The following is a 72089-nucleotide window of genomic DNA, read 5'->3' as shown; positions in this document are numbered from 1 at the left end:
TGGGCAGTCCATGCTTGCATGCTCTCCATGAGAAGACTCTAACCCTGTGTGGTATTGGCATTGTCCATAGCTGCTTCCAGAAACCTCGAAGTGCCTGATAGTTTTAGCAGCTCCCTTCTGCCCTATGGTTCTTTATAGACCAGAACAGCTTATAGGCACTTCTCACTATGTATTCTCCTGAGCTTTCATAATGCCATATGAGCTTATCCTCTCTAGGTGAAGGACCTAAGGGGCATCCTCAGGACTTCAAAAGCTTCTCTTGGAGGAAGAGTTCTCCTAACTATTTCAGCATCCCACCAACCTGTCTCCCCATCAATCAACTGTACAACTTGTTGGCAACTGCTCTTGCAGTCTTGACCTTGGTCCAAGGGGATTTGGTTCTGCCCTGGCAGCCAGACATCAGTCCAGATGTTTATGGACTCTCCATCCCCCACTCGCCACCTGCACCCCTTTACCAATAGTCTTGTAGATTCCCATATCCCTCTCCATGCATATGATGGGGCATTTCCCAACTGTGCTTGCTAAATGCTCGAATTGGGGAAGTACTTGGACTTGTAGATTCTATGGAGAAGAGAAGACTTTTCATTCATAATCCTCCAAGCTTGTTTTGCTAGTAGGGCCATATTGAAGCTGTGCAGGTCCTTGAACCCCATTCCCCCATCTTGCTTGGAAGCACACATTTTTTACCAGCTCACCCACCTGATTTTGTTTTCCTCCCTCCTTTGGCCCCACCAAAACTTTGCCATCATATTCTCTAACTCTTTGCACAGGCTTTCAAGTAGTTTGAAGCAACTCATGGAGTATGAAGGGATTGATAAGGCTACTGCTTTAATTAGTACTTCCTTCCCCCCTTGTGATAGCAGCCTCTCCTTCCATCCTTGAAGCTTCTTCCAAACCTTGCTTTTGATGCTTGCGAATGCCCTTTTCTTAGATCTTCCTACCACTGATGGGAGGCCAAGATACTTATCATACTTATGAGCCTGCTGTATCCCCCAAGAGGCCATAATTTCCTGCTGTAATTGAGAGTTAACATTGGTGCTGAAAATCATTGTTGCCTTCTCTTTATTGACTTTCTAACCCGATGCCAGTTCATACTCCTTTAGAAGTTGATGGATATGTGCATTAGTTTGCAAAGTGGCCCTACAAAAGAACAAACTATCATCTGCAAAGAGGAGGTTGTTGATCCTTGGGCTGCCTCTACAAATTTTTACACCTTCCACCAACTTGTTCTCCTCAACTTGTTTTAGCATGGCTATCAACCCTTCAATGCATAGAAGGAAGAGATAAGGGGAGAGAGGGTCCCCTTGTCTCAAAGCTCTCATGGGCTTGATAGGGCCCTTTGGACTTCCATTCACAATGATTGAATATGAAATAGTTTGCACACAGCACATTACAAGCTTTCTCCACCTTTCATTGAACCCCATCTTACTCATTATAGTATCTAGGAAGCCCCACTCCACCCTATCATACACTTTGCTCATATCTAATTTGAGTGACATAAACCCTTTTTTCCCTTTCCTCTTATATCTTAAGTAATGGACCAGCTCATAAGCAACTAGGACATTATCTGTAATTAGCCTTCCGGGTACAAAAGCTGATTGAGACAAGGATATAACCTGAGGCAGGACTTGTTTTAGTCTATTGGAGAGGACTTTGGATATCAACTTGTATACCACATTGCACAGGCTGATTGGTCTGTATTCTGCTACTGATTCTGGTTTATCCCTCTTAGGAATTAAAGCAATGTGTGTGTGGTTGAGTTCAGCTGGGAAGACCCCTTCATTTAGTACTTTCAACATAGCCTCGGTGACATCCTTTCCTACCACAGTCCAGTACTTTTGGTAAAATAAAGGGGGCATACCATCAGGTCTAGGGGCTTTGGATGGTTCCATCTGCTTCAAGGCTTAGACCACTTCTTCTGCTGAATACTGCTGCATCAGAATCTCATTCATGCCTTCAGTCACACAAACCTGCAAGTTATCCAGAAATCCCACTTGTCCTTGATGGCCTGAAGAGGTGAAAATGGTTTGGAAATAATCCATTATGATTCTATCCCTTTTTGCTCCCACCTGCCAGGTATTGTTGCTATCTCTCACTCCTTTGATATAATTTCTTTTATGTCTTTGAGAAGCTTTTCTATGAAAAAACCTTGTGTTCTTGTCTCCTTCCTTTAACTATAGTGCCTTCGATCTCTGCCTCCACATGATTTCATCTCTTTCCAGCCAAGTTTGCATCTCAGCCTTTGCATTCTTATGCTCTTCTGTTCTCAGACAGTTTGGGTCAGTTTGGTACAGCTGGTTCATCTTGTCTCGGGCCTTAGCAATATGTCTCTTCACATGACCAAAACTACTCTTATTCCACTGCTAGAGCCTCTCCCCACAGCCCTTTATCTTCTTCACAAGTAAAGAGATGTCCTTATCCCCTCCCACTAGGTCCCAGGTAGAAGACACCACCTGTTTGCATCCTTCTGTCTCAGTCCACATGGCCTCAAACCTGAATCCAGGCCCTCTACTACCTAGACTGGGATCAGCTTGGGGTTTCAAAATAACAGCAAGGTGGTCTGAGTAGGCAATTGGCATATGAACAACATGCCACATAGAAAATAGGGAACTCCAATCTTGATTAGCACAGAATCTATCTAACCTTTCAGACACACTGTGTTCTTTCTATCTCCCATTCCACCATGTGAATTGGGGTCCACAGAACCCCAAATCCAATAGTCTACACTCAACAAGCATGTCGCTAAAGTCCTCCATCTGCCACTCAGGTCTGCATCTTCCTCCCCTTTTCTCCCCCATGTGCAAAATTTCATTAAAATCCCCCATTAAAAGCCAAGCACAACCTGTTGGTACTATGAGGGACTTTATTAAAGACCAGGTATCATGTCTTCTTGCAACTTCTGGGTGACCATACACTCTAGTCAAATACCAGACAGCTTCCCTTTCCTCTTGCAATTTAATTTCAGCGTGAATATGAGCCTTTGAATATTGGATAATCTTAAGGTCAATGATGTTTTTCCATAAAAGAGCAATGCCCCCCCTCCTCTATCATTACTCACTGCTAAACAGTTTGGAAAGCCTAGAATATACTTAATTTTCTCCATTCTGGTGACACTCAATCTTGTCTCTTGTAGAAACAGGATTGTGGGATCTTCTCTTCGAACCATGTCTCGAAGTACTCAAACTCCCCGTGGGTTCCCAAGCCCAAGTGCGTTCCAACTGATGAAGCTCATTGATCTTGGTGGGGCTGTAAACCAGCCTCCACCATGTTTGTGATTTCATTGTTTTCAAATCCCTCATTCTCAATCTTTATTTTTTTGTTCTTACTATGGTTTGCACAGGATGTTGCAATTCTTTTGCTTCTCTTTAGAATTGGACTTTGGCTCTCTTTCTGCTGTGTGGCACGCCTGATGAGCTTCCTCCCAGTCTTGGTGAAAAGTTTTCAGCTTTCAAATTTCTTTCGCATCTTCTCCATGTAGGGTCCTTCTTTGGTTGATTCAATGCTTTTAGATGGTCAAACAGGAAATTCTCAATGGAATGAATCTATGTAACTAAGTCAGTTGGGGTCTTAGTACTAGTTATCCCATGTTGTACTACCCCTTTAGCTATTAGTGGAGTGTGTACTTCTCCTGTAGGCCTTGTTTGCTCGTCATGCCTCCTTTCTAGTGTATTATGGGGAACATTTGGAGGGTTTAGTGGAGGGACTCTTTTTCCCGCCAGTTTTTTTGTGCTAGCTTGTCTAGGGAAGTTTCCTTGCCTAGTCAACCTCCCTACCCCCTGTATGTCACTTCTGTCGACTGTCTTGCAGTCCAGCCTGTCTGAAGCTAAGTTCCTCTCCTGACACACATCTGTGATAGCTGGATTTCCTCCCTGGGGGTCTTCCCTGACCTCTGTCTCTCTTCTCCATGGCTGAGTATGCACTTGTCCTTCTAAATCCACAACTTCCCCATACTTCTTTAATTGCAAGTCACTGTCTCTGGTGGCCCGCGCCCTCAGCCAGGCCCCATATTGTTGGCTTCCTCCCCCACTGGTTGCGCTCAAGCAAGCTAGATGGTTATGTTTGATGGTTCCACACTTAAAGCATATTGACGGTAGTCTCTCATATTTGAATGGCACCCAACACTTCTTTCCCTCCACATTGAGAAAAGTACCCCTTAATAGAGCTTTTGTGATATCCACCTCAACCCTTATACGTAAAAACTTCTCCCAACTAATGCCTCTGTCATCTGCATGAACTTTTAGCACTCTTCCCACATAGCTACCGAGTTGTAATCCTGTTTCCTGTGTCATACAGCTAAGGGGCATGTCATAAACCTGCAGCCAAAACTCCTCTTTGTTGAAAACTATCTCGTTAATGGACTTAGAGCCATCATATGCTTGTAAACACAAGAGCCACCAATCGAAAGCCCACAGTCTTCCTTCCACCACTCTCTGCATATCCTGATCACTATTAAACTCGACAAGGAACTTGTTTGGACCCACCTCTGAGAACTAGATCCAGCTTGTGCATCTCCAAATTTTGGCCATAGTGCTCTTGAAAGGCTCCTTGTTAATAATCTTCTCGGCCATTATCATTACCATTAGACATGAAGGGACTTGTTTACGGGCTGTTGGCATGTTATGGGGAGCTAGAGACACCCACTCCCTTTCCCTTTCTGTTAGGCTTAGCTTTTCCCACTGCCTTGATAATTCTTCTTCCATTGGACTCTTTGTTGAGCTAGCAAAAAACCAGCCAAAGAGAACGTACTCTATTCTAGAGAAAAACTCTCAACTAGTGAGAGACTACACAAGAGCTAGCAAACACTTTAGAATAACTTATTATCATTATTGTTGATATATTGTGTATATATAAACTCCTAAAGAAAATGAAGCATTTCATTTTTCTTGGAATTTAAGTTTGAATATGTTATTGCGCTTCATTTTTATCGATAATATCTTTTGCTATAAGTTAGAACATATTATATATAATTAACATTCAAACTTATTTCCTTTAATGTTCAAACATTTGATTGATGTTAAATTTGAATGTTAGAATTGTGTTTGAACATGATCATTTGTGTTCGAACTTCTATTTTTACATTTGACCATATATATTATAATCATATGTTCCAAGTATCTGATGTAAGTACTTCAAACATGATATTATTATCATTAACAGTCGAACATTTTCTCATTAGGGTAATCATGTTACTTTACTCCTAGTTTATACTACTCATTTTTCTTCATTGACATGCCACCACGTGGATTATTAAATTTTTTTTAAAAATACATGATACTAAAAGAAAAAAAAAAAAAAACTCTAAAAATACAATAAAAAAAGGAAGACTAAAATCCTAATTTCATTCTACCTTTTTATGTTTGTGTTATACATATTCTTTAATTTTTTTAATAAGCCATGTGGCACCACATTATGATCCCGCATCAAGGGACATATATAATGAGTGGTATAAATTAGGGGCCATAAAAGCATTTTCCTATGTATAATAGCTTTGAACGCATTTTCAAGTTGGTATGTATATCCATTAATGTTTAATGAATGTGTTAAGTTTGAACGTTTGAACCTTTTAATGAATGTATATCCATTAGTTATAATACGTTCCATCATAATTTCATTAAGTTCGAATGTATTGTAATTAACATTCAAATGAAGTACGTTGACTTTGGACATCTATGTTTTGTTTGAGACTTGATAAGTACTATATAAGTTTAAATATGTTTGATGAAGTGTTAGAAATGCATAATTAAGTTGTTTTAGTGAGTGATTTATTATATCAAATAAGGGTTGAACACTTAATTATGCATCAAAATTTTAACACTTAATGAAAAATTTATTGATGATAATATTTTGCACATCAAAGTCTCATATTTGCCCTTGAAATACTTAAACTATAATATCATTTTATTTATATATTGTAGGGCATTTATGGAAGGAAAGAAAGAATGGGACTTACGAAGAAATAAAAGAATTGATTATGGTTTTTATAGAATCTCATCAAGCAGCAGAGATTTAATTCTTTCTTTCTCGTTCGGTGGTCGCCTTTAGCATGTGACCCTCCTCTCCAAGGGATGGACACATCAGAATGCCAACATGATGGAATAATAAAAATACACACATGCATGATTTCATGGGAGCAACGTGGTAGTGGGGAGTAATTAATTTTATTTCTTTCTTTTTTCGTTTAAGCTGGAGCAGCAAGAGATCACATGGGATCATGCATAGACAGACTGGCTGGAGCTTTTCATTTCATACCTAGACTAGAGGATTATTCGGTTTCAACTTTTGGCATGTGAAGTTGAGAGATGGAAGCACTCGGACGTGCAGTAGCAGCAGGTCAGCAGAAGAATAAACCTGCTAGCTCTCAACTTTGACAGAGCTGGACTTCGCTCAAAGAAGAGAACATGCTGGAGTGCTTTTCGGTTCTACACCTGGGGACCACTCAGATGTGCAGCAACTGGAATAGCAGGCCCTCAGTTTTGACAGAAGAGATCACGCTGGCACCAAATAGAGATCGGATGCTGACTGTTGAAGCATTGAGGATTCGGTTTTAGCTTTTGCATGGAAGCACGTTGAAGACAGCAGGTTTTATTCCTTTTGATTGGTTCTACAACAGCACATGGGTATGCGCTGGAACGTTGAAGATGCTGAGCAGAAGCTTTTATTGATGATTTTCTCTCTTTCTTTTGTCATTCATTCGGACAGCAGAGTAGCTTAGCTTGGAGTTGTTATTTTCTTTCTTTTGTTTCAGGCTATTTTTTTTTCTTCTCTTTTGGTTCTCATTCGACTATAGTTTTTATTTTCTCTTCTTTTTCATTTGGATGCAAGGCGGCAGTTTTTGTTTTCAAGCTTTATTTTGTTTTCGTTCCAGACCTGGTAGCAGTAGAGTGGGCTGAGTTTTTATTTTCCTTTCTTTTCGTTTAGACGCAGGGCAGCTGTCCGATTTTGGCTTTTACATTATTTCTTGCTTTCGTTTAGACGGAGAAGCAGTAGAGTAGAGTTTTATTATTCTTTCTTTTTCATTTTTAGACTAAAGAAGCGGCTGGTTTTGTCACTTACTTCATCTGGTTTTCATTCGTTTAGCTAGAAGCAGCAGGGTTTAGTTGGAGTTTATTTATTTATTTATTTTTTCTTCCGTTCAGACAGTAGGGTGGACGACTGTTGTTTTCTCATTCGTTCTTAGCTGAAGTTTTGAGTTTCTTTTAGTTATTTCTTTTGCTGAAGAGCGTGAGTTTTCACTCCCGCTTGGTTTACTTATAGCTTTCCTCTTGCTTCTTGTAACTTGTTCTTAGTTTTGGGCTGAGTCTTTTTCATTTCTTTCTTTTTCTTGTAGCTGGAGGCGGCAGTTTTTGTTTTTACTCATTTTCTTACTTTCGTTTAGGAGGTAGGCGCAGCAGCTGGTTTGAATATTATTTCTTTTCCTTTTCGTGTTAGACGGGCACATGAGCAGAGTTTTTATTTCTTGAAAGAGTAGCTTTCATTTCGTTTAGACCTAGACGGCTTCTTTCATTAATTTCCACTTCTTCTTTTTGATCTCAGTAGTTAGTTCTTAGTTTTATTTTTTTTGCTTTCAGCTGGTCTTTTTCTTTTTTTACTTTACGTTATTAGCCTTTTTTTGTTGCGGAATGAGAGGCAGTTTCTTGTTCAGTTTCAGCTTGGTGTTTATTTCCATTTTGGGTTTCTGTCTCTCTTAGCTTTTGTTATGGCTTTACTTAGATTAATCTTTGTTGTTAGAATTATCATGTGTAGCTAATTTTTGAAGCTTGGGTTGTGGAATGAAGCTTGATTTGTTTTGGATTCTAGATCGATGCAATATTTTGTTGATAATTGTTGATTTCACTATGTTACTAGTCGGATTTAAATTGAAAATAGATTGCGGCTCTTGCTCTTATTTTGTTGTTGGCATAAGCACAACAAAAGCTTGAAAACTATCAAGGCCTCTTTCAGTTGTTTGTTAATGTGTGTTTGACTAGTAAAGTAGAGAATCCCTTTGGAAAATATTGCAAAATTTGAGCTTAACTTTTTATCTTCCAATTATCAATGCCTTGATTGGGTTGTTAATCGAGAAAATTATCAAGAATCCAAAATAAAGAGAGTCTCAAACCCAATCCAAGTGTTTGTTAATTTGTCTTTTTCATTAGAAACTCTAATTTCAACTTCGATTATTTTTTTTGCATTGCATTTTAATTTTATTTTTATCTCTCATAGTCGACACATTCGTTACTCAAAAATCTCATATACGCTTTGATAACCCTTTGTCCCTGTGGAATACGATCCTGGACTAATCCTTGATACAACTTGACACTTCTACACTTGGAAGCACATTCGAAACTGAGTCAAGTTTTTGTTGTCGTTGCCGGGGACAACTGGTGCTTATTAGAGCATTCCTCTACTGCTGAGAGGACGTTTGTGGAGCTGTGAACCTTTTCACAGCCTGGGTGACATCTAATCTTTTTCCCTTCTCTCTGTTTATTTTTCATGGTCTTTGATTATCTGCTCTTGTTTGTATGACTGGTTGGACTAGAGACCATACATCTCGACTGTTTAGGATAGAATCATTGACATCTTTTAGCTCTGCATCATCTTCTGTTGAATCATCATCAGACACTGATAGCATCATGGCTGAAAATGAGCATCATGATAGGGAAGTGGAGAATCCAAACAGGACACTTAGAGAATATCTTCAGCCTGTTAGGACTAGCACACCTTCTTGCATCATTTTACCTATTAATGCAAATGCTTTTAATTTCAAACCCGGGACGATTCTATTATTACCACACTTTCATGGTATGGAATCTGAAAACCCCTATTTGCATATCAAAGAGTTTGAAGAAGTGTGTTCCACATTCATGGATAGAACATGCACTGATGAGGTCATAAGATTGAAACTGTTTCCATTTTCCTTAAAAGACAAGGCTAAGACATGGTTGAATTCCTTAAGACCAAGTCCCAATTGGCAAGAAATGCAAACTGTATTTTTAAAGAAATTTTTTCCCATGCATAGAACCAATGCCTTGAAAAGACAGATCATGAATTTTTGCCAAAAGGATGTGGAAACATTTTATCATTGTTGAGAACGATTCAAAGACCTTTTAAATGCATGTCCTCATCATGGATATGAGAATTGGAGGGTCATTAGTTTTTTTTATGAGGGGTTGCAACAAAAAATGAGACCATTTGTGGAGACCATGTGTAATGGAGCGTTTTTTTAACAAAGAACCTGAGTAAGCTTTTGAATATTTTGATTATCTAGCTGAAAATGCACAATCATGGGATACATCTGATGTTCATGATAGGTCGAAAAGTTCAAGGACAATTTCAAGGGGTAGGAAATATAATCTGAGAGAAGTAGATGATTTGAATGCTAGGTTGACTATGATTTCTAAAATATTAAAAACCATAAAACTGAAGAAAGTGAATGAAGTACAAGCTGTACCTCAGATTACCTTGAGCTGTAATATTTGTGAGGGCCAAGGGCATTCAACTAATGATTGCCCAACCATTCCAGCTTTTAAGGAAGTTCTTTTGGATCAATCTAATGTTGTTAATATGGTTGCTAAATCTTTTTCAGGTCTTTATTCTAACACCTACAATTCGGGATGGAAAAATCACCCTAATTTCAGTTGGAGAGGTGATCAAGCTGCTTTACCTACATCCAACATAGCTGGTCCTTCACAAATTGTACCCTACACTACCCCAGGAGGTTCAGGACCATCTCAATATGCCAACCACATGGTCCCAGCTCAGAAAAAGAACCTTGAAGACAATTTCCAGCAATTATCCACCAACTTCCAACAGCTGTCCACCAATTTTCAGCAATTCATGCAAAGCCAAGCTGCTATCAACAGTTAAAATTCACAAGCCATTGTTGAGATTCGAGGGTCAGTCACAAGGTTGACTACAACCATGAGTGCTCAAGAGAAAGGGAAGTTCCCTGCACAATCTCAGCCTAATCCCCAAGGCCAAAACCACCAATTTCAAAGTGTGGCAGGAGATTCAAATGTCAAGCAAGTCAAGGCTATTATAACTTTGAGAAGTGGTAAGGTGATTGGCATTCCAGCTCAAGAGGTAGAAAAGAATGGTAACACTTCTAAACCTCTTTCTGAAAATAAGGCACATGATCCTTTGGAATCTGAAAGTGTCCCAAGCACTACACTTGCACCTTTTCCTCAAAGGTTAACCCCTTTGCACAAAGATAAGCATCACGCTAAAATTCTTGAAATTTTTAAGCAAGTTAGGATTAATATACCATTGTTAGATGCTATTCAACAGATTCCTACCTATGCTAAATTTTTAAAAGATTTATGCACCGTAAAAAGAAAATTGAATGTGCAAAAGAAAGCTTTTCTTACTGAGCAGGTTAGTGCTATTATCCAAACCAACACTCCTCCCAAATACAAGGACCCAGAATCCCCTACCATAGCTTACATGATAGGGAGCTCAAAAATAGGCCAAGCATTATTAGACTTAGGTTCAAGTGTGAACTTATTGCCTGATAATGTTTATGTTCAGCTTGGATTGGGTGAGTTGAAATCTACTTCTATCACATTGCAGTTGGCTGATAGGTCTATTAAGATTCCTAGGGGTGTTGTGGAAGATGTTTTGGTTCAAGTAGACAAATTCTACTATCCAGTAGACTTTGTCGTACTCGACATGCAATTGACTAATCATTCTACTTTCCAAGCACCTGTTATCTTAGGAAGACCCTTCTTGGCTACTTCTAATGCACTCATAAATTGTAGAAGTGGAGTTTTAAAGTTGAGTTTTGGAAATATGACCTTGGAGCTAAATATTTTTAATCTTTGCAGGCAGCCGTAAGAAGTTGAAGAAGTTCATGAAGTGAATTTGCTGGAAAATTTCATTGATGAAAATTCTGCACATTACTTTCAACTTATTGATTCTTTAGAGGAATTTGAAGAAGATTTGAAAATATTTGATAATGTTAATAACTCATCTCTTGTTTCCTCAATAGGTCAGCAAGTTACACCACCATGGAGGCCAAAATTTGAGTAACTTCCACCATTGACATCAACCCTCAAGCCTTCGGAGGAGTAATCCCCAACTTTGGACTTCAAACCTCTTCCATTGGAGTTGAAGTATGCTTTCTTAGGACCACAAAGCACCTTCTCTATGGTAATTTCTTCTCACTTAACTAGCGAACCAGAAGATAAATTGCTAGATGTGCTTAAGAAGCATAAAACATCTATTGGTTGGACAATGTCTGATATAAAAAGTATAAGTCCCTTGGAGTGTACCCATAGGATTTATTTAGAAGATGATGCAAAGCCTTCTAGGGAAATGCAAAGAAGGTTGAATCCCACAATGAAGGAAGTGGTTAAAGATGAGGTGTTGAAATTGCTTGATGTGGGTATCATTTACCCCATCTCGGATAGCAAGTGGGTAAGTCCCATTCATGTAGTTCCAAAAAAATATGGGCTTACCATTGTTAAAAATGAGCAAAATGAATCAATTCCTACTAGAATTCCTACTGGTTGGCGCATGTGTATAGATTATAGGAAGTTGAATGCCGCCACTAGGAAAGATCATTTTCCTTTGCCTTTTCTTGATCAAGTGTTAGAAAAAGTTGCTGGACATGCTTTTTATTATTTCTTAGATGGATTCTCTAGTTACTATCAATTAGAAATAGCACCAAAGGATCAAGAAAAGACCACATTTACTTGTCCTTTTGGTACTTTTGCTTTTAGGAGAATGCCTTTTGGTTTATGCAATGCACCAGCAACTTTTCAAAGATGCATGCTTAGCATTTTTAGTGACATGATTGAGAACACCCTAGAAGTGTTTATGGATGATTTTTCTGTATTTGGTGATTCATTTGAGAGTTGTTTAACCAATTTACAAGCTGTTTTGGCCAGGTGTGAAGAGAAGCAATTGCTACTTAATTGGGAGAAGTGTCATTTCATGGTACAACAGGGCATTGTTCTGGGACATATTGTTTCATCTAGAGGACTTGAAGTAGATAGAGCAAAAATTGAGTTGATTTCTAAACTTCCTACACCTAAGTCAATAAAAGACATTAGATATTTTCTTGGGCATGCGGGTTTTTATAGGAGATTTATCAAAAACTTTAGCTCTACTTCTAAGCCTCTATGTAAGCTATTGATGAATGATGTAAAATTTGATTGGACACCCGAGTGTCAAGAAGCTTTTTGTCGGCTTAAAACTTTGCTAACCACTGCTCCTATTCTTCAACCTCCTGATTGGTCACTTTCTTTTGAAATCATGTGTGATGCAAGTGATTTTGCTATAGGAGTTGTTCTTGGACAGCGTAGGAACAAACTTCCTTATGTCATTTACTATGCAAGTAAAACTTTGAATTTTGCTCAAAAAAATTATTCTACTGCTAAAAAAGGATTACTTGCTGTGGTATTTGCTTTAGAGAAGTTTCGTGCATATATTCTTGGTTCTCCTATAGTCATCTTTACTGACCATGCAGCTCTCAAGTATTTATTGACAAAGAAATATGCAAAATCAAGGTTGATTAGATGGATACTTTTATTCCAGGAGTTCAATATTATCATCAAGGAAAAGAAAGGAGTAGAGAATGTGGTAGCCGACCATTTGTCTAGGCTCACAGTTGCTAAAACTGAACAACCGACACCTGTTCTTAATTCTTTTCCTGATGAACATCTTATGTTAGTTGAAAATTTGCCTTGGTTTGCTGATATAGTAAATTTCTTAGTGACAGGACAAACACCACCTCATTGAAGCACTCAAGATATACGGAAATTCATGCATGAGGTGAGATCGTTCTTTTATGATGATCCTTACCTTTTCAAGTATTGTTCAGATCAAATCATTAGGAAGTGTGTGCCCAATGATGAAATTTCTGGTGTCTTAAATTTTTGCCATACGGAAGTTTGTGGTGGGCATTTTTCAGCCTACAAAACAGTGGCCAAAATTCTTCAAAGCGGATTTTATTGGCCAACCATGTTCAAAGATGCCTTTAGTTTTTGTAAAACTTGTGAACCTTGTCAGAAATTAGGAGGAATCACTAGGAGAAATATGATGCCTATGCAACCCATACTAGTGATTGAAATTTTTGATTGTTGGGGGATAGATTTTATGGGACCATTTCCTTCTTCTTGTGGCTATTTATACATTTTGCTTGCTGTTGACTATGTTTCTAAGTGGGTTGAGGCAGTCCCTTGCAAATCTAATGATCATCAAGTTGTTTTAAAATTTTTGAAAGAAAACATTTTTGCAAGGTTTAGCATGCCTAAAGCCATAATCAGTGATAATGGCACCCATTTTTGTAACAAGCATTTCTCAGCCTTAATGAAGAAGTATGGTATCCATCACAAAATCTCTACTCCCTATCATCCTCAAACCAATGGACAAGCTGAACTAGCAAATAGGGAGATTAAAAACATTCTTGAAAAAACAGTTAGCCCAAACAGGAAGGATTGGTCTTTGAGATTGTCTGATGCCTTGTGGGCTTATAGAACAGCCTTTAAAACCATTTTGGGCATGTCTCCATATAGACTAGTGTATGGTAAGGCTTGCCATTTGCCTGTAGAGTTGGAACATAGAGCGTATTGGGCCATTAAGCAATGCAATTTTAACATTGATAAAGCTAGTTGTGTGAGAAAATTGTAGTTGTCTGAATTGGATGAGTTAAGGATGGATGCCTACAACAACTCTAAGTTGTCCAAAGAAATAATGAAGAACTTCCATGACAAACACATCCAACGTAAGACTTTTGACTCTAATCAAAAAGTGTTATTGTACAACTCTCGGTTACACTTGTTTCCTGGTAAGTTAAGGTCTCGATGGAGTGGGCCTTATGTGGTACAAACTGTTTTTCCTCATGGTGCTATAGAGATAATGAATCCTCTCAATGGTAACATTTTTAAGGTTAATGGTCAAAGGCTCAAGCCTTTTATTTCTAACTTTGTACCTGAGGAATCTACTCTACATTTGCTTGATCCTAATTTATGGTTCTTGATTTATCAATTTCTTTTCATTGTCTTCTTTTGTTCTTCAGTTTTTATCTTTTATTTTGGCTGCATTCCTTTCAAAGCTATCCAGGTACTTCCTTTTCCTCTTTCCTTCAGTTTTTCTTTGAATTTTCGATTCTTCTTTTAGTTGTTTTGCCCCTTAACTGCTCTCTTTGTGTAAATTCTTTCGTTTCTCTTGCATCATTGAGGACAATGCTATAATCTAGTTGCGGGGTGGAAGAGAATTTATTTTTCTGTTTGCATGCCTTAGACATATTGTGGTCCACCTTGGAGGAGGGTTGGTATTGAGTTCAAAGCAGATTAAATGTCATATTCTTGAATTTTACATGCTAGAAAGTGAACTGAAAGAAATGATTTGTTGAGGTCATGGAACACGTGGAACGTAGTGCAAATATGTGTATATGTCAAAAGAGGGACTTATCCATTTTATTTAGTTGTTAAACCAAGGGAAAGATGTTAAAAGTTTTGCTAAAACACACACAACACATGCCCGGAATGCCTAGAGAGACTACATTGGGTCATTGTTTGTTGATTTACACTTCGGTTGTTTGGGACTCTAATGAACCATATCCTAATGGCTTAGGAAGAAATTTGGAATGAATGAAATTAGAAAAGGGACAAGCCAGGGATAAAAAAAAAAAAAAAAAAATCATTTATGTAGACTAGTGGTGAGGACGGACTTGTGAAAGTGTGGGTAGGCGCACATTCATAGGCTTGATTCTCCCACTAGGAAAGCTTAAAAAAAAAAAATTGCTTTACATTTGTGTATTGGAAAAGGCTGCCTATTACCGGGGTCCTTACTAAATAAGAAAGTAGGCGCCTTTTAAAGTGTAATAGCGTGAAAGCCACCACTATAATGGTTTTGACTTAGAGAAAGACCTATGGTTATCTCAGATTAACTGCTATGATTGAAACTGTTAATGCCTCTTGGTAGTCAATCTTGGAATTCTAACCTCATTCCCATGCACTTGAAGAAGAAAGCTTTGATACATGTAATTCCCTTGGTTGATTAACTAAATGGTGTATAAATCTCCCAGTTGATACAAAATTCAGATTAATCTATCTCCAGTGTTCTTAAACTCAACAAGTTTATTTCAAGGCATGTGATTCTCAGATTTTCTCAAGTTGGTAATTTCACCTTTGCATGAATTCTTTCACTCTTTTCGCTAGAGACTAGCAAAGAGCTAGTTGGGGGGTGTGATGAAGTGTTAGAAATGCATAATTAAGTTATTTTAGTGAGTGATTTATTATATCAAATAAGGGTTGAACACTTAATTATGCATCAAAATTTTAACATTTAATGAAAAATTTATTGATGATAATATTTTGCACATCAAAGTCTCATATTTGCCCTTGAAATACTTAAACTATAATATCATTTTATTTATATATTGTAGGACATTTATGGAAGGAAAGAAAGAATGAGACTTATGAAGAAATAAAAGAATTGATTATGGTTTTTATAGAATCTCATCAAGCAGCAGAGACTTAATTCTTTCTTTCTCGTTCGGTGGTCGCCTTTAGCATGTGACCCTCCTCTCCAAGGGATGGACACATCAGAATGCCAACATGATGGAATAATAAAAATACACACATGCATGATTTCATGGGAGCAACGTGGTAGTGAGGAGTAACTAATTTTATTTCTTTCTTTTTTCGTTTAAGCTAGAGCAGCAGGAGATCACATGGGATCATGCATAGACAGACGGGCTGGAGCTTTTCATTTCATACCTAGACTAGAGGATTATTCGATTTCAACTTTTGGCATGTGAAGCTGAGAGATGGAAGCACTCGGACGTGCAGCGGCAGCAGGTCAGCAAAAGAATAAACCTGCTAGCTCTCAACTTTGACAGAGCTGGACTTCACTCAAAGAAGAAAACATGCTGGAGTGCTTTTCGGTTCTACACCTAGGGACCACTCAGATGTGCAGCAGCTGGAACAACAGGCCCTCAGTTTTGACAGAAGAGATCACGCTGGCACCAAATAGAGATCGGATGCTGACTGCTGAAGCATTGAGGATTCGGTTTTAGCTTTTGCATGGAAGCACATTGAAGACAACAGGTTTAATTCCTTTTGATTGGTTCTACAACAGCACATGGGTATGCATTGGAACGTTGAAGATGCTTAGCGGAAGCTTTTATTGATGATTTTCTCTGTTTCTTTTGTCATTCATTTGGACAGCAGAGTAGCTTAGCTTGGAGTTGTTATTTTCTTTCTTTTGTTTCAGGCTGTTTTTTTTTTTTTTCCCCTTCTCTTTTGGTTCTCGTTCGGCTACAGTTTTTATTTTCTCTTCTTTTTCATTTGGACGCAAGGCGGCAGTTTTTGTTTTCAAGCTTTATTTTGTTTTCGTTCCAGACCTGGTAGCAGTAGAGGGGGCTGAGTTTTTATTTTCCTTTCTTTTCATTTAGACGCAGGGCAGCTGGCCGGTTTTGGCTTTTACATTATTTCTTGCTTTCGTTTAGATGGAGAAGCAGCATAGTAGAGTTTTATTATTCTTTCTTTGTCGTTTTCAGACTAAAGAAGCGGCTGGTTTGGTCACTTACTTCATCTGGTTTTCATTCGTTTAGCTAGAAGCAGCAGAGTTTAGTTGGAGTTTATTTATTTATTTTTTCTTCCGTTTAGACAGTAGGGTGGACGGCTGTTGTTTTCTCATTCATTCTTAGCTGAAGTTTTGAGTTTCTTTTAGTTATTTCTTTTGCTGAAGAGCGTGAGTTTTCACTCCCGCTTGGTTTACTTATAGTTTTCCTCTTGCTTCTTGTAACTTGTTCTTAGTTTTGGGCTGAGTCTTTTTCATTTCTTTCTTTTTCTTGTAGCTGGAGGCGGCAGTTTTTGTTTTTACTCATTTTCTTACTTTCGTTTAGGAGGTAGGCGCAGCAGCTGGTTTGAATATTATTTCTTTTCCTTTTCGTGTTAGACGGGCACATGAGCAGAGTTTTTATTTCTTGAAGGAGTAGCTTTCATTTCGTTTAGACCTGGACGGCTTCTTTCATTAATTTCCACTTCTTCTTTTTTTGTTCTCAGTAGTTAGTTCTTAGTTTTATTTTTTTTGCTTTCAGCTGGTCTTTTTCTTTTTTTACTTTACGTTATTAGCCTTTTCTTGTTCGGTTCCCAGTTTTATTTCTTAGTTCTTAGTAATTTCTTTTTTTTTTTCTTCTGGATTGTTGCGGAACGAGAGGCAGTTTCTTGTTCAGTTTCAGCTTGGTGTTTATTTCCATTTTGGGTTTCTGTCTCTCTCAGCTTTTGTTATGGCTTTACTTAGATTAATCTTTGTTGTTAGAATTATCATGTGTAGCTAATTTTTTAAGCTTGGATTGTGGAATGAAGCTTGATTTGTTTTGGATTCTAGATCGATACAATATTTTGTTGATAATTGTTGATTTCACTATGTTACTAGTCGGATTTAAATTGAAAATAGATTGCGGCTCTTGCTCTTATTTTGTTGTTGACGTAAGGCACAACAAAAGCTTGAAAACTATCAAGGCCTCTCTCAGTTGTTTGTTAATGTGTGTTTGACTAGTAAAGTAGAGAATCCCTTTAGAAAACATCCTAACATTTCAATGGATAAAAAAGTCATTGTGTTAAGATGAAATAAACTTTGTATATATTCTTCACTTTATAGTAGGGTTTAGCCTCTATTTATATACATTGTCCAGACAAGGAATATTCTCTAACAATAGAAAGAATACTACGACTTGTAGAGATTGTACAATGCCATGTGCAGTGTGAGTGCTATAATGAGTGGTTGGTTGCATGTAGCTTAGTGGGTGTAAGCGTTGCGTGGACTGCAAATGTGCTTTGGTCTGTTGCATGTGCTCCATCGTTAGTGGTAGACGTTACATGGGTTGCATGTACTATGTGAGCAGGTGTTGCTTTAACAGACCCCCTCAAGTCAAGCAGCAGTTGTTTCAAGCGCAAACTTGAACACATTTGAGTGAACCATGCAGCAGGGAGTGGCTTTGTAGGCACGTTGGTGATCTAGTCTTTGCCTGAAATGAAGGAAATCGTGAGACTTGTTCAGAACCCTATCCTTGACAAAGTGGAAATCAATTTCCACGTGCTTTTTCCTGACTTGAAATACTGGGTTGGAGGAAAAGTAAGTTGCCCCTAAGTTATCATAGTAAAGGAGAGGAGCAGTTGTGAGTGCTATTTCCACGACCACGATTTCCACTGTTATGTTCGCGAGTTCCATTGTTGTGACCACGACCATGAGCTGAAAAATTTATAAAGAGCTCTAGAGGAGAAAAGAGAGATAGATTAGCTGCATGATGCTGCAGTCGTGCCTCATGTGCAAGAAGATGACTCAGTAGCTCCTCAGTGGAAATGAGATCGATGCAAGTAGTGACAGAAGACACTAGGGCATCAAAATATGGACCAAGCCTAGCTAAAAGGTATGGAACGAATTCTTTGGATGGTAAGGGATGACCAGTTGCACTCATGGTGTTAGCAAGGGAATTGTCTTTTCTAAAATAGATAGAAATAGGGTCAGATCCCTTCTTGAGGGATGCTAGTTGAAACTGGATTTGAACAAGTCAAGCTTGAGATGTAGAGGCAAAGGTTTTCTCAATAGAGGTCCAGACATTACGTGTAGAAAGGCATCCTACGACCTGAGCCATGACGAGCTCAAAGAGAGACAAGATTAACACAGACATGATGAGCTGGTCATGCTGCATCCATACATCGTACTCTGGGTTGGGAGTGTTAAATAGTAATTTGAAGGGAGGAGGGGGATGGGTACCATCAACATATTTGAAGAAGCATTGGCCTTTCAGATAGGGAACAATTTGCACATTCCATAAAAGGTAGTTCTTGTGACTGAGTTTTACAGAAATGACATGGGAAAGATTTGGGAGGGAGGTTGAGGAAGAAGAAGGAGGAGGGGTATCGTTCATGGTGGACAGTTAGTCTTGGTATTGCTTTGATACCATGTTAAGATAAAATAAACTTTGTATATATTCTTCACTTTACAGTAGGGTTTAGCCTCTATTTATATACATTATCTAGACAAGGAATATTCTCTACCAATAGAAAGAATACAACAATTAGCAGAGATTGTACAATGACATGCGCAATGTGAGTGCTATAATGGGTGGTTGGTTGCATGCAGCTTAGTGGGTGCAAGAGTTGCATGGAATGTGAACGTGCTCTGGTCTGCTGCATGTGCTCCATCATTAGTGGTAGACATTGCATGGGTTGCATGTACTGTGTGTGCAAGTGCAGCTTGAACACATTGAAAAGCTAAAATTTTCACAACTTTGCACCCAAAACTCTACCTCCCATGTATTTCTTTCTTTTTTTTAAACAACTATCTATAAAATTAAAACCAGAGATACAAGTGGGGGAAAGTGGGGTATCCTATGTTAAACTTCATTACAAGAGGAGAGGATGGGGTACCTCATACAAAAATAAGAGATATAAGGAGAAAAATTGGCACGAACCTTTGATTCGTTGCCCTTTTCTCAAAGGTAAGGGGGGTGAATTAAGAGAAACATGTAGTGAATCATAGGTTCAAGTTAGTTCGTGAGGAGATTTCCAAAGGCAATTTGTATTGATGCAACAAGTGGATCAATAAGTTGTAGCTTGAAATTACAATCAATAGAAAGAAGTTTCGATCGTCTATTTTGGTGCATTTAGTAAGAGATATCAACTTGAATTACCTCTATGTCTCATTGTGGAAAGAAGGAAACATAGTGGGAAGCTAAAGACAGAAAAACACAATCTGAGACTCCACCCAATGAAAATCATCGACCATATTGTTGTGTGGGTCTTGCGCACCAGTGGGATTAATGGAGTGATGTGGGATACATCTTGAAGCTCTAAGGTCAAGGAATCCATTAGTGTCGCATGTGTGGTTATTGGAGTCATGGAGTTGTGACAATGTGTGGACCACAAACGCAACGTGAGCGGTGCATGAGGCTCATGCCTTGCTTGGATGATGATGATTATGACTTATCTTCTACATCAATGTCTAGAGAGTGTTGTGGTGTGGTGCATATCTTTATTTGGTTGTGGGAAAGAGATTTATTAGATATTTTCCGATTTAGTAGAGGAAAAAAGATAAAAAGAGAAAAAATAGTGTAAACAACAAGTTAGGTGGGACGAAGAAAGGAAGAGGATATAAGAGGCCTAAGCAGAAGGAAAAAAAGGCAAGAGAAGGAGAAAACTTTTTAAAGAGAATATATTGTTCTCTCCCATATATTTTTCTTTTTCAAATTCTCACTCAAAACAAATAGAATACATACTCTTTTATTTCCTCAAGTTTCTTCTGCACTCTCAGTACTCTCTCTCTCTCTCTGCTTGTCTTCTTTCTCAATTGTATTTGGTCAGTGTTATAAGGACAATGCAACAAATGGTGATAAGTCAAGATCGAGCTCAACATGTTTACAACTCTTAATATTATCTTCTTATATAACTTATAGACTTCTATTAGAACTCTAAAAATGTTTTTCTATTAAATTACAGGCTACATCTGATTGGGTGGGAAAACAATTCTCTCCATTTTAATGAAATAGATATTATCCCTTCATACAAAACCAAGGAAAAGGTTAGTCATATCAAATAATGTAAATGTCAAAAATAGCACACAACTTACAATAAATAAATACTATGCATTTTAAGTGAAATGGCGATGATCTTATTTCAATTTAGTGTGATTGAAATTTATCTCAACATGGTATAAAAGCTTATTGACTTTTTTTTTTTTTTTTACATCGACAACTACCATACATAAACCTCTCAATCCCATATCTCATATCCCATTTTCTACCAATCAATCCATTCCCCAAACACTTTCTCTGCCCCCCATCAACCCTCATTAACTTCATGACAATTAAGTAGGCCAAGACATAGGGATAGGCGGTAGGCCACCACGTCCAACCTCCCCCCCCCCCCCCCCCCCCCCCCAACCCGCGCCCCCCCGCGGGGGTACCAAGCCCTAGGGGCACTAGTTTGCACCTTCATGCATTTGGGTACTGAGAAATGGGGTCAGCGCTAGGCCCAAGCTCAGTTAAGCTTTTCCTGGTCTACCAGGCCAAATTATATAAATATATATATAAATATAAAGATTAAAAAGTAAATTTTTTTTAATAAAACGACGTCATTTTAGGGAAAACCCCAAAACAACGTTTTTTAAGTGTAAGGTTTTGTTTTAAAAACCGTCTCCCCCTTGTGTCTCTCTCTCTTTCCTCTATCACGTTCGGTCGCAGTCAACTCCAGTCCCGTCTCCTCACCATCCAAAAAAGGCACAACTCCCCCCCCCCCACCCCTCCGCCCCAAGCCATGTTGGGGGCAGTTGGTGGGGCCAACGACTACTTATCCGGGGGGGTAAGGGTAGCACCCCTACTAAAGAAAATTATCTGCTTTTAAAAGCTCCAGTTGTTTCCTATCTTAAGGAATAACATCTCTTCAACTTCATGGTGGATTCACTCCATGCCTTCGACGTTGATTAACATTCACAAGAGCAATTAATCCTTAATGCCTTAAACTCTTCTTTATTAGAAAAAATTTGAAGTCAAGTACTAGATGTCAAATCTTTCATCGTGTCTAGACTACACTTGAATAGATGTTCACATCTAGCTCACAAGCCCATACAAAAAATCTCCATTACCTGCTCGTTACATTGAAGAAGGGTAGCTCCTCCATCACAAATTACTTTCATAGGTTCACCTATTTATCTGGCACAGTTCCTACTGTTGATTAATCCTTAAATGATGTTGTACTTATCTACTTTCTTTTGGAAAATCCTAGCCTAGAGTACAGCATTTTTGTTACTACAATCACTACCCGAGTCGATCCCTTCACCATGAAGGACCTTTATAAGCATATACTTGCCCATGAGATTTGTTTGGAGCTTAATCTTTAAGGGATTTCTATTGTGGGGGAAATGTTGCGTCAATCACCACTGTTGTTTTGGTATTCATGGTTTAGGGTCAATTCCACTAGCTCTGCTCTTGGTATTGCCTATCTGGCTCTAATAGCCAATACCTTATTGGCCACATTTCTTTTCATTGCATGCATCACTTTGATATTGACATGTATTTGAGCGATTCCTCTTCATCCATGCAAGCATCTTGCATTAATCCTTCTCAACTATTTGATTCAATTAGTACCCAAACTTTAGTGTAGCACATTACTTTACTTTTGATTTATCGAACAACAATGTCAAACCTATAGATATGGAGGTTATGATGAAGCACTTGGGACCACTCACCTCTCCACCCTTGATTTTTCATTCCTTTTAAATATTATTCACGTTTCTAAAATTAAAAGATATATAATTTTGTTCAATAATTTACTACAACTAGTAATATCTTTTTTAGATTTCATCCTACATTATTTTCCTATTTTTTTCTTTTTTGCAAATGATTGAGCAACAAAGACCATTCTACTACACGAGTTGTGTAAAAATAGGGTTTACATGACTTTTTCTACTTCCAATAGGAGATACTCATCCCTCAACTCTTGTTGGAGAACGCACCTCTGTCTTACAATGACACTCACATATGGTTCGATCCTTTGAAGTTGTTCATCGAGTCTTGTCTCAGTTTTCCCTAGTTCCTGATCTTGTTATCAGACAAATGTGATCTTTTGTGTCATGCTTGTTTTAGCTCTAAGAGCCATCAACTTCTATTTTCTTAGTCATGTAGTTGTGTTTCAACACCATTTGAATTAATTTATAGTAATGTTTGGGGTGTTTCTCCCTTCATTGCCAACAACTTTTGTCGTCGTCGTTGTCGTTGTCATTGTGGTTATCATTGTTGTTGTTGTTGTTGTTTTGAATTCCTATAGTTGATATATATACTGCGTTTTATCATTTCTCTTGTAAAAGTGATGTTATTCATGTCTTTTGCAAATTTAACATAGTTTCAACCCCGTGTAGAACAATTTTTTAATTGCAAGATCAAACTTTTGTAGTCTAATTGAGGTCCCTTATACACTTTATTGCCTCCCTTGGCATCTCCCATAGGATATTTTTCCCTTGCATGCATGCACTAAATGTTGATGTTGAACGTAAATACATCTTATCGTTGCGTCTACAAAATGGTGCTATTGTATGTAAACATCATCATATCATAGCAAGGTGCCTAACTTGCCAATGAATCAAAGTAGAAAATTAAAGTAGAACATCAGAAACTCGTAGGACTCTTGCAACTGTTGAAAACTATAGAATGGAAATGGGAATGAATTACCATGAATTTCATAACAAGGTTATCTAGGGTACCAATAGGACAAGACACCATTTAGATAGTAGTGGACCGATTAACCAAATCAGCCCACTTCTTACCAATTAAGGTTGGAAGTTCAACAGAAAAGCTAGTGGAGCTATATATAGAGGAAATTGTTCATCTACATGAAGTTTTGGTATCCATTGTATTTGACATGGATCCTTGTTTCACCTCAAAACTTTGAAGAATTTTGCAAGAGGCCATGGAGACTGGACTAGATTTTAGTTCAACATTTCATCCACAGACAGATGGTCAATCGGAATGAACCATCTCAATATTGGAAGATATGCCATGAGCTTTTGTCCTAGATCTAGAAGGTAACTTGATCACTCACCTACCATTGGTGGAGTTTGCCCACAATAATAGCTTTTATTCTAGCATAGGCATGGCCCCATATGAAGCTACGTACGGGAAAAGGTGTCACACACCTCTATATTGGGATGAAGTAGATGAGCAAAGCATTCTTGGATAAGAAATCATCCATCAAACTAGTGAGAAGATCCAATTAATAAAAGAATGGTTAAGGGCAACCCAAACCTGCCATAAAAGCTATGTGGATAATAGGCGTCGGGATCTAGAATTTGACATCGGTGTAAGAGTCTTTGTCAAAATTGCACCAATGAAAGTCGTCATGCGGTTTGGAATAAAGAAAAATCTATACTCAAGGTTTATATGGCCATTTGAGATATTGGAAAAGGTAGGGAAACTAGCTAGAATGAACTCGAAAATTTCTAAGCATAATGACTCAGTATGCTAGCTTGGTATGATTGCTTATTATGTTTGCTCAATATCCTTGGTCAGTATGCTTGCTCGCAATGGTTGCTCATTCAATTTGCTCGCAATGGTTGCTTGGTATGCTTGCTTGGCATTTTTGCTCAGAATAGCCGAGCACACTCCTGTCACACTTACTCGGAAGTTGCCGAGCATACTTACCAGAAATCTCAAGCAACTTGCTCATATATACTTAGTAGCTTGGTTAGAAACTGAAGATTGTTATAACATAGGGATTGCAACTGGAGGAAAAAGGGGGCATGTGAAGCCTAGAGAGAATAATCGAAATTGTAGCTATGGATTCCACCTAGACCTAAGGTGCAGAGTAGGCACTATGGTATCATGGGACCAACCTTAATTTACTTTAGTTATAAGGATCCAGTCACTATAAATAGGGGGACGAGTAGTAACTTATAGTGCAAAGAGAAAACGTGCAAGTGAAAGAGTGAAGGCGCAAAGTGAAAGTAGCAGCCAAGAAAGAAAGTGAGAGTGAAAGACAAGGAACAGGTAATCTAGTGAAAAGTGAAAGTAATGGTAAGGAAAGAAAATGAGTAAGAGTGACAAGAAAGGAATGGGCTAGCAAGTGAAAAGTGAGAGTGCCAGGTGTGGAAATCCATGAGAGTAAACAAGAGCAAGGTAAGAGTTGAACATGGACCATGAGTGAGGAAAAGAAAAAGAAACCCACCCAAAGGACTATTAAAATTTTACTCATCAAAGTAAATGGGAACTGTGCTAGTCCTATGAATAACCCTATTGAACTTATTTATTATCTATTATATTATTATGGATCTGTCTAACAATTTGTTGTTGATTTCATTTGTAATTCAAGACTGATTGTTGAAATATTAACCATTTATGTGATGTTAATTAATTATGATTACAACTTTCGTTTGTAAACTTTAAATAATTAAAAATTGTTAAAATTGGCATGCCTGTATTCCTTTTTCCATCATTCATTAAATTATGTTTGCAAAAGGCACTGCTCTCAGCTTGTCTCTATAACAAGCTATATGCTCACTCAAAAGATATTGCTTTAAGCATTCTCTATGTCAAGCTGATGGAATTATGGAGACAAAATTGACAAATTTAATATAATTAAAAAAACTAAACCAGAGATGTTTTAGTTTTGAGATTAGTACCAGGTTTGATTATGGACAGTGCAATACATCTAATAGTGTTGAAGCAGTCCTGGGAGAGCATAACTCATGGCAAGAGGCCACTAGATTATGTGAGAGGAAAACCCTACATAATGTTATGGTTCATCCTCGTATTCTATTATGATGTTGATTGACGTGTTTACCTCTAGTAGTGACTTTTGTAAAATGCCTGCTATCAGGTGAGCATTATGGATTTTAGTATTCTCCACTTGGCAAACAACGTAAGAAGAATATTGCTCGTCAAATTGGAAAGTAATATAAGGAAATATGTTGCTCATGTGTTAGGCAAGCATAACGAGACCCAGTTACCCACCACATGGCAAGCAACATAGCAGACAATGGTGCTCGCCATCTTTGCGAGTGTTAGGGAGAGTATACAGTAGGCGAGCATTTTCACATGTAATATGCCCATCCCAATACAAGCATTACGAGATTCCATTGCTCTCCTTGGCAAGCAACACTAAGATCAATAGTGCTTGCCATCTCCACGAGCTACATAAGGTGCATTAATCCTCATCATCTTGATTAGCAATAGAATTAGTAATTATGCTCGCCTCTTAGCAAGCTCGTATAGACACAACTGAAGTGAAAACTGCTCGTCCATCAGTGAGTACCTTAGGGACAAAATGGGAAAGGAATTTAGATAAGAAAAAAATGATAAGTGATATTATAAATTTTAAGAAAAAATTATTGAGATATTATTAATTGAAATTGTTTATTGCATTTTCTCGTGTTCTTCTTTTCAAGAAAAAAAAAATCTGGGCTGTGACAATTTATACACAAAACTTGGACAATGATTCATGTGCATCATCATTTGTACATAAATATTGTTTAGTTGTATACGCACAATATGAACGAGAGATCGATTGGAGTGCATTAATTTACTGTTTCATTAATCCCATCTTTATTAATGGAATGATAATTGTAACAACCTGTTAGAAATTCAATTGTGGAATTTCTATTGGCTTTAGAAACCTCGTGAAGACCCCATAAATTTTCACGAATCCATTAATCATATAGGTTTTAGTCTAACTATTTAGTTAGTGTTATTACTCACTATGGTATCAAAAGTGTGTTTTTGATTATTGGAGATAGTTAGAAGTGTCAAAATGTATTATGGTTTGTGCTATTAGACTCGGTGGGTTATTTAAAGTCTTATGGCGCAATAACTCTTTTTCATATTTTCAGACGAAACTTTGTTCAAAACTGTGGATATTATTGGATAAAAATATCTTAAGCTGATTTTGTGGATATTATTGAATAAAAATATCTTAAGCTGATTTTGTGAATATTATTGGATAAAAATATATTGAGCTGATTTTTGTGAATATTATTGGGTAAAAATATCTTAAACTAATTTCGTGGATATTATTGAGTAAAAATATTTTGAGCTGATTTTTGTGGATATTATTGGATAAAAACATCTAAAACTGATTTTTGTGGATATTATTGGGTAAAAATATCTTGAGTTGATTTTTTAGATATTATTGGGTAAGAAAGACCTACACTCAACACTCACTTTAGCTTCACCCTCTTCCATATTTTGTGCATAAATACATCCAGCCACTTCCCACGAAATCATCTTTCTTTACATCTTTCATTGAATGAACACCAAACACTCTCTCGGACAGCTTTTAGGTATTCTTTTGCACGCTCATTTCGAAACTTTTTTAAGTGTTTTATCATAAAGTCTCCTTCATATAAGTTGTTCCTTTTTTAGTACAGTTTACGTGGATATCTTATTTATTTTATTTGAAGATTATTTGGTCAGTAAAATATTATTTAACTCTAGAAAGGTCATTCTAGGAGATAAACTGGAGAATATGTTGATTTTGGAGTTTTTGAACAAGCTAATGAATAGATCTTGGTTCGAAATTTTTATGAAATATTGTTAATATATGTAGATGATTATTGGTTTAGGATTTGTTGCATGATTAAAGATTTTGATGAAAGATTTTCTTAGATCTAGAAACTTAGAAACTAGAAGAGGAAAAACAGTTTCTGTTTTGAGAAAATTTAAATTTTTGGTGGTTTAAACCTATTCCAATGGTTTTGATAATTTTATTGGAGGATTTTAAACCTCTTATATACATATTAGAATATTATTTTGAAGATATTTGATATTAGTTTCAAAGATATGAAATATTATGCAAAGAGATGTTCGGATAGGCCAAAGTGTGGATGTTCTTGGCTCAATTTATGTTTTGGTTAATATTTAACCATGTGATCTTGAATTAGAAGTTTATATATGTTTTAGGACATCTTTTTAAATCATGTGACGGTTTGGTTTGAAGATCACATTTTTATAAGTCATAGATCAAAATGTTGATTAAAATAAGTTAGAAACAAAAATCAATGGAAATAGCATATGGGAATTTTGGCCATATGGAGTTTTAATAGTTGTGATTAGTTTTAAATTTTTCTAAATTGATATTTGAGTTTAGGATAAAATTTAGATGGGGCATGTAAATTTTGGTGACTTTTAGAGTTAGCATGCAAAACCCTTAAGTTAGGGGTAAAATTGTCATTTTCTCACATGTAGAAGGTAAAATAGAAATTTTACTCTTAAATTAGTATATTTTCATATTTTAAATTATTAATGATTTAGTTCTAACTTTTAGAATCACTAATTACAGTTCCTCGTGATCGCGTTTGAGCTTTTATAAGAAATGCGGAGATCGAGATAAGTTAGCTTTTAACTTACTAGTAGTCTACTATGTATGTGTACTAAGTAAATGAACTATAGTGTATATATGTGTGTTGTCATATATGTCATGTCATATTCATTGTTACAAGTATGTCATGTTAAGTATGTTTCTGTTATATGTAATATCATGTTATGAAATATTGTGTGATACATGTTTAAGTCATGTTACGAAATAACCATATAACAAGTACGTCAAGTTATAGTTTGATTACTTATGTATGGGGTCACAATAATTGTAACGCATACACTACGAGAGACACAGCAATTATGACACGTAGAATACATGGGGCCACAACAACTATGGAGTATATATTTAAGCAGTTAAAGAATAAGTTCAGTTCACGTTTCAATTTAAGTTATGTCAGTTATGCAATGTTGTACGTCAAGTTATGCTTTGATTACTTATGTATGGGATCATAGCAATTGTGATGCATACACTACATGAGACACAGCAATTATGACACGTAGAATATATGGGGCCACAATAACTGTGGAGTATGTATTTAAGCAGTTAAAGAATGAGTTCAAGCACACGAAGTATGGCGTCACAACAATTGTAACGCATACACTACGTGAGGCACAACAATTGTGACACGTAGAATACATGGGGCCACAACAACTGTGGAATATGTATTTAAGTAGTTAAAGAATAAGTTTCAGATCATGTTCATGTTAAGTCAAGTGTCAGATCAAGTTTATGTTATGTCACGTTATGTTCACGTACATATTATATTCGTGTTCAAGTTCTTATCAAGTCAAGTTCAGTTCACGTTGCAATTTAAGTTATGTCAATTATGCTATGTCGTACGTCAAGTTATACTTTGATTACTTATGTATGGGTCACAGCAATTATGACGTATACACTACATGAGACACAGTAATTGTGATACGTAGAATACATTGGGCCACAACAACTCTGGAGTATGTATTTAATCACTTAAAGAATAAGTTTCAGATCAAATTCATGTTAAGTCAAGTTTCAGATTAAGTTCATGTCAAGTCAAGTTCAGTTCACGTTTCAATTTAAGTTATGTCAGTTATGCTATGTTGTACGTCAAGTTATACTTTGATTACTTATGAATTTGATTATGCATTCATACTTTTACTGTCATCTATGCATCATTAGCCTATGTGGAAGTTTTTGTTAACTTACTGAGATTTATAATCAAATCTTATTTTGGTAGTCTCAACTACCATTCCCCCTGAATGATAGATCTTGTTACAGGACCTGAAGGAGAATCATGAGCTGACCAATTAGACACAGTTGACTGAGCGACGGTGCGACGTCAATGTTAATATAATAGTTAACGTAAATTACTACTTATATGATGGAGTTGCATCTCTAGTACTTTTTGGATCATAACCATTTTGAACTAGTATTATGATCTTAGTTATTCAATGTGTTTTTATGTATGAAGTATGTTTTAAGCAGTTGAGATATTTTCAATTTGGTGCATAGTATTGCTATAGAAAAAAAAATTTATTTGCTGCGAATATTGCATAATGTTATATACATGTTAGGAATATTGCATCTTATATATCATGAACGAGAGCAGGTAATCTTGTGTTGCATGTCTCGATACTTCAAATATCCGTCCGATCACAAACAAAATTTGAGGACGTCACAATAATAGCCGGCCTACTATGCATGTCTCATGCATGCACAAGTACGGAAGTAGCTTTCTTATTATTTACATTTTGGAATGATCATTCCAAAGGTTTCGATGATCCCTAATGAAAAGGCTCTTTGAGATCAGTAAATTAATTTGGTGAATATATTATATAGTATTTGAAGGTCCATGATTACAAGAAATAATATTAGATAACTTAAACAATTTATGTACGACTTTAGCAGCAGCCGTCTCGATCGATCATGGACAATAATATATCCATAATCTGTATCGTGTGAGGCACATAACCTTTTATTTATTTTCTTTTTTATTTATCCTCTACAGTACTAAACTTGGCATTTGGCAATTGGCTCTTAGTTTCTAAGAACCTTGAAGTTGCAGGATTCTGGAGAAAATACTGCACGCATGATCACCTGAAAAAAAATATAAATTAAGTGCCCGTCCTTTAAAAATAAAAAATGTATATAAAGAATATCTATCTCTTTCCATCCTAAACATATATGACTCTGATCGTTGACATCGCAAGCAAATACGGCCATGCCATCTGTACACTTTTTTCTTGTAGATGATTCTCAGGGACGACCCTATCAATTAAGAATATCAACGGTTTATAAGGGCTGATAATATTATTTATCAATTCCTTTGAGTTAAGATCGCTCGGGTGCATGCATGCAAGAGTTTACTTTGTGATCGAGCATGGGAAGTGGCATTTGTGCTTGAAAGCAACCATTTAGCTAGATTAGTAAAAATATGATCAATATGAATTGCATCGCAATACAAGAATATTATATTTCAGTAGTTTTCAAATAATTACTCCGATAATGGTGTCATCTTGTCAGTCGGTTTATTTATATATGCATCAATATACAATAACCTTGGCCTACTAGCTTTCTACGAGGTAGGATCAATGTTTAATTGAATACCAGACTGTACTGGCCAATACAGCCAGAATTTATCACGCTGGAACACTAACTGGCATAGAAGAGGTACAGTATTGTACCGTCAAATATAGATCGTTTCAATACATTTCAATCAATATCAGCCAGTTTTTAGTATACCGACCATTTCGGTACATTTTAGTCAATATCAGCTACTTCTTATATATATTTTTATAATTAGTGTAAAAATTATGATTTTTTCTTTTATGTAATTTTAACTCAAATTCTTACGTATGAAGATTCTTATTAGTATTTTAACTTTTTAAGACTTGCACTGATGTTATTTTGAAATATAATTTATATATATAATTAATTTATTGATATATAAATAATCTCAAAATGGTACTAGTATCAAAATATTTCTTTCCAATATACCTTAACGAAATATTCAAAACTTTGGATAAGATAGTGTGATTATTGCTAATAGCCATTACAACCGATAATTGAGCCGGTTGACATATCGTGTGACAGTGGATCAGAGTTTCTTACAATTTTTTTTTCACCCAAACATCATGGGCAATATTAGATACAGTGAAATTTACATACTGTATCTATCTTTTTCTATTCAAGTTTTACTATTTATTATCTCACACACCATACATTACACTTATTTTTATTTATTTTTAATTTTTTTTCTTTTATTCGTCCTAGATGAATTAATAAGTTCTACTAGTCATCATCTATATATCAAACATTTGGTAAAGAAAAAAGTCATGTGTGGTGTGAATATGGTGGGTAGAATTTTTCTATTCCGACATGTGTGGTGCAGTGGTGTGAAGATGATAAGTAAAATTTTTCTATTCTAAACTATATAAAGTATCTAAGTGATCATAAAATTATAAAAATAGTCCAGTATTTTATTCATTTTATTTAAAATGTTTACGCAGTAATTATATAATTCATAGTTAAAAATATATTTTCTCGTTAAGAGTACATCTCACATCATTTTGCAATCCCAAAATAGATAATAGGCATTATGAATTATGATCATGAGATTGGATTTTCCAAACTTTCACCGGAAATTTTCTAACAATTAATGATTATTCAAACGTACGAGAGTAGTCCACCAAGTGAAAACTGATTGAAAGTAATCTTCTAGCTGACTATGATTTTTAATTTATTAATTGCTGGCCAGATATAATTTTTCAAGTTCATATATACGGCACTCCAATATTCCTAATCGTTTGAAATTGGGTGAATGCGATCGATCCTTAACTGTATATAGTTTTAATAAGACAAAAATAAAAATAAAAATAGCATCATCTATGCACATGATCTTTTAAACGACTGTATCGTGGACCAAGCTTCTTGTTTTTTTTTTTTTTTTTTCGTGAAGAAATACTTTTGCTGCGAAAGGAATTTTATAAAAATAAACTTATAATTAATATAGTTTGATATAGTACGTCAGATTAATATAAAATTACTTTTAATATAAAGTAAATTGAATGTATATTACATAAAATTACGTCAGTTTATAAATTTATTTATTTTAAATCATTTTGTGAATGTTGTATTTTTCTTTTCTATTTTTTATTTTTTTTTTCAAAGAAGACAAAACAAGAACTAAGTTCAATTTAACCACGAGAAGCTAGAGAGCAGCTAGCTTTCGGATTGAAACAGCAATGTTTGGTCATTTATATTAACATTAATGGGATCTGATGCGTTAATCCGAGGAGGTCCATTTCTTTCTAAATTTATTTGAGCCTTTTTACGGTTTTGATATTCAAGCATCATGATTCATACTGTTTATTAATTAGTAGCATTGTGGAATGACTTTTACGACTAAATGGTTACAAAAATCTAGTTACAATTAACACAAGGCAAGAAAATAAAAAGAGAAATTGTGTACGTAATGGTTCATGCTTGTGGTCGGATCTAAAAGATCTAAGGCTGATGGGTTCAATGGATCTTTGCGGGTGGGTAGTGTGTTTAGACGTGCAGACCAGGTACGACGGCACGTGAGCAACATTTATAACTCACGCGCCTATCTATTTGACGTATCACCCGGATGGCTTAAGATTTAAGATAGGTTTAAAAAGTGAAATGAGATAAAAATTTTATGAATAATAATAAGATAGATTATAAATACTAATGATTAGATAGTCTAAGTTGAGTATTTTTTAGATTTTAAAAAAAGAGAGAGAAAAAGTTGAATAAAAAATATTATAAAATTAAAATATTTTAAGAATATAATTTTATAATATTATTTTTATTTGAGGATTTAAAAAGATTTGATTTTTTTTAATTTGAAAGTTGTATTTTAATTATGTTTAAAAATAAAATAAGAAGAGATAAAATGAGATTAGATAATAATTTTATATCTCATCCCATGTTCCAAACCTACCCTTAATTAATATATAGGCAATTGTGGCAGCTAAGACTTTTCATGATAGTTTCCCCACTAAGTCCATTTTGTAATTTGGCGTATTTATTTAAAATCAAAACGCCTCACATGTATTTGAGGCGATCGTGGCTTAGACTTCACAAATATTTAGGGATCGCATTTCCTTTAATTTGATAAGAGTTTGGTCAATTGAAAAAACAAATATATTGCTCAAACTCTTCATATAAATTCTTTCATTATATCAAACATGTTGGCGCTACTCATGAAAACGTCCCAAAAACTATTGAGATAATTTTTTTGATACATTTGGAGAAGGGGGATTTCGAATTCCATACTTCTATTTTAGAGGCTTGAGTGTTATGCCAATTAGGCCATAGGCCTTTGGCAGTACTGAGATAATTGGTTTTTAGAGTTTGCACAATTAATTCAGGCGTGCACATATAAATAGGTACGTACCCAATTATAATATTAATGATAAGTATGTATTGTTCCTAAAGATCGAATGATACCATCGATCCAGTACGTTTAAATTAAATATAAATGTCAAAAGATATTCTTGTTTATATGTTTCTGTTTGCCTAATCATTTATCAAAGTCTTACATTGGTTAAGATGGATACCAAACCTCTCGTCTCTCATGATACGAACCCCATACATATCTCCATTCCCATAGAGTTATCAAAGTCATTGACTTCTCTGTTCTCCTGCCATTATTATCATGATGTTCGTGTTTAGAAATTTGCCTATCCTCTTTGAAATTGGATTTTGTACTTTCTACTTTTCTTCTTAGAAATACGTGTATATCATGGCTTACGTGCACGTACACTACTAGAATATATATATATATATATAACCCTTTCATTCACACTGAAACCCTAGCAACAAATAGATAAATAAATAAATAAATGATTTCGTTTTGTGAAATCATTACTTATCTAAAAAATGTAGTCGAGATTCAAATTCAAGATCGATTTATTTTAATACCATATAAAATTACCACTTCTTTTAAAAGTTTAACATGATAAGAAGATGTTATAGATTTAACTAGTTAATTTATATTTGTTTAAACAATTTTTGCCTTAATTACTTTGATAAAATCTATAATCATATCTAGTTTTCTTTCAAGCTGCATGATCTTTGATCTTGGTTAGTGGTTAAGCCATAGTATCTCATTCTCTTAACAAGTTCTGAAGTAAATTATTATTTAGCATGGATTATATTAGTCTATTAAATTTTATTTTCGTAGTATTTTATCAAGATGATTGATTTTATTATTCTCAAATTACGATATCGATCTCTATTCGTTATACTTCCGCCTGTTAATTTTATCACTTCATTAGTCGCTTGCACTTTTTCTAAGTTGCCTCTTTGCTCGTAGTACCTCACAAAAAACGTGAGCCCCAACAACTCCAGCAAACGGTTTGTTGCTCATGGTAGTGCGTGAGTTTCTACAAATGAGAAATGATATTTGTAATTGTGGAACGTGCAAGCATTATATAATTTCTTTAAAAAAAAAAAGTAATTATGGAACCTACGTTAAAAAATTAAAATTAAATTTTTATTAGTGAACCTCACTATTTTTCAAAAAAATTATGCAGCTTTTACACACTTCACGACTGTATGTAACATTACTCATAATTTTAACTGGATGCAAGTTTTTTTTTTTTTGGGTAAAAAGTATATCTCTCTCGTCTTAATTATATGTTTTATTCAAATAATAAGCACTAAGCGAAGTCCTACACAAAACATGCTGCTTCATTTCATGAGATGTTGTCATGCCTAGCTTGCTCCCACTACTTGCATGCATCTTTTTTCTTCCCACGCATCAAGAAACGTGCCCTTATGCAATTCTTCTTCCTCATAGATTAATCAATAATATACGTACCCTTAGCATCTGGCCTTAAGCATAAACTTGGGAAATATCATCATCATCGATCGTGTCCTTTTTTTCCAACTTTGGAGCTAACTGTATCACTCTTTTCCTTTGCATCTCTTTCTATTTTTTCCTCCCAAAATTATTAAAGAGCATCATTTTACCATTTATTTTCTAACTTCACCTCTACAAGGAGGAGTAATCCCATTTCATTAGTAGTAATATTGACCCCACAAACATCGTCATGATCTTCCTTTTGAATAAGCAATTTAGTGACTTAGTCATAGCCTAAATGCGTGCATGCACCTACTAGTTGATCACCCACCAATATCTTCCAAAATAAAATTTCTTGTTTATCTTCAAAAGAAACAGCATAATTTTCATGTCCATGACCAGCTTCTTTTGTCCATTTACAAATTTAGTATGGAAGTAAATAAGTATCAACTTGATTGGCATTTGGCATTGATCTCCTAATGTTTCTTCAATATTGTTGACTCCAAAGCAACACAAATTGGAGCCAGCTGTTTTATTTACTTCATTTACACGAGGGTCCTGATCGGTTTTTGACATTTCAAGACCAAAATTCACGCTTCACATCATTTAATTAGTCTCAGTTTTTTACAATATGTTGAAATTTAGTATTCATTATACCAACTAGACCAAGAATTAGGGAGTGGAAAATGCATGTTGTCTTTCATTCTAGATCTTGTCAGATTAGACGTTGCACTTATTATATGATAAATGTTAAGTACTCATGCGTCTTGGCACTTCAGGAGTTTGCAAGGTTTGGAAAATAACATTACTCTTCAAGAACATTTTTTAGTCCCATTTAATATTGTGGCTGCAACAACAGTTTCACCAATATTTCAATCTGCTTCCCATTTGTTTGGTTGGATTGGATTCCTTCTGGAACAAACAAGGATTCAATATGTAAGAATTATATATAGCTAGGAACACCTTCTCCTAGTTCACATTCCGAAAAGATCGAGTTGGATTCAATATTAAAAATCATATCTGGAACATCTTTTCTAGTTTCTTCATATTCGAGCTGATCAGGGGTCTGATCATATTGGCTTTAAGACATGAAATTTGTTACTCGTACATGGCTGCAGCTAGGTTTAAACGGTTGGCTCTGAGAACAGTTAATTATTATGAGCACATGTATTATATGATAAACATGTTTATGGATTGATGATTGCCTAGCTATTGTACTAACTCATGAAAACGATTAATTACTAGGCCATCAAAGCTGTTAATCTATGTGATCGATCTCCTTAGTTTGGATTAACAAAACTATAGCACCATACTTGTTGATGCCATTTTCGGACTCAATGGTCGACGATAAGTAAATGGTGATGATCATGGTGGAGATGTGTAGCTATAGTTGATAAAATAAAGAAACTAATTTATAATTAGAAAGCAACATCAAAAATTTAAATTTACGTGATTCAACACTATATATATATATATATATAGCTTACTTACACAGGATTTAGGAAAAATTTTCAACTAATTATGTTTAATACAAACTGATCAACTCTATTTTTACTTTCTAGGATCGAGGATGAGAGAAGAAACGATCATGGTCAACTATACAATATGTTTTTGTCTCACGATCAGAACTTTTATTCAGGTGGAGTCCATTCCATTCCTAATTAATAGTCCCCAACAATACTCGTGTTTGTGTGTGTGTGTGTATATATATATATATTATTTCACAAGCAAAATGATAAGCTTATAATAGGTTTATAATTAGTTTACTACTTTAATTAAAATGAAGGGTACGTAGTTAAGTAAAATTGAAAGAAAAATAATATTTATAGTCATATAGTTGCAAAAGTACCGGATACTCTGTTTGAGAAAAGTGAGTAAATATAATATTTATATAAAAATAAATGACATTCACATACTCTTTTTAAAGTACCGAGAACTGGGTTTGATAAAAAGAAATCCTCCTAAGTTTTGGTTGACTTGCTGATCATGATGATCTGCCGTCAATGATTTAATATTTAGCACCAAATGGTGGTGATCTCTTACTAAAATGAGAACTCCGCGACAGATAGTTTATAGAGTGCCCGTGTTGTTTTTTATTTAAATTTCACGTTACAAGACCGTAAATATCGTTATATATATAAATTGAGACACGTATAAGTAATTTCAGAAAAGTCAACTTTCTGAGTAGTTTCCATGTGAGAAGTGTATACCCAGTAATGAAGTGACACTAAATTAAATCAAGTAAATTATATTTAGCATGAATAATTAACTGCGCGAGGTACGTAGTCATGAGTTATCACCTGCACCAGGTGTGATCCAAACGAGTCCGGTGATCATACCCTGAACTGCTCCAATTACTGAGGGTTTCTTAAAGAAGATGACATCGAGCCACGTCCAGACTAAAAGGCTAGTTGCGCATATGTTTGTGTTAATGACTGCCATGGAGGAGTCAACGTTGGCTGCGTAAGGATCTCCAGTACCATTGAACCCTGCCCATCCCATCCACAAAAGTCCTGCTCCTGCCAACATCAACAAAACATTGTTTGGAGGAAATCTCTCTGTCTTTTCGTGATCTTGGTCCTACCTGCATACATGCGCCCTCATTAAACGGTCACCACTCGATCATCACCCTACTTAATAGTGTATTACATATATATATATATATATATTAATTATATATACAAGCCAAAAAGAATCCGACATGGCGAGATCATGTTCACAATCTAAACGGAAGAACTCATGTAATAATTCATCGTATCAAAACAAAGATGCACTGAAATATTGTTCGAACTCAAAATAAGTGGCCGGGATTATTGAACGAGTTGTGAACTGCACAGAGTATGCTCTTGATCATGCAACATTTTTTTTCCCCAAAACCACGAAAATAGAGAACTGCATATTATAGAAAAGTTTTTAACTTCAATTTGATTTGGAAATATGCTACCCAGAAGAACCAGTCTAGCTTATGGAGTAGTAACTCAACCCAAAATATCAATGCATATCAACCTTCGTTATATTAATGAGGTCTAGTAGATTCAACTTTCCATCAATATATAATTAGGTAGAAAGTAGGAAGGAAATTAAAGGGGTATTGCGAAAGGTGGGCCACGAGTAAATCACTTATTGTTTGCATATGACAGTGTTAAATTTTGCAAAGCAGTTAAATCTGAATGGCAGAAAGTTCAATCCCTATTGCAGCATACGAAAGATCATCAGGTCAAGCTCTAAATAGATAGAAAACTTTCATTTTCTTTAGTACCAATACAACAGAAAGCTTTAAAAAGTATATAGATAAGGAATTTGGAGGGGTGGTTTGTGGAAGCTATGAAAAATACTTGGCTCTCCCTGCTATGGTCAGAAAATAAAAATACAAAACATTTAGGGAGATTAAAGAGAAAGGAGCAAAATTTCAAAGTTGGAAGAATAATTTTTTATCAAAAGCTGGAAAGGAAGTTCTCATTAAAGCAGTGTTGCAGGCGATTCCAACCTATATTAGGTCTGTTTTTAAGTTGCCAAAAAATCTGTGTAAAGAGGTGACAGCTTCAATAGCAAGATTTTGATGAGGCTTAAATCTAAAGGAAAAAGGCATACATTGGAGAAGATGGAGTTATTTAGAGGTCTCAAAATATAGATTAGGACTTGGGTTCAGATATGTAGAAGACTTCAACATGGCCTTGTTTGCAAAACAGATACAAAATGCGGAGACTAATATGGCTTGCTATGCATAGATAGTGGAAGATGTCAAAGAGGTCTTCAAGTTAAAAAATGAGTGGTCTGCTAAATTTGTTCACAGAGAATGTAATGAAGTGACTCATCAACTAGTTAAGTTAGCTACAGATAAACAAGGTTTTCAATATTGGATAGAAAAGGTTCCTCGATCTATTCGGGCTCTTATGTTGAAAGAGAAATTCTGTAATTTTTCTAATTAACAAGAAGCATGCGGTATTCATTTTCCCAAAAAGAAATCAGGCCTTAGTTTCGTAGAATAGAAATCCTAACCTCCAACTAACGGATCGAATTATGATAATTAACCCATGATCAGATAGTTAATATCTTTCATGATCAAAATAATAACTAAGTAGCTAGCTAGAGTCCTGAATGATGCAATTAGCTTGCTAGCTGCCCCCAATTTCTGGCACCATGCGCACGTACGATTTCTTTCTGATCTTCCTATTGTGACAATTTCAACTCAAGTTCTCAGAAAAGAGAGCATTGGAGAAGACGAGAAGAATTTATTTCATTAATCTGAAACTGTACATGCGTTGGGTTAAGTATTTATACATTGAGTAAAAACTTAACCCAAGGTTAAAGACTATTAAACCAACTAACCGACTTAATTGGTTTAAGACACAAATGTAATTACATGTACCTGCTTTATTAAACAGACTAACAGAAAACAAAATAAAATGAAATGAAAATTTTACAATTTACATTATTTACAATAGTCCCCCTCAAGATGAATGATATATATTGTGAACATTCAGCTTGGACAGCAATGAATAAAATGGAGCAGATCCGAGAGGCTTGGCGAACAAATCGGCAAGCTGATGGGATGAGGTAACATGTAGAGTCTTGAGTAGTCCAGCTTGTATCTTTTCTATGATTAAATGACAATCCAACTCTATATGCTTTATTCTCTCATGGAAAACAGGATTAGCAGCAATATGTAGGGCAGCTTAATTGTCACAAAATAATAGAGAAGGTGGAGAATGATTTTGACCAAAATCATTAAGTAAAGATCTTAGCCAAGTCAACTCACAAACTGTATAGGCCATGGACCTATATTCAGCCTCTGCAGAGGATCGAGAAATAGTGGTTTGTTTCTTGGATTTCCAAGAAATTAATGATTCTCCAAGAAATATACAAAAACCAGAAATAGATCTCCTTATATCAGGGCAACTTGCCCAATCGGAATCAGCAAAAGCCTTCAAATGGATTTGAGAACTAGCTGATAAAAACAATCCCTGACCAGGTGCCAATTTGATGTATTTAACAATCCTAAGTACAGCTTGCATGTGAGGCACCCTCGGAGCATCTAAAAACTGACTCAAGTAGTGCACAGAATAGGTGATATCTGGCCTAGTATGAGTAAGATATAGCAACCTGCCTATAAGTCTTCTATAGGCAGTTACATCTTCAAATAAATCACCATTTGATTTGGATAACTTGCAATGAGAATCCATGGGAAAATATGATGGTTTGGCAGCCAATAATCCTATATCAGAAATCAGTTCTAAGGCATACTTCCTCTGACAAGCAAAGATCCCTTTCTTGGATCTTGCAATCTCCATTCCCAAGAAATATTTCACAAGACCTAAATCCTTCAGTTTAAAATAAGAACTTAAAGCATCTTTTGTCTGCTGAACAGCAGAAAAATCACTACTTGCCAAGAGAATGTCATCGACATACACCAAAAGTGCAACAAAAAATTCATTTGTTTTCTTAGTAAACAAAGAATAATCTGATTTAGATTGTACAAAACCTAAATCAAGTAGAGCTGTAGTGAACTTAGAATTCCACTGCCTAAAAACTTGTTTCAATCCGTACAAGGATTTCTACAATTTACAAACCCTTGTGTCCCCCTTCTTAAGATAATCCGGTGGAGGTTTCATATAAACTGTCTCATCCAATTCACCATATAAAAAGGCATTGTTCACATCTAAATGCACCAAAGACCAATCATAAATTGCTGCCAGGGATAAGAAAACTTTCAATGTCACCATCTTCGCAACAGGAGAAAAGGTTTCTAAGTAGTCTAGGCCTTCCCTTTGAGTATACCCTTTAGCAACTAATCTAGCCTTATGCCTCTCAATAGAACCATCAGCATTGAATTTAGTTTTATAAACCCACTTGCAACCTATGGAATATTTATTTGGTGGGAGATTAATTAGTGTCCAGGTATGATTGGACTCTAAGGCATTTAGTTCAAGGGTCATTGCATCTCTCAAATGAGAATGCTTTACGGCTTGATGGTAAAATCCAGGCTCTTGATGAGATGAAATGGCAATGCTAAAGGCTTTATGAATTGGAGACAAATGCTTGTAAGATAAAAATTCAGAAATGTTGTATTTATTACCTGAAATTGTATCAGTTGAAGTAGGAGACGATGTGGGAGAAGTAGAAACTGCTGAAGATGCTAGATTGCAATGATATTGTTGCAAATAGTTGGGAGTTTTATGCATTCTGGTTGACTTTCGAAGAGGAGGAAACTGATTTATATCATGCAAAGGAATGGAAGGCACAGAAGGAATAGAATCTGAACTGGATGAAATATCTATCTCGGGTGTACATTCTGTGATAGGATTGGGTAAAACCAACTGAGATGGCAAAGAAGATGATGGAGAAGAAAATGAAACCTGAAAAAGGAATATAGTTTCATGAAACACAACATCCCTTGAAACAAAAAATGTATGAGACTGCAAATCATACAACTTATACCCTTTTGTTCCGAAAGGATAACCAACAAATATACATTGTCTAGCTCTAGTAGAGAACTTAGATCGATTATTACTCAACGTGGAAGCATAACACAAACATCCAAAAACTTTGAAATGATTGTAGGAAGGATAAGCAGCAAAAAGAATTTGACGTGGTGAATTGTTGTTTAGAATCTAAGAAGGAATATGATTGATAATATGTGTTGCTGTTAAGATACATTCTCCCCAAAAATTTAAGGGAACATTGGATTGGAATTTTAGAGATCTTGCTACATTTAAGAGGTGTTGATGTTTCCTCTCAACAATAGAATTTTGTTGAGGGGTTTCAACACAAGAAGTTTGATGAAAAATTCCTTTGGAATTATAGAAATCTCTCATCTGAAATTCCAATCCATTATCGGTTCTTACACATTTTATTTTTTGCTGAAATTGTGTAAGTACCAGATTGTAAAAGGCTGTGAGGATATGTTTAACCTCAGATTTGGATTTCATCAAATAAACCTAAGTGAACCTAGAATGATCATCAACAATTATAAGGAAATATTTGAAACCATCATGAGTGGGTACTGAAAAAGGACCCCATATATCACAATGAATCAAATGAAAAATGGAAGAAGGTTTGTAAGAATGAACAGGAAATTTCAACCTATTTTGCTTTGCTAAAGGACAAATTGTACAATGGTAATCATGTGTACATTTATTTAAAGACATATCAGGAATTACTTTAGAAAGCACAAGTAGCCTAGAAAGAGATGGATGCCCTAATCGACTATGCCACAAATGATAAGTGGAATTATGAAAAGAATTTACTCGAGAAGAATGAGGTGAACCAATAGCTGCACTGACTGAAGACTGTTGTAGAATGTAGAGTCCAGCAAGCTTGCTACCCTTCCCAATCATCTTCCATGGGATAAGCCCCTGTATGTAACAAATCTCAGGCATAAAAATGAAACAACAATTCTGATCAGAAGTAAGCTTTGTCACTGAAAGAAGATTATATGTAAAACTAGGCACACATAAAACATCTTTCAATGTCAAGCTTTCTGATAATTGAACAGTACGATACTGCAACATTTGTTCCATTTGGGAATTTAACAAAAGTATTCAAAGCTTTTGTTATAGTAGTAAAAAATTGTGTAGAATGAATTATATGATCAGTAGCACCTGTATCAATGATCCAGGTGCTAGAAAAGGATGGTAATTTCTCACTGTTAATTGAAAAAATGGATGGTAAAAGTGGTTTACCTTAAACAGATGAGAAAGGAATTTCAGAAATGATATTGGCGGCTTGATGATGAGAAGAATCAGTTGCTTGTGGTCTAATTAATGCCAATAGTTGCTGATATTCATCTTGAGAGAAAGACATGCAATTAGAGTCAAAAGGTGTACTCTCAGGTTGGACCAGTACTTGATTGGCTGAAGAAACCTTCCCTCTTGACCTAAAATTCGGAGGATATCTATGCAATTTGTAACACTTATCCACTGTATGGTTCGTCATTCCACAATGAGTACACAACAGTTTTTCCTTTCTAAACTGTTTTCCAGAATTAGGTTTAGAACTTTCAATCCTCTTATTCATGAAGGCCACGTTAGGTTCAAATCCTATTCTCCCCATGGAACTAACCTCCTTTTGTTTCTCTTCTTGTATAATTAAAGAGAACACTTTGGTAATGGATGGTAGGGGTTCTAGCAACAAAATCTGACCCCTAACATGTGTAAAATCATCATTTAGTGCCATAAGGAAACTAATCACATGCTGCCGTTGTTGATATGCAAGAAACAAACGAGTAGCATCACACTTGCAACTCTTATAAGCTCCACAAGTACAATGAGGTATTTGATCATAATTGATCAACTCATCCCAAAGGCATTTAAACTTTCGGTAATAGACACTTACTGAAGTTTGATCTTGAGATAGAGATGAAAGTTCCTTCTGGAGTTGAAATATCCTCGGTTCATTCCCTTGAGAGAACTGATTATTGAGTTCATCCCACATATCCTTCGCAGTGAGTGCGTAAACGACGATTTCTCCAATTTCACAAGAAACAGAGTTGAGAATCCACAATAACACCATGCTATTACAACGATCCCACTTAGAATAGGTTGAATCAGTTTCGTGTGGTTGGATGATGGAGCCATTAACGAAACCAAGCTTATTTTTAGCTTTTAAAGCCATTTCCATGGAACGACGCCAACTATTGTAGTTGTCGCCGGTAAGGAGATTTGAGACGAGAATCGAACCAGGAGAATCTCCATTTTGAAGTTGAAATGGACTGGAATCATCTGTGTTGGAAGAAACAGAGGATTCAGCCATTTGTGTAGCGGAAATGAAGAAAGGGAAGGGAAAATCAAAGAAACCCTAATCCTAATAAGCGACTGATACCATGTGACGATTTCAACTCAAGTTCTCAGAAAACAGAGCACTGGAGAAGACGAAAAGAATTTATTTCATTAATTTGAAACTGTACATGCGTTGGGTTAAGTATTTATACATTGAGTAAAAACTTAACCCAAGGTTAAAGACTATTAAACCAACTAACTGACTTAATTGGTTTAAGACACAAATATACTTACATGTACCTGCTTTATTAAACGGACTAACAGAAAATAAAATAAAATAAAATGAAAATTTTACAATTTACATTATTTACAATACCTGTATTGTACGCAAGCGCCAAGCTGCAGCGTGCCCTTTCACAATTCTTCTTCTTCGATCCCCATACATCGATTGATCTGGCAGTACGTACTAAAATTTTTCAAATCATATCATGCGTCCGTAATTATGTATAAAGCTGCTAATTTTCTACATGCTTTTTATTTTTTATTTTTTGTTTTCCAACTCATTTCATCAGTTTTATAAATATATATATATATATATGTGATCATAGCTCCAAGCATCCCAGCTTTTTGACCAGCTATGCCACGCAATATGCATGCATCTTTTGCTTGCTAATTCTCACAATTTAAAACGTGCACGATGTTTTTTTATGGATCGATATTTATTATTTGATGAGCAGCAAGTGAAGTTATAATTTCGTGGTGGGTTTAGATATTGAGAAGTATTTGAGATATGTTATGAATAATAATAAAAAAATAAGTGAAAAGTAATAATAAAATAATAAATAATAAATAATAATAAAAAATAGATAAAAAATAATAATAAATTAATTAATAATAAAATATATTAAAAAGTATTAATAATGTATTCTCAACACCCAACCACACTTAAAAAGAGAGAGAGAGAACATTTAACAAGCGGCGTTTCTGCAAATTATATCTAGAAGAATATTTATAAAGGTATTCAAATTTGGGCAGCAGTCAAATTTAAAAAATAAAAAATAAAACCCACAATTTATCTCTCCAACTACTTCTAGTACTACTGGTCGTACCAAACTCTTTCATTCCTTGATCAGCTTTTGATTTCCAAGTGGTCTAACCTGGTTGTGTTCGGGGGCTCGATGATCTCAAATTACTTCGTTTTTATTTATAAATAATTAATTATTATTTTATTATTATTTCCGGATGATTTAAATACTCTTAATATTTAAATATACCCTAAGTTAAGTTTTATTTGAACTACAAGACTACATGCATATATAAAAATTGTGTGAAAATTTTGCCTCCATATAATTAATGTGGGACGTAATTAAAGAAATGGGTGACTTGTACGTCATGTCTAAGTTCAATAGTTCATGCACTGATGCACAAATTATTTATACCCCATGATTTTGTAAGGCCATCATAATTTTTACTCCATTAATTTCTAAAGTATGGTGGCTGGGATTCCTTTTTTTTTTTGTATGAGGAGAAAAGTTACAACTATGACCAAATATATTTTTAAGAAAATTTTCAGATCACACTACAACAAATCTACTTATTTGTAGCTAGTTATTTTATGAAAAAATGATTACTTTTTGCTAAAATGTGTTTGTTTTAGTCACAAATATTCATTCTTGTCATAATTAATCGATAACAAATTTTCGCTTTTCTCGTAGTGTTATAATCAACTGTTACATTTGGAGCTTCATTATTACACAAAATTTCTTTGTGATCGGTATGGCCTCAACTACTATTATATCTCTACAGACAAGCAGTTTAAGAGATAGCACTATGCCCAAAATAGATACTCATACCCTAACACTCTAAACCGTGGCAGAACTAGCAATTTTTTTTAGGAGACCAAATTTTCTAGTGTGCGATGCATTCAAATTCAAAACTCTTAAAAGCGTATATATAAAATTAGATCTTGATAATTTGTAATGTACACGTAGAAATAAAATTATAAAAATATAACATCTTAATATATGTTTCAAATTTTTGACAATAATATTTCATAAAATAATATTCATTCTTTATTATTTTTATATTGAAACATTGAAATATTTAAAATTTATTTGTTTCATATAAACTATCAAGTGATCTTTGTGAATGTTGTCTTTCATTCTAGTATATAAGTTAGTTTATTAAGTTTCATATAAAGTATAGATATTTTCGTGTCATATTAAGTATATAATATTATAATATAGACCTTAAATAAGTTTTTTCTTACTCAATGAAGTCTAGAGAATAAAACATTTCAACTATTTTCCATATAGATTACTAATTTGAAATGATTTTTCTTGTATTTTTATTTTAGATTTTATATTAAGAAGCATAGTATTATATAACAAAAAACTTTGGGATCCATATTAATAAGTTTATTATTTCTCATAAACTTAATTTTAATTTAATTTTGGTGAGTCGACTACACTCTTGAAAATAAATAACATATAAAAATTATACAAGATTCTAAGATTATAGGAAAAAAATCAAAGAGACATTTCTAAATACATTAAAATTTTGTAAAACATATGGAGATTATAAATTTTTTTTTGGGGGGGGGGGGGGAGAGGAATTTTTTATATTTATAAAATTATGATTAAAAACTAGGGTATATTTTGATTATTCAAAAACTTTTGAGGGGCCATGGTCCCCCCTTATATACATGTAAGTCCGCCGCTGCCTCCAAATGAGGAAAGGACTTAATCTCTATGGACAAAACGTCTAAAATTTTTATTATTATTATTTAACTAAACAAAAGGAAACAACAGTAAAAGCAGAAAGATAAATATGAAAATATTGAAGAACTCTTACCAGACTCGAGCCCTGCTAAAGTCATTCCTATCACGTAGGAGTCGGATATGCGATCCTGTGATCAAGTAGTTACGTTGAAGTAGTTAAGCTTCAGCTATTTTATCTCATGCAAACAAATGTTTAATTTTTGAATACTTGATGAAGAGTCTAACCGCATGCTTTCTGTTATCAGCTATGTATATATATATACACCTCGGTGTACGTTTAAGAGAGATACGAAAAACACTTTTCATTTACTGTCTTCATCTTAGATTTCTACATGGTATCAGCTTCAGCCGTTTGACCAACGTCCTTCCATATCCTCTCCTTCTTCCACTATGTCCAACCACTCTTCCTCTGTTACTCCTTCTCTTATCACCCCACCAACCATTAATGTCACCAAACTGTCCCGTGAGAATTACCATATCTAGAAAGCTCAACTCATTCCTTTCTTCCGTGGCCAGGGTCTCTTCGGTTATCTTGATGGCACCACCCTCATTCCCTCTCCAACCGTTACTGTTACTAACCCAGACTCCACTGCCAATTCTCTTATTTCTAATCCCCTCTATGACCACTGGCTCCGGCAAGATGCCATTGTTCTTGCCGTTCTTTTCTCCACCATTACCGAAACCATTCTGGTTCAAATTGTTTCCCACACCACATTTGCCAGTGTTTGGCAAGCCCTTGAAACTTCCTTCTCATCTCAATCATGAGCACGTACCATTCAATTACGTACTGACCTTGCCAATGCACATAAATGTGCTCTTTCTTCTAGTGATTATTTCATGCAAATTAAACGCTACGCTGATGAATTGGCCATTGCTGGGCACTCCCTTACATGTGACGAAATCGTCACCTATCTCCTTGCTGGTCTCGGTCATGATTATGACCCTTTCGTTACTACCATTTCAGCTCGCAAAGACCCTATTACGCTAGAGGAAGTTTATTTTCTTCTTCTCACTACCAAGTCTTGTTGCTCTCATCATAATCAACCGTTGCAACATGCATCTGTCAATGTTGCTACTCGACAGTCTCCACAAAATTTTTCCCGTGGTCGTAATGGCTCACGCGGCAGGGGGCGAGGCTTTCGTGGAAATTTTCAACACTATCCTTCTTCTGGTCGTGGTTCCTCCCCTCGTGATGCTGTGATTTGTCAAGTATGTGGTAAATCGGGACACTCAGCCAAAAAGTGCTTTCACAGGTTTGACATTACATACTCTGCCGATTCTGATCAGCGCAATCCCCTGGCTTTGGTTGCCTCTAGCTCCTTCCCATCTGAACCTGCTTGGCACCCTGACACCGGTGCCACCCATCACCTTACCAACGACATCACCAACCTCAATCTAAGGAGTGAACATTATGATGGTCCTGATCAAATTCATGTAGGCAATGGTGCAGGTTTGCAAATTTTGAAAATTGGTTCTTCTTCCATTTCTACTTCTGCCAAACCTTTCATATTAAATCAAGTTCTCCTTGTTCCTGACATTCAAAAAAATCTTGTTTCTGTCCAACAGTTCTGTAGAGACAATAACGTTTATTTTGAGTTTCATCATAATTTTTTTGATATCAAGGATTACTCGGGGAGCCTCCTTCATCGCGGGTTGTTTAAAGACAGCTTATATTCCTTTTCCAGCTCTACGCAATCCATCCATCCTCGTTGTTTCTCGGCAGTTCGTGCTCCATATACCTTGTGGCATCAACGTCTCGGTCACGTGTCTACTCCTGTTGTCAAACAAGCTGTCTCCACTTTCACTCTTCCATTCTCCAATAAAGAAATTCCAGTCTGCTCGGATTGTCAACATGCTAAAAGCAGTGCTCTTCCTTTTCGTTCACTTCATCATTCCTCACAGTTTCCTCTTGATTTAATATATAGTGATGTATGGGGGCCAGCCTCAGTTATTTCCAACTCTGGTTGCCGTTATTATGTGTCCTTTTTAGATGATTGCACTAAATTTCTGTGGCTCTTTCCACTCAAGTTAAAATATGATGTAGAGACTATTTTCCTCCAATTTCAATCTTATGTTGAACGCCTTTTTGAGCGTAAAATAAAAATGTTTCAATCAGATTGGGGCGGTGAGTTTCGCAAATTAACAACTCATTTCAAAACCGCTGGTATTCAACATCGCATTGCTTGTCCGCATACTCATCAACAAATGGGTGCGATTGAACGCCGCCATCGACAAATTGTTGAGGTTGGTTTATCACTCCTCTCCCATTTCAGTTTACCACAACATTTCTGGGAAGATGCTTTTCTCACAGCCGTTTATTTGATAAATCGGCTCCCTACGCCTATCTTACAGAATAAATCTCCCTATCAACTTGTTTATCACACTCCACTTGACTATCACTTTCTTAAAGTCTTCGGTTGATGCCTTGCTTAAAAATCAAACGTGGGAGTTAGTTCCTCCTAATCTGCATGCAAATGTCGTGGGTTGCCGGTGGATTTTTAAAATCAAAAGGCGTGCCGATGGAGCTGTTGAACGCTATAAAGCACGACTCGTGGCCAAGGGCAATCATCAGCAACACGGGGTTGATTTTCATGAGACATACAGTCCCGTAATTAAACCTGCAACTATTCACCTTGTCCTATCCATTACTGTTTCTAGAGGCTGGTGTCTTCGGCAGATCGACATCCAAAATGCATTTTTACATGGTTCCATTCACGGAGAGGTTTTTATGATTCAACCTCCAGGTTTTCAACACCCTCAGTACCCTAATTATTTGTGTCGGCTTAAAAAATCCTTGTATGGTCTACGTCAAGCTCCTCAGCAATGGTTTTCTCGACTAGCAGATGCTCTGTTCAAGCTTGGCTTTGTTGATAGTAAAGCTGATTCTTCATTATTCATCTATCGCTCTCAATGCCAAATTATCTTCTTTCTCATTTACGTAGATGACATAATTATTACAGGCTCCGATACTCAGTTAGTCAATCACGTAATCACTGCTTTACACAAGGAATTCGCAGTAAAAGATCTGGGTAATTTATCTTTCTTTCTGGGCGTCGAAGATTTATCCTCTGCTGATGGTATTTACTTAACTCAGCGTAAATATATAGTCGAGCTACTGAAACGGTCAAGAATGGATAAATGTAAACTGTGTGTAACACCTATCTCAACTACTTCGCATCTCTCAATCAGTGATGAAGGTGATTTTGAAGATCCATTTTTGTATAGAAGCATCGTTGGTGTAATACCCTAGTCTTACTACGTGAGTCTTTACGTCATTTTATTTTATTTCTTAAGTTAAACATGTTCATGTAAAGATTTTTATTATTTCATTTTAGATGGGTGTGTTTTTATTTTTTCTTTTTATGTGGGTTGTTAAAATAAATTAAGTACATGATTTTTAAGGCCTAATAGATGAAGAAATTCATTTTTAAACCCATCGGTCTACACCTAATAAATGAAGAAATTCATTTTCACACACATCGGTCTACACCTAATAGATGAAGAAATTCATTTTCAAACCCATCGGTCTACACCTAATAGATGAAGAAATTCATCTTCAAACCCATCGGTCTACATCTAATAGATGAAGAAATTCATCTTCAAACTCATCGGTCTACACCTAATAGATGAAGAAATTCATTTTCAAACCCATCGGTCTACACCTAACAAATGAAGAACAAGTCTTCTTCATCTCTCTTCCATACTAGCCAACTCCACTTCTCTCTTTTCTTCTCCTCTTCAAGAAATCAATCCTCTCACTTTCTTTAAGCTTTGGACCTTCACTTGACCTCTTGAAAGAATCTAAGAGCTTAAGGTAAATTGTTTAAGATGATTTTATGTGATTTTCGAAGCTAACTAAATTGTTTAGTTTATGTTTTGATGTTATGTTATATATATCTACATATATGCTCTGTTTTAAGGGATTAAGTATTTATATGGGAATGTTTTGATGTTATATTTTATATATATACATATATATACTCTGTTTTAAGGGATTAAGTATTTATATGGGGATGTTTTGATGTTATATTTTATATATATACATATATACTCTGTTTTAAGGGATTAAGTATTTATATGGGGATGTTTTGATGTTATGTTTTGTATATCTACATATATGTTCTATTTTAAGGGATTAATTATATATATAGGGCTGTTTTGATGTTGTGTTTTGTATATATATATAATTATGCTCTGTTTTAAGTGATTAAATGCATATATGAAGCTATTTTGATGTTATGTTAACTAAATTAATTATCTTCTTATGTTACTCTTGTAAGAATTTGTCGAGATGGTAGTTATTTGAAGTAACATTAAGGGTAGAAAACGACGTTAGATTTATAATATTTTAGCCATCGTTAAAAAGGGAATCTAAAGGATGTTAGATGAGTTTTAACACACTTGTTATTTATTGGATTAGGATTTTCTAAAGTTAAAGGAATTTCAGCGGATCGAGGTAAGTAGCTATGACCATGCGTCCACGCCAAGTTCTCTTATGGAAGAATATATCTCTATCTCTTTCCAAATGTTCTTCTAATTAAAGAATAAATGGGTTTATATTATGTACAAGCCTTTCTTGGTAGCCCCTGTTAAGTATCCTATCGATTATAATTGATTGTATGTGTATATGGTAATGCATGCATGTAGATCCTAAGTCATGAAATTTTTTTATACATGCTTCTTAAAATAACTAAGATTTTATTTATATGTAAGCATGACATAAAATGTTATTTTCCAAAATAAAAGCATATTCATCGGACTAAGGAAGATATGGAAAATGTTGATTTCAAAGAAAGAAAATAAATGAATTAATGTATGAAAGTATGTAATGGCCACATGAGAGGAAATGATATCAAAGAAATGGGCAGATTGCAATGCTGGGTAAGTAGTACTGGCAGTGCACCCAGTGCTGCTCCCTGACAGAAAGGGGTTCCTAACCTGTGGCCACGGGTGGAATCCAGGTCCAACAGGACCGCTAACCCCAACACACGGGGCGTAATAGTGTGTTGGCCACAAGAAAGTGAAAGATTAAATGAAGTGTATGCATGAAGATATGAGATATAAGTATGTATGAAAATAAGAAATAAAGATTTTGCTTGAAAGTATGAAGTGAGTATATGCATGATAGTAAGAAGTAAGTGTATGCATGATGTTATAAAGAAAGTATATGTATGGAAGTATTGTCAAAATTAGTATTGGTTTATGGATGCATGTTTTCAAAAGAAAGTACTATATGCTTATTAAGTTAACAACATGGTGTACTACTTACTGAGTATTAAACTCACTTTGTGTTTATGTTTTAAACGTCCAGGTACAGATGAATCTACTGAGGAGCTGAGTATTTCTGAGGAGGGAGAGGCCGATGTTTAGTAGTCCCTGGGTAGTTTGGTTTCTTCTATGATGATATATGTTTCTTATGTTTTAATAATGGACCCCACATGGGGATATTTTATTGAGTTAACTTCTAGACAAGATACCTTCGGGTATAAGGTACATAGTGGGGTAATGGAAACCCTCATGCTTTAAGTTAGTTTTCTTTTGTAATGACTAAAGGGATTGAGTCTTTTTTTGTTTAAAGTAGTTATCTTAAATAAATGGATGACGGACTCTGAGAGTCCTTTGTAAAGGAATATAAAGGTATGTCTATTAGATGTTTATTTCAGTTAGAAATTAGAATTTATGCATGATGCGTTCGAATCGTCACGCATTATCTTTAAAAAAATAATAATAAATAATAATAATAATAATAATAATAATAATAATAACAATATGAGCATTCATTTAGAACTAAATTTACTGTTATAATAGGAAAAAAAAAAAGAACAAGTACGGGATCACGGTCTCGCTCTTGTTAGGGTGGGGTTGTGACAGTTGGAGGGTTACAGTATTTGTCATTCACGCGTCCTGATATTGCTTATTCAGTTCATCGGGTTAGCAAATTTATGCATCAACCGAAAATAACACATTGGCAGCATGTAAAAAGAATTCTCAGATTTTTAAAACACACAGTTTCACATGGACTCCTTATTTCACGTAACTCTTCAACTCAGTTTCAAGCCTTTTCGGATGCCAACTGGGCAGGTGATCGTGATAATTGACGGTCTGTGGGATCTTACTGCATCTTTCTCGGCAACAATTTAGTCTCGTGGCGATGTAAGCAACAAAGTACAGTGGCCCGAAGTAGCACTGAGGCAGAGTACAAAGCCCTTGCCGATGCTGCTGCTGAACTCCAATGGCTGCAATCTCTTATACACGAACTTGGTCTTCATTTGGACACTCCACCCGTGCTCTGGTGTGATAACATTGGCGCAACCTATCTGAGTGCCAACCCTGTGTTTCACGCACGAACCAAACACATTGAAATAGACTATCATTTCGTGCGTAATCTTGTCGCAACTAACAAGCTTCAAGTTCGTCTAATCTCCAGCCAAGATCAGCTCGCTGACCTCCTCACCAAACCATTGGCAGCTTCTCGGTTTAAGTTGTTAAGTTCCAATCTTAGCGTCCGAGATCTTCCCCTGCAATTGAGGGGGCGTATTGAAGAACTCTTACCAGACTTGAGCCCTGCTAAAGTCATTCCTATCACGTAGGAGTCGGATATGCGATCCTGTGATCAAGTAGTTACGTTGAAGTAGTTAAGCTTCAGCTATTTTATCTCATGCAAACAAATGTTTAATTTTTGAATACTTGATGAAGAGCCTAACCGCATGCTTTCTGTTATCAGCTATGTATATATATACACCTCGGTGTACGTTTAAGAGAGATACGAAAAACACTTTTCATTTACTGTCTTCATCTTAGATTTCTACAGAAAATGACAAATTATAATCTAAATCTACTTTTATAGATTTTGAAATCAGCCATAAAAGTCAAATCTGAAAGATTTGATAATAGGAGAAGTTATCGGAAGGGGTGATCCGATGATTTGCCACTATATTTTTAATGATAGGCCTAAGAAGCTTATTATGCTGCTTGTATTTCATAAGAAATGTTAAAGGAATGTAGATTTATCTTTCCAATCTTAAAGAAAAAAAATTAAAGAAAGAAGGAAAATAAGGAAAGATGAAAAGGTAGATAAAAAAGGAATGATTTGCAAGAAGCATTTGAAAATTTTATGAGAGGTTGAGAGCAGAGCGACAGAAGGGCCTGGAATTTGAAACTAAACTAGCCGGATATGATCGAAAAACGCGACGCAAATTAATTTGTTCAGTTTTACATAATTAACTTATTATTTGCTAAGAAAAATCCAAAGTACTAAAACCAGTTATCGTGCGTTTGTCGTTTTGGACTGATTCTAGAAGTACTACAATTAATTATCTTGCGTTAATCGTTTTTGACTGAGTCTAGAAGCACTACAATTTATCTTGCGTTTGTCGTTCATTGACTGATTCTAGAAGTACTAAATTAATTTAGTCGAGTTTGGTCCGTCCTCGCTGGGAGAATGGAGATCTCTAGGCTGCTGTAACCATCTAACATTAATTATTTCCAAATTCTGATTGATTGGGATGGGGAGAAAGAAATTTCGGCCATTTGGCTGATTAGAAATCCTACTCCCACAAAGTGCAAAATTTTATTTTTTATTTTTTATATTTACATAGTAATTAAAGTAGTGTTTTTAATAATATTTTAATTTTTTTATTTTTAAAAAATATTAAAAAATATATGAGAAAAAAATTTACACTTGACAAGATGGCAGTCGGAATATCTCATGTGTGGTTGTAAAGTCACTCTTAAATTGCATTTAGATGTTGAGTTGAAGTGAGTTAAACTGAGTACTTTATGAATATTAATGAATGTAATAAATAGAGTGAATTATGTAGGATCTATCGAAAATGAGTTTCAATATGTGTAAATGTTAAGATGAATTTAATAATATTTATAAAAAATTAAAAAAAATTATGAATTTCACGTATAAAGATGTATTGAATTAAAAAAGATTATAAATCTCACATGTAATAAAATTTTAAGTTAATATAAATTTAATAATTTAAAATTTAGATATTTAAATCAAGATGAGCTGCATGCATGCTTCGCCTCCATCAACACGTACGGTAAGTGCAAAATTCATATTTAACACACTAATTATTAATTCTCATCTACATACGAAATCATCCTATACTTTCATTCCCTTTTTTATTTATTTATTTATTTTTATTATTTTACATTTCAGAACAATAATTCCCTAAAGTAAACTATGTTTATCACAAAAATTTAAACCGATACGAAGATATATATTTTTATTTGAAAAATTTTATCTAATATATTATCATTACACTTTTATTTCATTAAGTAATATGTGATATATAGAATTATTCTTTTATTATTTATATTAGAGAAATGTTATTTTTAGTTATATATTGCGTAAGTGTCGCATATTATTTTTAAAAATGTAAATAAATTTGAGATTTACATGAAAAAATTTATTTTTTAATAATAGATTTCACTCTTTTTCAAATGTAAAACACTAGCTTGTATAATTTATAATTATATCTAACATTATTCATTAAATGAAATAGAGTGTAGAACCATGACTCGAACTCAAAATATTTATTTTAATGCCCTATTAAATCATCACTTATCTCAAAATTTAAGAAAAATTAAAAAATAAATTTTTATTATTTATATTATATATTAATAAAAAAAATCATCTTACCGGTTGCAAATTTCATTGGCTAGCTCCAGCATATATGCCTTGGGCGGAGAAAGAAAATAACACATAAAAAAGATCCATATTTTATAGCGTTAATTAAGAATAAAAAAAATTCTGGCATAGCTCACCAACCCACAGCCACCACGCACTGGCTTGTTGATTTGGCACGCTCGCCATCTGATCATTTTTCCACCATGCATATGAGCCCCGACCCACCGCTCCATTTGGCAATAATTCTAAGAATCATGTGTTTTCCGACGCTTCTAGAAGATCTTTGTTATTTTTATCTTTTTATTATTTTATTATTTTTTTATTTTTACTGAAAACATGGATTTGCCATCGTTTGGTATCGTGAGAATACAGAAGAAGATGACTGAAGGAAGCTCCAAGAAGTTTCCATTATTTTTACAATAAGATAAGATAAAAATATTTTAAAATATTATTTTTTTAATATTTAAAAAAATTAAATTATTTATTTTATCTTATGTAAAAATTAAAATAATAAGATGAAATAAAAATAATTGAAAAAACGAACACGGTGCAAACAAATTCAAAACATCATTACCCATGTTAGCATTAACACAATCTAATGGCATCCCATAAAAAAGTAAATAAAATTTTTATATATAATCATTTTTACGTATATTTTATATACTTTATTAATATAATTATCTATATTATTTTTTTAATATAAAAAATATATTTTAATCAATTAAATTAATAAAAAATATATAAAAATAATTATATATAACAAAACTTAAAAATAAAACCCGACTTTAAATTTTATTGGCATAATCATTGAGCATGTGACCTGACACTATTTTCATTTTGAGATTTTTTTAAAAAGTTTGTGCCTAGAATATTTTTAATAAATTGCTACCGAAACATAAATTTTAAAATTTAAATTTTATAAATTAAATTTTATTATTTATGATTTCGTTTCGTTATATTAATGATATGAGAAATTTATAAATAATAATAAGATAATTTATAAATAATTATGAAATAGTTTGAATTAATATTTTTTATAGATTTGAGAAATGTGAAAGAAGAAATTGAATAAAAAAATTATAATATTAAAAGAGAAGTAATAATTAGATGAAAAATTAAATATTTTAAATTGAAAAATATTGTATTTATGATATTTGGAGGAGATGGATGAAATAATTTTAAATGTCTATAAAATTAAATTAGTTTAAGGACTGGTTTGAGCGGTAAAGTATTTACTACTATTTATTATTTTATCATTATTTTTTATATTTTTTTATTATTTTATTTTATTATTTATTATTATTTAATATTTTATTATTATTTTTTAATATTTTATTTACCATCTAAACACAACCTAAATCCGAGGCGAGAGTATACTCTTTGTTTGAGGTTTATTTCATTTTTCTTTGTATCTTACGCAAATGAGGTGAGAATATAACTTTTTCTTTAGGGTTATTTCATATTACTTTCTTTAGGGTTATTTCATATGTCAGACCACGCCTCCTTTTTAGAAAAAATGTAGAAAATGAGTTGAAACGGAATGGGATAAAATAAAAATTAAAAATATTATTAAAATATTCTTTTTATTTTAAAATATAAAAAAAAAATTAAATTATTTATTTAAAATATCTTTTTCAGTAAAATGATATGATATGTTTGGTTACAAAAAAAAAGGAATCCTCTTTACTGATGTGACACGTTAGTATTCTAATCTCTGACGACAAAATACTATTCTCTCAATTATAAAAGCCTCCAACCCGTTCGTTATTCCGTCCTCTCATTCAGCCTTTCGCCACTGCCAACATCTCGACTCTCTCTCCGTCTCCGATTCGCCATTGCCAACAAGCTACTGACACATCTGAAAAAATCAATCTCTCATCTTTTTGGTACGTTTCCCAATCTCTTTCTCTCTCTTCCATCTTTGCGTAAGAGTCTCACAGTACAAACATATACGCACGTCTGTGTCTGTGCATCAGTGTATGTATGTTACAAGGGTCTAACGAGCTCGGATCCGTCTCTGGAATCCTTTGAGATGGCTCTCTCTATCTCTGTTTCGATGGAAACTCTTCTGAAGAAATATTTGGTCGGAGATCAAAGACTCCAACTTGCTTGCTTGTCTGTTATAATAGACTCCAACAAGCAGGCTCTTGAAAGACAATAAAAAACAAAAAGAGAAAAATCAGTCTCTTAAGACGCGAAATTTAGTAGACTGCGACTTTTCATTTCCCTGGAAATTTGTATAGATTCGGTTTAAGCAAAAGGGACCTGGGTTTTTATTGGGTTTGGCAAAAGGAACCCAGAATTCGCTACCTGGGTCTGTGTCGTTTTCTGCTTCCTCTGTCTCTTACTTGAATCTTTCGTTTTATTGTCGATGCTTTTAAGGAGCTCATTTGACTTAAAAAATGGGTGAAATTTCTGCCTTTTTCATCCATCTCGATCAAATACCGTTCTTTTAAAAAAAAAACAAAAACAGCTTGCTCGAAGCTCGTGTCTGCTTGAAGACGAATGTTGCTTACCCTATTGTCTATTTCCAAGGAGAGTTTAGATGCAGTTTTAGAACTGTTAAAACTCATTTTTATTTGTGGGTCGGCTCTTCCTTATTGTATTTCATCGATGGGAGTTTGATGCTTTTATGTTGGTTCCATGTTGTTTGTGTCATCTGTCTCCTTAATTCTGAATAAAAATTATGGGCATCGAGATAAGGCACTTTTTGAAGTTTATGATTCGCTTCTTGAGGATCTATTTGCTTCGCAAAATAATTAAGCGGGATTCAAATCTAATCCTTATGCCTTGTATTCTTAATTGGGTCATCAGGAAGCTATTTGTCTTTCTTTTTAGTGCATAGTTAAGGAGTTTTGGATCTTATCCTATTAATATTATATTTTCTATTGATTGTCTAAGGTTATTACTTTTAAACACATGATTATAATGGAAGATGTTTGAAACATAATATAATCTTGAGTTTTTATGTTGCCTGCTTTGCTAATTCGTTCTGAGATAGATGTTAAAACGTCGATGATTATGTTGGTTATCCCTCTCTTTCTGAGTCACCTTAAAAACCAGATCTTTATTAGGGATAGACAAGGTGTTAAAGATCTCAGGCCTTTGAAACTTGAATTGGGGTAAGCAGTTAGATGTTAAGCAATTTAGTTTTATGTGGGAAGCTTTCGTGAAGATGTAAGATGAGCTTTTGTTCACCCATTTCCTACCTGCCAACAATTGCCATGTTCTTAATTTACCACAGAAAAGAACATAAGAAGAAGATGATTTTTTGTTCTTCTGTTTTGTGATGGTGTTGGGATATTTTGATGTTTTTAGAAGTTGATTAACACTGCATCGGGCTTCTGGATATGGTTTTTTAATAATCCAAATACTTTTATATTTCGGATTTAAAGTTTTACTGAATCAAGTCTGAATCTTTCTAGAAAGTAATTTCGATTCAATTTCCTGAAGTTGTTTAATATCTTTTATGATTTATATGCTGACATAGGAATGAGATTGGAATAGAAATAGCAAATATGAAATGGGTTTCTAGAAGGACCAGCGGCGATAATTATTTATGTCTCAATCGCTAATACTATGCCACTTATCGTCACATGTAAAAGTCTACTTCGATTATTAAAGAGGGACCCTGGTTATTTATTATTTATTCTAATTTGCCCTTTGGGTGAATGGAATCCTATGTTTCTTTTTTCCCTTTGGCCTGTCTGAGTTGTGTTTGGCTGCTGAGCTATATCTCGTGTCAAGCTCTCTGTCTCTTTGCATCCTTACTAACCGTGTTTTTCTTTTTCCTTTTGTTCTCAGATTTAGAAATCAAAGGAAAACATATTCATAGACAGATAAATGGCTCCAGAGCAGTACTTTGAGGAGGCCTTGTCTCAAAATGACTCATTTGGAGAGGATAAGCCTTCCCTCGAGAAGTGGAAGTCTGTCTCTGATGCACTCGCATATGCTGAAAATAATACCTCGGATGGCTTTGATTGCAACATCTGTCTAGAGACTGTGCAAGATCCAGTGGTGACACTCTGTGGTCACCTGTACTGCTGGCCCTGCATTTACAAATGGCTTCATTTCCAGAGCGAATGTTGTGAAGACCAACAGCAGCAACAGCAACAATGCCCTGTATGCAAAGCTGAGATTTCCCAAACATCCCTAGTCCCACTCTATGGCAAGGGCCAAACTACAAAACGTTCTAAAGGCAAAGCCCCTAGTCTTGGGATAGTCATACCTCGAAGACCTCTTGGTCCTCCCAGTGGGTTTGACACACCAAGATCAACTGGCACATACCAAGCTCAGCAATTTTCCCAGGAAAATTATTCGTATCAAGCACAACAATACCACCCCAACTCAGGCCATTACAATACTATTTCGATGCTCAGCCCAGCCGATGCAGGTGTGTTTGGAGAAATGGTGTATGCAAGGGTGTTTAAAAACACCCTAACAAATGTATATACATATCCAAATTCATACCATCTTTCAGGGAGCAGCAGTCCAAGAGTCAGACGGCGTGTAATGCAGGCTTCTAAGTCGCTCAACAGAATCTGTTTTTTCCTCTTCTGTTTCTCCATCTTGTGTCTTCTTTCGTTCTGAATCTCTGTTCCTATTGTACACCGTTAAAAAGATTATGAGTTTTCGAGATGATGGATATTTAATTTCCAGGGCTGTGATTGTATGTAATTATTATTATTTTTCACAACTACGGCTATATGTAAGAGAAGAATCTTTTTACAATACTTTTGTGAGCACTACTTTAAATTAATGTTATTTATGTAGAACTTGAAATTTAAAATATAATAGCTGTAATCGCGTTACGTTTCTCACTTGTGGAGTTCGTGGCGCATTAGTTTTCTCATTTTGGTGATGCTGATCTTCTATATTTCTTGGTCGGCTTTTATTGTCTTTGGAGTTATCTTCTGAGTCGAAATTAAAGGCTATTCTGTAGAAGAAACGTGGCTCAGCGGCGGATTCAACACAACATTCATGACTACATTGTTTATAATTCGGATCGTATTTTCATGCGGTTCATGTCATAACAGATCGAATGATGGGTGTTGTTTTCGTCATTTACGTGTCTAACTTCACTTTGAACTAATAATAGATAGCTAAGACCTTGCTCTCACAAATGAATCACATGTTGGAGGCCAATCCTCACAACTACTACTTGCTTATAATTTACATAAACTCATTTTATATGTATATCATTACTTTTGACTGTAATTATTGACTCCTCCTTTTCTTTTTTCTTTTTTTAGGAAATAGAATTTCAAGATTAATGAATAATAACACCTTATTATAACAATATAAAATCAACGCGAGAATATAGCATATAGCTTTGTTATGAAGAAAGTATTCTTCCAAGTGTACGGAAATATGGTATACAATATATATTATAGTTTTGAATTTCGTTCCGTTTTCATTGAAAATGTTGAAATTTTCCACTTCGGTAGAGTACCGATAAACTATACAACATGATTATGTTTCGTTCTGAATTTCATTTCATTTTGGTTTGTTCCAAGCCCTTTCCGCCAATTCCGAATTGTTTTAACGCCAATTTTTTAAGTTTGGATAACATTTTTATAAATTTCAAATCTACATAACGTTTATGTAATTTTAAAATCTATAAGGAATTATATAATTTAATTTTTTTTCTAAATCTCATTATTTGTAATGATTTCTCACGCGGCTCCTTTTATTTATTTATTTTTTGTCTCAATTCAAGTTTCTGATTTTTTTATTATTATTTTTAGACACTAATATCTCTACATTTTTGTGACGTTTTTAATGTATATTCTTTTAAAAATATTCCATTCTTCATATATATATATATATATATAAAATCCAAAACACTATTCCAAAAGTGTTGAAATATTTATTTTATTACTTAACCCGAAATGATATGATGATATAAACATAATTTAAAATATTGATTTATATACCACCAAAATGAAAAGAAAAGAAACATACTTAAAGAAGGATCACCGAATACCTACTTTCGTAATGTCTAAATGAAATTAGACTCAATTAAAATTAATTTATTTCGATTTAATTTTAAATTATGTTTAATATCTAAATACTTAATTATTAAATTATTAAATTCATCTAAATTAAAAATTTCTTTACATACAAGATTTATAATCTTTTTTAATTTTTGATAAATATATCTATAAATATCTTAATATTTAAATATATCTTACATAAATATCATAAAATTCATTTTATTATTTAAATTTATTAATATTTATAAAAAATTCAGCTTATTTAAACTCAATTCAAAACTCACATAAAAATAATTGCATAAATAGTTGCATAAAAGTCGTTCACGTGATGTTTGTACTTTGCTTAGTAAATGGTGAATTTCAAAGCGAGCGGTACACTATGATTTGGTCATCAAAACAGATCGAGCGGCCACTATAAAGCTGCAATCGATCATCGTCACGAGGCAAATGTCTCCATCACTTTTTTTCCCTTGACTGACGTCTTTCCATTGACAAGTTGGTGAAGATTCAAGAGGGTGGCGGGCGGCCACATTGGCTTGCTGCATGCATGGGAATCTACCTAGAAAAAGAGGGTAGATGGATAATCTCATTCAAATTTTTATAAAAACAGATTATACTTAAAAAAATATATTAAAAAATCATTTTTCTATTAATAAGATCTATTTTTTAACAAAATTTTTATATAAAATCTATATATTTAAAATTTATATCTAACATTCAAGAGGTTAATATATACAAGATATGGAAAAGCAACCAAGTAATTTTGAAGCAGTCCTGAGACGTCACTGCTGAAGTCCTCGTAGTTGATCAAGAAGGAATCGAGCAGAATTGGCATCATTCATTCCCTCATAACAAGACGTGGAAATAAAGAGGCCAGGAAAGGGTGTCGCACCGATTTTCAAGTTGAATAACTATTTCAATTATATAGGTTAGGTTTGGTTTGATTTATAGGGATGATTCGTGTCATTCGAATACCATGAAATGAATAAACTGATCGGATAAAAAGCTCGATCGTAAGCAAATAATTATTTTTTGATTAAATTTCCACTTATGTTAAAATTTTAATTATGTTTTTTATTTTTTTTTTACATATGAGACTAAGTAATAGCACATGAATGATGATTAACCACTTCTTAGAAAAACAAATTGACATTATAATTTGAAGATAGAGTAGACTGAAATTTAGAATTTAATATTATTACTCCGATATCAGTCATCTCAATATCGCTAAAATTTATTTGCAAAAAATAAAAAAATATCGCTAAAATTTAGGCCGATAGACAATAGGGAGTTTAATAATTAAATTATATTCTCCAACATTTTCGGCCTCACCTTTTTAATCATGATATATATATAACATTATTCCATACACGATACAAGGTTATGTGCATAGACAAGTTGGCCAAGTTTGGATGTTGAATTCAATTTAGTTGAACTCAGCTTAATCTAATTTTAAGTTAAGTCTAACATTCAAACATCTCACTTTTAAATTACTAAATATATTTTAACTCAAATTTTTTTTACACATTATACTCACAATTTTTTTCAACATAATATATCTTTATAGATATGGCCTACAACATTTTTTAATTTTTTATAAATAATATTAAATTCATTTTAATATTTAAACTCATTTTAAATATATTTTACATAACTCATTATATCAATTTAACTCATTATTATTTATAAAAAAGAAACTTAGTTTAATTTATCTCAACTTAATATTCAAACGCATTGATAGGACAGAGCTGCTCTCTCATAAAAAAAAAAAAAAAAAATGTTTTGCATTTTTTTTAAAATGTGCTTAAAAAAAAGGAGAAAAAAGAGAAAAGTAGGATGAAACAGCCACGTACACGCTCTTTGACTTGTCTAGCAGCTAGGTAACAGTAAGTCTCCCGAAAAGTCTCCTGCCTCACGTGTTTCAATATTGCTTTTTGGCTTTCTGAAATTTTAATTCTTTTTTTTAATAAAAATACAGAATAGAATTCTCTCCTCAGGAGTTTAGACTTACAAAATTAGAACAAAATATACCTAATTATTTTTAATAATAGATTTAAAAAAATAGGCATACTTTTCTAAGGGGAGGTAAAGAAGTAATTTTTTAGTTGTTTTTGTATATTTTTTACGTATTTTATTAATGTGATTGACTGTATTATTTTTTTAATATTATAAATAAATACTTTTATTAATCACATTAGTAAAATTTATAATAAATACGTAAAAATGACTTTATATAACAGAACTCGTGAGTTATTAATCATGATATGTCATTTTCTTTAATTTTTCACTTTGAAAACTTAGGATGAACAACATGGTAGGTCAAAATTATTGAATCTTATTTTAAAAAAAATAGACATTAATTTGAACCTACCGGCCTCTAATGCTAATATTGACACTTCAACTCTAATATATTATAATGTTCTTTTCCATAATACGGATGCATTTCCATGTCAAATTTATATGTGACATCTTTGAGATATTCCTCTTCAATGTTGAATTCTAGGTGTTTTAGGTGAAAGCTGCATACGACTTGAAGTATCATTAATAATAGTGGTGGGTATTTTAATAGATCGAAAACATTATAATATATTAGAGTTGAAGTGTCAATATTAGTGGTTATATATAGTCATTTTTATATATTCTTTGTACATTCTAATTGATTACGTTATTTTATATTAAAAATAAGTGATATAGCCAAGTATATTAATAAAATATATCAAAAATATATAAAAATAATTATAAATAGAATACGTAAAAGTGTTTGCTAAAAGTGTTTGACGTCAATTAGAAGGCCACCGGCCAACCACTCAGGGTCTCCCAATTTCATGGTTGTTGAATTCTCCGGTCTTTGTTTGTTTTATTTAATCTGCGTCGGGGTCCTCCATCCATGAGCTTTTAGTCCCATTTGATAATTCTATATTATTTTAATCATTTTAAAATTTATCTGGCAGTAATGTCAGACTTGTAATTTATTGCTACTGTTGAAACTGTACCTGATATATATTTGTTGCATGTCAAGATTATTTTATTTTATTTTATTTTATCATGTGCATTTATTGATCTACAAAATTTAAATACAATTATTTTTACGATTTTTTATTCCACTATTTTAAATTAATGATATTTTTATAAAACGTTGTTACTTTTATAAGTTATTTTATAAAAATATTTCCAATTTAAAACAAACCGAGATTGTTTAAACTGTAAAGGCTAGGGTTGTATGTGAATCATTTTCCATGTTTTACGACCTATCATTTTCTCAAGTCGCATGCCACTTGTGCCGTTCCCATGCAATATTTCAATCACAGTACTCATTATATATGGATATTCTATCGATCTTAATATAGTTTGTAAAAAAGGTGAGAGAATTGGTTATGGATAACCGATTAAATAATCGGATCTGTAACCAAGTTCATACTAGATTTGATTTTATCTTACCAGCCTAGATTCAACTCAAATGGATAACTGTCCAAATTCACCCGAATTTTTGAGTTTCAAACCGAATTAAAAAAAAAAAAATCTGACTCGGTTGCACACCCCTAACTAATAGTAGGGTTTAGATTTGGAATATTTGTTCCTCTTTTAACTAGGTTGGTTGATGAGGAAGATCAATGACATTTCAGTAACCCTAGAAGGCAAGAATTATTGGGGATTTGGGCTCTGATAGTCAGAATAATTGGCTAGCTTGTGGTACATAAACGCACGCATTATGTCAAAGTGAATAAAGGGGAAGATTTTTCCTTTTTCTTTTCAATATTTTACACATAAATGAAATATATATATATATATATATATGAAAGTTAATGATAGTGGGTTTCTTTGGCATGCATGAACCAATATGGTACGTAGCTTGTTGGTTGTTTCACGTCTTAATCTTCTTAAAAGAACGTCATCTTTTTTAACTTGTTTTTTTCTTTTTTGTTTTTGCTGACTAGCATAAAAGAAGAGCATTTCATTGTCGTTGGTGATTATCTTTTTCATTAGCTGTTGAATACTTGGAAGGTGGCAAAAGCAAGATAGAAAAATGACAAACGACAACACCTTTGGGAAAAAGGGGGGGCGCTAAAGTTGATAGAATTGTTATTTCAATAGCTAAACGTTTGGAATCCAATTTTCTCTAATATTTCCTGTTACATTTGTTGATATGGTATATTAAATAATTTCATATGCCAATCATTTAAATGAACAGTTACTCAAAATGTCTTACACTGATAGATTTAATTAAAAATACGTAAAATTTTAATATTGAAAAAAAAAACAACATTTCTCGTATTAAAAACTATCACGTTAAACACACATTTTCCTTCTCCATTAATTGTGTCAAGATCTGTGGTTGTTAAGTTCCTTCTCTAGATGAAAACCTTTATCTTTATTAATATCTTGCTTGTGTTCACATTTGCCTTTCTTCTTTTGGTTTTTAACTCATCGAAGCTTCCAAGATACCTGCAGGCTGCATGTGCCCCTTTTATGACAATTTTTTTTTTTTTTTATTTTTTAGCTTGTGTAGGCTGGATATTATATTAGAAAAATAGTTATGAGTTTGCCTATTCATTTTAACCGTTCATATATTTAATTTTTTTTCTTTTATTAATGCATGATTAAGGAAGTGATTTTTAATATATCGATATCTTATTTTATTTTTTAAAAATATTTAAATATGTTAAAAATATATTAAAAAAAAAGGGAAACAAAAAATAAAAAATAAAATTTGTACTAATGAAAACACTCTACCCAATAGTCAAAGCTGGACGGCACACTGGCCTCACCCAATATGTCATGTTGCCGATCTTTCCTACTCGGTTGGGGCCATGTTTGGACTTATCACCTTTAAGGTCGTTGCTCGTTTCCAGTACTTAGGCCTGATTGGGGGCATAACAAAAAAATATATAATCTACAAAATAATTAGAAGGGTAGGATAAATTAGGATAATGGCAGTAAAACATCAACTTATTCAATACATATTTTTAGTTCCTGTCCAAAATGAAAAAAAAAAAAAATACAATTTTGGCATTTTCTATCTAAAATTTGGAAAAATATTAATTTTTATTTACTTTTAGGATATTTATTTTAGTTTTTGTAAATTTTGAGTTTAATATTGTTATTTGCAATCATTATTCAGGCTTTATGGGCTTTTGTTTGAAGTGGATCTCAATATTTATGGTCGAGGAGGAAGAACAATGGCATTTCACTAACCCTAGAAGGCAAGAATTGTTGGGGATTTAGACTTGGATACTCATGTTAATTATCAGCACGTATTATGTCAAGTTGCGTATAGGGGGAGATGTTTTCCTTCTTCTTTTCAATGTTTTCCAATTAAATGAAAGTTTATTTTAGTGGGTTTCTTTTGGCACGAACCATAGTACGTAGTTTGTTCTTTTTTTCACGTCTTAATCTTAGAGAACAAATGACATCATTATCATAAAAGAATGTCATCTGTATCAACCTTTTCTTTTGTGATTTAGCATAAAAAAACAAAAACAAAAAAGCCTTCAACATGAATGATAGAGTTGTGATTATCTTTCTCATTGGTGATTGTCTTTTTCATGAGCTGTTTTGTACTTTGAAAGTGGAAATGATAGAAAAATGAAAAAGAGCAAAATACCTTTTGTCGAGAAAGGAGAAATGGGGTAATTAAAGTTGTTAAGAGTTGTTATTTCAATAGCTAAAGTGCCTTTGGAATTCAATTTATTGGATTCATACAACTCTTCATTCTAGGTTTTGACATCTCCTTAGTACATAGATTAATATCACACTTTAAATAATTTTATATGTCAACCACTTAAATTTGCAATTAATTAAAACTTGTTATATCAGTATGTGTGGTCGAAAATTACAAATTATTATGAAAAACAATATTTTTAATAACAAAATTGCTAACGTTGTTCGATGGTTTAACATAATTTTTTAATAATAATTTGTATAAATTTCAAATATACAAACTTCCCACAATTTTTTTGTAATCATAAAAAGTATAACACTCCTTTAGTGAGATCTTTTTTTTTTCTTTTATTATTTATAAAGTATCTTTGCAAAACTTGCATTAATTAAAGAAATAATTATTTTGCTTGCGTTCACGTTTGTTTTTTTATTTTTCCTTTGCTTTTTAAACTTTAAAGCATTGAAGAGTCCAAAGATACGTGTGCACCTTTAAAGCATTAAAGCTTGCAAAGGGATGTTAGCTCGGCCTTAGTATTGGCATCCGTGCACAACCTTTTTGTCTATCTTTTGTTAAAAATATTATACTCATCATTCTCATATCACATATATTTTTTTATTTATTTAATTTTTTTTCTTAATTAGTATGTATAGTAGAAAGATAATGAATAATTTTTTTTTTTTAGCTTATATCACCATTTTTTACCCTACTTTAGAGTAGGGGTTACATTATATCATACAATCCGTGAATTCAATAATAACGTAATATGAAATTAGCGAATTTGAATTTTATATTTTTGACTTATTTCAATAACAAAATTGCTCACATTGTCTGATAGTTTAGCACATAATTATTTAATAATAATTTATACAAATTCCAAATTTACAAGCTTCCCACAATTCATTTATAAAATAATAAATCTCACCGTAAAAAAGTATAATAAAAATTTGTTCTTTTAGTGAGATCCAATCTTCATTTTTTTTTTAAATAAAGTATCTGTACAAAACTTGCATTACTTGAAACAATAATTTTGCTTCAGTTCACATTTGCCTTTTCCTTTTTCTTTGCTTTTTAAAGAATTGAAGTTTCAAGTATTAGATTAAGAAAGTGTTTCGTTTTATCTTATTATTACAATTTTTTTAAATTCTCATACAAAATATAATAAACAATTCAACTTTTTCAAAATATATTCCAAAACAATAATAATGTTAAAAAATAATATTCTAACAATATTTTTTTTAACTTTTATCTAAAATCATCTCATCTCATCTCTGAATTTAAACCAGCCCTTAGTATTGGCATCCATGCACAACCTTTTAGTCTATTTTCTATTAACGATTTTACTCATCATCTTTATATCACATTTTTTCCTCTCTCTCTCTCTCTCTCTCTCTCTCTCTCTCTCTCTCAATCAACAGATGTGTGTAGCATAAGGATGATGAGTAGAAGAACATTCAGTTGATATCACCATCTTTTACCCTACTCTAGAGTAGGGGTGAAAATATGTCACCCAACTCGTGAACCTAATAAGAACACAACATGAAATTAATGAATTTAGGTTTGATGTTAATGGATTCAGGTCAAAACGGGTTGACCCGTGAAAACACGATTTATAAACAGGTCAACATGCTTAACATGAAATCAATTTGTTTTGATCGGTTTAGAATTTATTTCAAAATTAAAATTTTATTATTATTAAGTTGTAATATTGATATTTCTTAGTATGCTTATATTTTTATTGTTTTTATTTTAATTTTAGACTTATACTCATATTTGTTATTGTATAGTTTGTAATATTGGTTTTATTATATGTTAAAATTTAAAAAATATTATAATATATTCTTTAAGATATTGTAGTTATTAATAAATATAGATTTTAATTTTTATATGAAATTATGTTAATCAGGTCAAACGAATTATGCATTTTAGTTCAACCCTTTTATATGAAACAAATATGTTTAAATGAGTCGTGTTATATTAACACATTTTTAATTAATTATTTAACGGGTCAAAACGGATGACAAGACACAACCCTTAATATAAATGGATTGAGTTAGGATTTGAAAGTTTGACATGTTTCGTTTAACGGGTTAAGTTTGAGTTGACCTACATAATTGAATGTTCATGACTTGATATAACATGAACATGACCTTTTATCTAAATGGGTTGTGTTAGGATTTAGAAGTTTAACATGTTTAGTTTAACGGGTTGAGTTTGAGTTAGTCTATATAGTTGAATATTCATAACTTAACACAAAACAAACACGATTTATCACCCTTACGCTAGAGTAGGGAAAGCGAACAAAGAATGGCTTTTATTTAAGGGAGATTAATTTATGTAAAAAAAAAAAGAATGACATATTCGTATGTCACTCTAGCTCTAGTCAAATTAATTTAAAATCATTGTTTTCTCTCTTCAACAAATTTGTCTATATAAGATATCAATTTTATTTAATTTAAGAATATATAAGAATATTAATACTTTACTATTATAGAGAGAAGGATGGAAAATCTAAAGTGGGTTTGATTTTTATATAAATTGGCTAACATGCAAAAGTGACATCTTTAGCCAGAAATTACCTAAATCAATGCCTAGATGGATGGCTAATGCTCTAAGGCTAAGAGCCCGAACCCACTATGCGTGTTAGGGGTTCTTAATGTATCCGCCTTGCTGATCTTGCTTATTCTGGTGGATTGGGCCCATGTTTGGACTTATTTTTTATAATGGATCGACGTTGCTTGTTTCCACTTAAGCCTCATTGGACACATAATGGGCCCATGTTTGGACTTATCTTGGGTGGTTTTTCCGTCGTGTTTCGACTATCCTTGCAAGAAACAGGATCAAAACCAATCTATACCTAGAATTCTTTTAGAAATCTTCAAAACACCTTGATCTAAATTTTCGAAAAATTTTCAACTCTTTTTACTTTTAGAAATATTCTTTTATTTTTCAAAAAAATCTTTGAGTTTATCATGATTGCTAGTTTTTCTTGTTCAATATTTAAGTTTTTGACTAGCTAGTTTATTGACATTATTCCACATAGTGGCAGAACTTGTGATGCCCCGGACTCTCACTTATGGAAATACAGGAATTGTGATATCTGGATGATGAAAACACGAGTCGCGCATCCCAAATGACAAGTGCTAAGTGTGTATATATGTAAAAAGTGTACAACATAAATCACAGTGGATAAATATATAAAGGATAGTCAACTAAGTACCATAATTTTTAAATACATATTTTTCAAAATAAAAATGCTTTTAAAACTTATACAGTAATATAGTAAAAATGCAATACAAAATAAAATATAAAATAAAAGTGGGATTCAAATCCCAAAACACGAAAAGCGACCCAAGTCATGTAACGCCTTGTTTCTAAAGGTTCGAAGAGTTAACTCTTATAACATGATAAACACTTCAATAATTTCTATTATATCTTTTATATCCAAAAATATTTGTAAAGACTCTAAAATCAAACATAAATTCCTCTAACATAATTAATTGCACATATCAATCCATCAATTCCTCAATACAATAATCCAAATAAAATCAATTAACTTCTCCACATGTCTCTATTAATATAATGAATTGAAATAATACTTAAGTCTTCGTAATCATCTAAACATACTAAAATCAAATTACTTAATAAATAAATCTTCCAATAGCACTAGTACTCTAAGGTACTCAACCACCACTCTCAGCTATATCATCAAAGTCATCTGAAAAATGTTATCGAGATAAATGGGTGAGTTATCAACAACTTAGTAAGCAAATAAACTATACTAGTAAGTTGATTACGCCTAAGGAATAACATGATAGAGTTTTGGGATGTCAATTTCACAAAGAGACAAATTAAAAGAATAGTAGAAGGAATAAAAAAACTGTGACGCCCCCAAATCCCCACGCACGGACACGGGAAAATCGAGACGTCCGGATGATGATATCACGGGTCACCACCCTATCGACATGTGCCAAGTGTGTGTATAAGCAACAAATGTGCACGAGAAGCACGCAGCGAATAGCAAAGTCAATAACTAAGTACCAGAATTTTTCTTAATTTAATACAAAGTTGTTTAAAACATACATAATAAAATATTACAAAATACAAATATATTTTCAAAGCCGAAAACAAAGCATAGACTTTAACTCAGCACTCCGGCGGAGCCGCATCCTCGGGCTCAGCCTCCTCATCTTCCTTGAACCCTGCACCAAAATCTACGAAACTAAAAATGGTGCCGCAGGTAAGTAAAATCCAAACACCACTAGATAAAAACATATAAAACTCAAACAATATGCATGAAAGAAAAACCAATGCACATGTCCTGTAAAACCATTTTTTCCACGCACGCCAAAAACCCATTTGGCCCAAAAACATAACGCTTAAAACCAAGCCTCGCCATTATCCTTGATAATGGCTGTGACGCCCCCAAATCCCCACGCACGAACACGGACAAATCGAGACGTCCGGATGATGACAATATGGGTCACCACCCTATCGACGAGTGTCAAGTGTGTGTAAAAGCAACAAATGTGCAAAAAGAAATACGTAGCGGATAAAGAAAGTCATATAACTAATTACTAGAATTTTTCTTATTTAATACAAAGCTGTTTAAAACATACATAAATAAATATTACAAAACACAAACATAAATTTAAATCAAATACAAAGCATAAACGTCAGCATCCCAGCGAAGCCGGATCTTCGGGCTCAGCCTCCTCCTCCTCCTCATCCTCGATCTATGCACCAAAATCTACGGTACCAAAAATGGTGCCGCAGGTAAGTAAACTCCAAACACCACTAGATAAAAACATATAAAACTCAAACAATATGCATGAAAGAAAAATCAATGCACATGCGCCATAAAACCATAATTTTTTCATGCACGCCAAAAACCCATTTGGCTCACAAAAACATATCCTTAAAACCAAGTCTCGCCATTATCCCAGATAATGGCCCAAACCACCATTTTCCCAAAAAATGGATCAAAAGCCTCGAAAACCAACATCGCCATTTTCCCAGAAAATGGCCCACATCCGAAAACCATAAAAACAAACCGGTTATGCATGCACAATGATCTCCCCTAGGGATCATCCACACACCCTGGCTCTGTGCCACACTGCAGGTAACGACTATGCATGTGACACCTAAACGAGCGATGTCCAGACTCGCGCCCCGCGCGTACCTGGCCAGGCCATCCTCTAGTCCCCGCCACTCTAGGGACCACGGAGTCGTCACGATAACGTTACCGTATCGTGCGATCTGGTTGTCGCCCTGCGACAACCCAGGGGATGTCACTCAGTATTATCCACTCCCGAGTGACCAGAGGAGCTCCACCGAGATAATAACCCATCCCGGCTTGGGCTCGTGAGACACACGCACCCAAAACCATTTACGCCAATAAAACGGGATTTTCGCGATTAAAACAAAATGCACATAAACACAATATGCAACTCACGCCTCATGGCCCAAATAATTAAACAAACACAAACAAGCAAAACCAAGCACTCCGTCCTCAATCCATCCGACCCCCGAACTCCTCGGACTCAGTCCGGAATCAGCCAACCAACAACAATTAATTATTGAAAGAGCAAAATATATTTAAATCTAAAAGTAGGGTTTGGAAAATACTTACAGTGCTATATGGTATTTTTAGAAAACACGCGGGGTTACAAACGGCGGAAGGAAAGCAAC

General features: G+C 34.1%; 3 protein-coding genes, 1 long non-coding RNA gene and 1 other non-coding gene across 5 annotated transcripts in view; 2 read left to right on the top strand and 3 right to left on the bottom strand.

The window, feature by feature from the left end:
• The window catches only part of LOC122306323, a 1064-nt gene extending 15 nt beyond the window's left edge, over positions 1 to 1049 (bottom strand). The window contains exons 1-3 of the mRNA XM_043118756.1: positions 700 to 1049; positions 226 to 441; positions 1 to 130 (exon numbers count right to left, since the gene is read on the bottom strand). The exon at positions 1 to 130 is cut by the window's left edge and continues 15 nt beyond it. Coding sequence (XP_042974690.1) covers positions 1 to 130; positions 226 to 441; positions 700 to 1049 — 696 coding nt within the window. The remainder of the gene's footprint in view (positions 131 to 225; positions 442 to 699) is intronic.
• Positions 1050 to 9004: 7955 nt separating this feature from the next.
• LOC122308624 lies at positions 9005 to 9112 on the bottom strand. The gene has a single exon (XR_006242143.1). It is a non-coding gene; the product is annotated as a small nucleolar RNA R71 (small nucleolar RNA).
• Positions 9113 to 42291: 33179 nt separating this feature from the next.
• Positions 42292 to 43359, bottom strand: LOC122306322. Its single transcript, XM_043118754.1, has one exon. It carries the CDS (start codon positions 43357 to 43359, stop codon positions 42292 to 42294), a length of 1068 nt encoding a protein of 355 aa, XP_042974688.1.
• A 6498-nt stretch (positions 43360 to 49857) lies between these two features.
• On the top strand, positions 49858 to 51672 carry LOC122308172. The gene is made up of 3 exons (XR_006241942.1): positions 49858 to 49919; positions 50526 to 50561; positions 51417 to 51672. It is a non-coding gene; the product is annotated as an uncharacterized LOC122308172 (long non-coding RNA).
• A 4806-nt stretch (positions 51673 to 56478) lies between these two features.
• Positions 56479 to 59535, top strand: LOC122307970 (E3 ubiquitin-protein ligase RMA1H1-like). Its single transcript, XM_043121104.1, has 2 exons — positions 56479 to 56632; positions 58551 to 59535. Exon 2 carries the CDS (start codon positions 58590 to 58592, stop codon positions 59334 to 59336), a length of 747 nt encoding a protein of 248 aa, XP_042977038.1. The 5' UTR covers positions 56479 to 56632; positions 58551 to 58589; the 3' UTR covers positions 59337 to 59535.
• Positions 59536 to 72089: the final 12554 nt, after the last annotated feature.

This window comes from Carya illinoinensis, chromosome 4 (genome assembly GCF_018687715.1).
Source record: "Carya illinoinensis cultivar Pawnee chromosome 4, C.illinoinensisPawnee_v1, whole genome shotgun sequence".
Classification (NCBI taxonomy): domain Eukaryota; kingdom Viridiplantae; phylum Streptophyta; class Magnoliopsida; order Fagales; family Juglandaceae; genus Carya; species Carya illinoinensis.
This window is presented reverse-complemented; position numbering and strand designations above follow the sequence as displayed.

Excerpts from the sequence above, each read along its gene's own strand:
- LOC122306322 (XM_043118754.1), bottom strand. The coding sequence starts at position 43,359 with ATGGCTGAATCCTCTGTTTCTTCCAACACAGATGATTCCAGTCCATTT.
- LOC122307970 (XM_043121104.1), top strand. The coding sequence starts at position 58,590 with ATGGCTCCAGAGCAGTACTTTGAGGAGGCCTTGTCTCAAAATGACTCA.